The 72,089-nt window shown below is 49.7% G+C and overlaps 1 protein-coding gene across 1 annotated transcript; it reads right to left on the bottom strand.

The window, feature by feature from the left end:
* Positions 1-1,957: 1,957 nt before the first annotated feature.
* LOC144486026 (myosin-binding protein C, cardiac-type-like) lies at positions 1,958-39,412 on the bottom strand. Its single transcript, XM_078204137.1, has 8 exons — positions 39,272-39,412; positions 38,471-38,737; positions 14,414-14,635; positions 13,677-13,825; positions 13,038-13,155; positions 11,245-11,293; positions 5,699-5,758; positions 1,958-2,102 (listed from the first exon to the last, which is right to left on the bottom strand). Exons 1-8 carry the CDS (start codon positions 39,294-39,296, stop codon positions 1,958-1,960), a joined length of 1,035 nt encoding a protein of 344 aa, XP_078060263.1. The 5' UTR covers positions 39,297-39,412.
* Between the last annotated feature and the right edge of the window lie 32,677 nt (positions 39,413-72,089).

Here is a 72,089-nt window from a genome sequence, read left to right on the forward strand (position 1 = left end):
GGGGGAGGGAGAGCGAGGGGGGAGGGAGAGCGAGGGGGGAGGGAGAGCGAGGGGGGAGGGAGAGCGAGGGGGGAGGGAGAGCGAGGGGGGAGGGAGAGCGAGGGGGGAGGGAGAGCGAGGGGGGAGGGAGAGCGAGGGGGGAGGGAGAGCGAGGGGGGAGGGAGAGCGAGGGGGGAGGGAGAGCGAGGGGGGAGTGAGAGCGAGGGGGGAGGGGAGAGCGAGGGGGGAGGGAGAGCGAGGGGGGAGGGAGAGCGAGGGGGGAGGGAGAGCGAGGGGGGAGGGAGAGCGAGGGGGGAGGGAGAGCGAGGGGGGAGGGAGAGCGAGGGGGGAGGGAGAGCGAGATGGTGGGAGATGGAGGGGGGGGCGAAGGAGGAAGATGGGTGATTAATTGCTCTCCACATCTGGTGTCACCATTCCCATCAATCAGCAGTTTGGGTTTTCCGGTTGCTGTGTCCGATGCTGATGGGGACCTTGCCACAGCGTTGTTCAATGGGAGAAATGGCCACCCTGCTGGTCTCTTGCCGCAGGTCACCAAGTGCATATCCCTGAGGAGCCTCCACCCTGTTCCCATGGCCGAGCCGGTGATCTATGCTAACACGGTCGGCGTGTTCGTCCCGGAAAGGGCTGCCTCATGTGATGTCCATGGACACGGGGATGTTGACCTTTGTTGGTGCTGGTGTGGGTTATGCAGGCTTCACTCGCTCATACACATAGAACATAGAACATTACAGCGCAGTACAGGCCCTTCGGCCCTTGATGTTGCGCTGACCTGTGAAACCAGTCTAAAGCCCATCTAACCTACACTATTCCAATATCATCCATATGTTTATCCAATGACCATTTGAATGCCCTTAATGTTGGCGAGTCCACTACTGTTGCAGGCAGGGCATTCCACACTCTTACTACTCTCCGAGTAAAGAACCTACCTCTGACATCTGTCCTATATCTATCACCCCTCAATTTAAAGCTATGTTACCTCGTGTTAGCCATCACCATCCGAGGAAAAAGGCTCTCACTGTCCACCCTATCTAATCCTCTGATCATCTTATATGCCTCTATTAAGTCACCTCTTAACTTTCTTCTCTCTAACGAAAACAGCCTCAAGTCCCTCAGCCTTTCCTCATAAGACCTTCCCACCATACCAGGCAACATCCTGGTAAATCTCCTCTGCACCCTTTCCAATGCTTCCACATCCTTCCTATAATGCGGCGACCAGAACTGTACGCAATACTCCAAGTGTGGCTGCACCAGAGTTTTGTACAACTACAACATGACCTCATGGCTCTGAAACTCAATCCCTCTACCAATAAAAGCTAACATACCGTACACCTTCTTAACAACCCTATCAACCTGGGTGCCAACTTTCAGGGATCTATGCACATGGACACCCAGATCCCTCTGTTCATCCACGCTACCAAGTATCTTACCATTAGCCCAGTGCTCTGTATTCCTGTTACTCCTTCCAAAGTGAATCACCTCACACTTTTCCACATTAAACTCCATTTACCACCTCTCAGCCCAGCTCTGCAGCTTATCTATGTCCCTCTGTAACCTGCAACATCCTTCCGCACTGTCCACAACTCCACCGACCTTTATAAGTGGCCCCAAAACAGATCCTTGCGGTACGCCACTAGTAACTGAACTCCAGGATGAACATTTCCCATCAACCACAACCCTCTGTCTTCTTACAGCTAGCCAATTTCTGATCCAAACCATTAAATCACCCTCAATCCCATGCCTCCGTATCTTCTGCAATAGCTTACCGTGGGGAACCTTATCAAACGCTTTACTGAAATCCATATACACCACATCAACTGCTTTACCCTTATCCACCTCTTTGGTCACCTTCTCAAAGAACTCAATAAGGTTTGTGAGGCACGACCTACCCTCCACTGCAATGTAGTGAGCGTACAGGCCCTATAGACAGCTATGGTCCTGTGGTCAGTCTGTGCTCTTTTCATTGCGGGTTTTGTTTGCTGGCTGAAGGAGATGACTGGTGTTCCAGTGCAATACTGAGTTCTTCATAACAAGATATGTAGTTGGTCAGTGAATCTCCAAGCTCGGAGGACCAGCTGACGGTTTTGTGTGCTGTGTTGTTGATTCTGATCACAGGCAGAAACACAACATAACGATAAACAATAAACACTGACGGTGAGGCCTGAGGCTGACAGTGCATCAGTCTTTGCAACCAATCTTCTGCCTGGACAAAAAGGGTAGTATCATCATCACACAGGTCTCTGATCAGGACATGCCGGTTGGATTCCAGACTGGAGAACTTAGGACCTGTGTGTGTGGAAGCTTGTGGAAGCTCACTTGTTCTACACCAGCAGCTAAAGCACAGGTCAGAAGGATAGAGGAAGGGGTAGGGGGTTCTGACTCTGGCCTGTTTCACCCCATTCTTTATCTGAAAACTGTCCAAGGTGAAGTCTAAGATGATTGGTGCCCTGGGATGTTATCCTGAAGGTATACACGTGTGCCTGTCTGTGTACTTGTGCACACAAGTTTGAGTGTGAGTATGTGTGTCAGCATGTGTATAAGATGCATGCTCCGATGTGTCCAATTGATCTGACTGGGCTGAGTCTGAGGCAGTAGGTCCAGTGTTCACCCAATGACGGATACACCTTCACATTCCCAATCCCAGTGACGGAAACCCCTTCACATTCCCAATCCCAGTGACGGAAACCCCTTCACATTCCCGATCCCAGTGACGGAAACCCCTTCACATTCCCACTCCCAGTGACGGAAACCCCTTCACATTCCCACTCCCAGTGACGGAAACCCCTTCACATTCCCACTCCCAGTGACGGAAACCCCTTCACATTCCCAATCCCAGTGACGGAAACCCCTTCACATTCCCACTCCCAGTGACGGAAACCCCTTCACATTCCCAATCCCAGTGACGGATACACCTTCACATTCCCAATCCCAGTGACGGAAACCCCTTCACATTCCCAATCCCAGTGACGGAAACCCCTTCACATTCCCACTCCCAGTGACGGATACACCTTCACATTGCCACTCCCAGTGACGGAAACCCCTTCACATTCCCAATCCCAGTGACGGATACACCTTCACATTCCCAATCCCAGTGACGGAAACCCCTTCACATTCCCAATCCCAGTGACGGAAACCCCTTCACATTCCCACTCCCAGTGACAGAAACCCCTTCACATTCCCAATCCCAGTGACGGATACACCTTCACATTCCCAATCCCAGTGACGGAAACCCCTTCACATTCCCACTCCCAGTGACGGAAACCCCTTCACATTCCCAGTGACGGAAACCCCTTCACATTCCCACTCCCAGTGACGGATACACCTTCACATTCCCACTCCCAGTGACTTATATCCCTCCATTTCCTCGACTACCCGCATGTTGTGATTCACAGGTAGCATTGTGCTTCGCTGCTGTACTGTGTAAGTGACAGGGTTAGAATGAGATTGTTTCCTTACCCTCTGATGGTCAATTCCAATCCAGGCAGCCATTGCGACAGGAATTGTGGGAGAGCAGTGTCAAAGAACATGAGCAAACATGCAATCGGTTTCCAGGAATAAAACAAAAACAGTTCATTAGATTCTGAGTGAAAATAATTAAACAGCAACACAGCCTCTCTGATCTAGGTATTAATACACCTCAGCCAGTACCTGTGGATAATAAGGATTTCCACAGTACAAGCTAATGATCCAGTTAGTTCTTGCACTCTCTCAGTTACACACATTCCCCTCCACAACTGAGTACACTGCAGTAAATCATTCTAGATTATTCCGCACAATGCGAGAGAAACTTATTTTAGAATTTTGCACTGTCACTGGGTAGATCATCCAGTGCTGAATGGACTACCCCAGTGTATGGTAATATCCCAACATTGCTTTATCATCCCAATGTTGGACGGTTTTCCCAATATGAAGAGGAATATCCCAATGTTTATTCCAGTGTTGGATGGGTTTTTTCATTCATTTATGGGAAGTGGACGTCGCTGGCTGGGCGTTGAACTGAGTGTCTCCACCATTTCAGAGGGAAGTTAAGAGAGAATCACATTGCAGATGGTCTGGAGTCACATGGAGGCCAGACCAGGCAAGAACGGCAGATTTCCTTCCCTAAGGGACATTAGTGAACCAGATGGGTTTTTACAACAATCGACAATGGTTTCATGGTCATCATTAAATCCAGATGTTTTATTCAATTAAATTTCACCAACTGCTGTGGTGGGATTCGAAGCCCAGGACCCAAAGTATTACCCGGAGTCTCTGGACCACGAGTCCAGTGGCAATACCACTGCACCAGCATCTGCTCCCCAGTACCAGAATAAATATGTGTTGAATAAATTATCCACATTGGCTACATTCTCCAGCATTGGATAGAGTGTCTCAATGCTGGATGGAATATTCCTTCTTTATCCCAAAGTTGGGTCAATTATTAGAGTGCTGGGATTCTAACCCAGGTGTTGTATTCTGGGGTATTCTAACCCAGGGTCTTTTTCCGGCTGGAGGTCTGTGACCAGTGGTGTTCCGCAGGGCTCTGTACTGGGACCTCTGCTATTTGTGATATATATAAATGATTTGGAAGAAGGTGTAACTGGTGTAATCAGCAAGTTTGCGGATGACACGAAGATGGTTGGACTTGCGGATAGCGAAGAGCATTGTCGGGCAATACAGCAGGATATAGATAGGCTGGAAAATTGGGCGGAGAGGTGGCAGATGGAGTTTAATCCGGATAAATGCGAAGTGATGCATTTTGGAAGAAATAATGTAGGGAGGAGTTATACAATAAATGGCAGAGTCATCAGGAGTATAGAAACACAGAGGGACCTAGGTGTGCAAGTCCACAAATCCTTGAAGGTGGCAACACAGGTGGAGAAGGTGGTGAAGAAGGCATATGGTATGCTTGCCTTTATAGGACGGGGTATAGAGTATAAAAGCTGGAGTCTGATGATGCAGCTGTATAGAACGCTGGTTAGGCCACATTTGGAGTACTGCGTCCAGTTCTGGTCGCCGCACTACCAGAAGGACGTGGAGGCGTTAGAGAGAGTGCAGAGAAGGTTTACCAGGATGTTGCCTGGTATAGAGGGTCTTAGCTATGAGGAGAGATTGGGTAAACTGGGGTTGTTCTCCCTGGAAAGACGGAGAATGAGGGGAGATCTAATAGAGGTGTACAAGATTATGAAGGGGATAGAAGGGTGAACGGTGGGAAGCTTTTTCCCAGATCAGAAGTGACGTTCACGAGGGGTCACGGGCTCAAGTTGAGAGGGGCGAAGTATAACTCAGATATTAGAGGGATGTTTTTTACACAGAGGGTGGTGGGGGCCTGGAATGCGCTGCCGAGTAGGGTGGTGGAGGCAGGCACGCTGACATCGTTTAAGACTTACCTGGATAGTCACATGAGCAGCCTGGGAATGGAGGGATACAAACGATTGGTCTAGTTGGACCAAGGAGCGGCACAGGCTTGGAGGGCCGAAGGGCCTGTTTCCTGTGCTGTACTGTTCTTTGTTCTTTGTATCATCTGGGACATTACTGGCTGCACCAAAACACTTCATAAAGTTGATGATTATCTCAGCTTCGGTGGGGGCGAGCCAGTGTGGGGGTGGCAGTGCGCCAGCGTCGGGGGGGCAGTGGGCCAGTGTCAGGGGGTGTAGTGGGCCAGCGTGGGGGGGGGGCAATGGGCCAGCGTCGGGGGGGGGGGCAGCTTCTTTAGTCCTACCTCTTTTTCAGTAAAGCACTGAAGTCCAGTTCTCCAGCTTCCTCACCTCCCTCTGTGCTACTGTGGAGAGAAGAATCAGAGTAGTGAGCAGGCAATCCGCTGCTGGGGAACGACTACTCCAGGAATATGGAGTAAATCTCCCAAACACACATTGTCCAATCATTGTCAATAGTGGTTTTGAACGAAGAGAATTTGATAGAGTTGACATAATCTTTTGGATCATTCAAACCACTCACACCCAAAAAACACTGCTCATATCTCACTCTGCAATTAGGTTCAGGATGGATTCAACTGCTAAATTTTAGAGGGATTCTGCTAGGCTGTTCATTACCTATTATATATTTACAATAATTCACAAACACACAGAGTAAAGCTCCCTCTGCCTTGTCATCATCAAACTCTCACGGGGCAGATACAGCATGGGGTTAGATACAGGATAAAGCTCCCCTACACTGTCCCCATCAAACTCCCAGAACTGATGCATCATGGGGTTAGATACAGAGCAATGCTCCCTCGACTCCGTTCCTTTGCCTCACTGAGGGAGTGAACATGATATCTCCATGTTGTTGCATAGTTTTGGGTGGATTTTCCCTTGTTAAACTCACCAATCAGCATTTTAACAGTCTGAGCTCTACAGAGTAAAGTTCCCTCTACACTGTCTCCAATTAAAACACTCCCAGGACAATTACAGTATGGGGTTAGATACAGAGTAAAGCTGCTTTTTATCTCACTCTGGTGCTAGTCACAGCTGTGAGAATTTGGCTCCCTCCCCGTATATCAGAGATCACTGATCGGTGGCTGGTGTTAGTGTGTTAATCCCACCTCTCTCTGCAATGTAAGTGATTCTTGTTTGTAATGAGTTGAGAATGCTAATCATAGAATCATAGAAACACTACAGTGCAGAAGGAGGCCATTCGGCCCATCGAGTCTGCACCGACCACAATCCCACCCAGGCCCTACCCCCACATATTTACCCGCTAATCCCTCTAACCTACGGATCTCAGGACTCTAAGGGGCAATTTTTTTTTTTAACCTGGCCAATCAACCTAACCCGCACATCTTTGGACTGTGGGAGGAAACCGGAGCACCCGGAGGAAACCCATGCAGACACGAGGAGAATGTGCAAACTCCACACAGACAGTGACCCAAGCCGGGAATCGAACCCAGGTCCCTGGAGCTGTGAAGCAGCAGTGCTAACCACTGTGCTACCGTGCCGCCCGGTTTCTCTCCGATAGAGTGGACCAGCCGTTGGCGCAGTCAGGATGCCCACATTGCTGGCAGTGCCGCTATCTATTGTACCTTCCTCTTGTTGTGAGCAGTTGGTACTCTCTCATCTGTTTTAGGCCTGGAGGGTCCTGCTGCAACATATCACAGCCCAGTTTCGCAAGAACTCTGTCAGCGGTGTCATCCTGAACACTGGAGCCGAGCCCTTTCATCCTCTCTCAGCTCCATCCATACTCTGCTCATCTCACACATTCACACTTAGCCAACACAACCTGCCGCTTCAGCATGCCTCCACCAACATTGCTGATTGGCTCAGAGGGTTCACGACTGTAACAGACCAATGAGATGGCAGTACAGCGGCAGTATGTGTGTATCCATGTTAATACAGTGAAAATGGACTCAACACAGAATGGTGAAAGTTGGCAATGTGTTAGCATGTAGGAGAGTGCGTGACAGGGTGGAGAGGGGGAGACAGGAGAGGAGAGGGGGGTGGAGAGAGGGGGAAGGGGAGAGGAGGAAGGGGAGAAGGGGTAGTGGGGAAGGTGTATCCTAGCAAAGCGAGATTGAAAGAGGGCAATGTGAGGACAGAGGGGAGAGGGTGGAGCAGGGGTTTGGTTGGGGGAAAGGGGAAGGGGGTTCGTGAGATGTGTGATGAGAGTGGAGTGCAGAGGGTGTGGGTGGGCATGTGTGTGTTTATGTTTGGGGGCGTGTATGGGGGTGTGAATGTGTGTGCGCGTTTGCACGCAGCTTGCAGTGGTTGGGTGTGTGGGTGTGTTTGGGAGTGTGGATGAGTGTGTGAGTTGGTGTGCATGTGGGTGTGCCACGGGGGTGTGTGAGAGTGTGTGTGGGGGGTTGGAGGTGTGGATGGGGGTTGAGGATGGGTGGGGGGGTGTGTGTGGGGATGTGCAGGTAGGTGTGCTGATGGGTGTGTGTGGGGGTCGGGTTGGGGGTGTGGTGTGCAGTGGGTCACACTGTGACTCAGTGATCGCACACACAGTTCGGCCGTCTCCAGAATTGCCCCCACAAAGCGACTGCAACAGTCCAAATGGGAAAGATTCTGGGATTGCTCTTCAGTCAGCTCCCTGATCCAGATTCTTAAAGGAGCCACCACCTTGCTCACCAGCAGGAAGTCCCCATGCTTATTTGTGTCTTTTCCATGTTTATCATTGGCCAATGAGGGGACTGGGGAGCTCCCACCGTGGCTGAAGTCCCTTTAAGAGATGGATTGAGTGCTGCTGTAAGTGTTACTACCTGGTACAGGTCCCCATCCTCTTCCGAGATCCCACTGCTGCCAGGCTCCTAGGTGATGGTTTGACAGACAGGTTAGCGATCTGACAGATCGCAGCTACAAACCCAAACACAGTCTGAAACTTTCCGCACACTTTACTGGCTGTAGTTTACATTTCAAACTCATTCAATTGACTGAATTCAAGTGGAAACACTGAAGAATAGGCCAATGAAGCTGAGGGGAGGTGGGGAAAGAGGGGAGAACTGCAGTTTTAAATAGAGTCATAGAGTCACTGAGGTTTACAGAATGGAAACAGGCCCTTCAGCCCAACTTGTCCATGCTGCCCAGTTTTTTTTAACCACTGAACTAGTCACAATTGCCCACATTTGGCCCATATCCCTCTATACCCATCGTACCCATGTAACTGTCTAAATGCTTTTTAAAAGACAAAATTGTACCCGCCTCTACTACTATCTCTGGCAGCTTGTTCCAGATACTCAGCACCCTCTGTTGCCCCTCCTGTATCTCTCCCCTCTCACCTTAAACCTATGCCCTCTACACTCCCCTGCTTTTGGGAAAAGATGTTGACTTTCTAGCTGATCTATGCCCCTCATTATTTTATAGACCTCTATAAGGTCACCCCTCAGCCTCCTACACTCCAGAGAAAAAAGTCCCAGTCTATCCAGCCTCTCTTTATAACTCAAACCATCAAGTCCTGGTGGCATCCTAGTAGATCTTTTCTGCACTCATTCTAGTTTAATAATATCCTTTCTATAATAGGGTGACCAGAACTGTACACAGTATTCCAAGTGTGGCCTTACTAATGTCTTGTACAACTTCAACAAGACGTCCCAACTCCTGTATTCAATGTTCTGACCGATGAAACCAAGCATGCCGAATGCCTTCTTCGCTACCCTGCCCACCTGTGACTCCACTTTCAAGGAGCTATGAACCTGTACCCCTAGATTTATTTGTTCTATAACTCTCCTCAACCATTAACTCTGCCTTACCATTAACTGAGCAAGTCCCACTCTGGTTTGAACTACCAAAAAGCATCAAATTGCATTTATCTAAATTAATCTCCATCTGCCATTTATCGGCCCACTGGCCCAATTGATCAAGACCCCGTTGCAATCCTAGATAGCCTTCTTCACTGTCCACTATGCCACCAATCTTGGTGCCGTCTGTAAACTTACTAACCATGCCTCCTAAATTCCCATCCAAATCATTAATATAAGTGACAAATAACAGTGGACCCAGCACTGATCCCTGAGACACACTGCTGGTCACTGGCCTCCAGTTTGAAAAACAACCCTCTACAACCATCCTGTCTTCTGTCATCATGTCAATTTTGTATCCAACTGGCTACCTCACCCTGGATCCTGTGAGATTTAACCTTATGCAACAACCTACCATGCGGTACCTTGTCAAAGGCCTTGCTAAAGTCCATGTAGACAACGTCGACCGAATTGCTCTCATCTACCTTCTTGGTTACCCCTTCAAAAAACTCAATCAAATTCGTGAATCATGATTTTCCACTCACAAAGCCATGCTGACTGTTCCTAATCAGTCCTTGCCTCTCTAAATACCTGTAGACGCTCTTTCTCAGAATATCTTCTAACAACTAACCCACTACAGATGTGGGGCTCACCGACCTGTAGTTCCCAGGTTTTTCCCTGCAGCCCGTTTTAAATAAAGGCACAACATTTGCTACCCTCCAATCTTCAGGCACCTCACCTTTGGCTGTCGATGATTCAAATATCTCTGCTTGGGAACCCGCAACTTCCTCCCTAGCCTCCCAAAACGTCTTGGGATACATTTCATCAGGTCCTGGGGAATTATCTACCTTGAAGCGCTTTAAGACTTCCAACACCTCCTTCTCTGTAATATGTACACTCCTCAAGACATCACTATTTATTTCCCCAAAATGTACGTATTTTCCCTAACATCCATGCCTTTCTCAACAGTAAGTACTGATGAGAAATATTCATTTAGGATCTCACCCATCCCTTGTGGATCCGCACATAGATTACCTTGTTGATCCTTAAGAGGCCCTACTTTCTCCCTTGTTACTCTTTTGCTCTTTATGTGTTTGTAGAAACTCTTTGGATTCTCTTTTGCCTAACGTGTCCCATTTTTGCCTTTCTGATTTCTCTCTTAACTCTACTCTGCCATCTTCTACACTCTTCAATGGATCCACTTGATCCCAGCTGCTATGCATGTCATATGCCTCCTTTTTCTTCTTGGCCAGGGCCTCAATATCCCAACTCATCCAGGGTTTCCTACTTCTGCTATCCTTGCCCTTCACTCTGTGCATACCCTGAACCCTGGTTAACACACTTTTGAAAGCCTCCTGCTTACCTGATGTCCCTTAGAATACTCTGACATGTTTGACCAATTGGTTGACTCAATGCCTACCATATTGGATCAGCACCCTCAAGCAGCCCAAATGGGACTGTCTACATGTAACTTAGCAACCAAGCAGGGATGAGACCAATCCCAAGGCCCCAACTGCAGATTCCTGAGTATGTCAAAGACTGACTCAGGAATCAAGTGTGGAACAGTGGTTAGCACTGCTGCCTCACAGCACTGGGGACCCTGGGTTCGATTCCGACCTTGGGTGTCTGTCTGTGTGGAGTTTGCACATTCTCCCCATGTCTGCGTGGGTTTCCTCCAGGTGCTCCGGTTTCCACCCACAGGTTATGTGGATGTGCAGGTTATGTGGATTGGCCAGGGTTATGGGGATAGGGGGGATGCTCTTTTGGAGAGGTGGTGCAAACTCAGCAGGCCAAATGAACTCTTTCTATACTGTGGGGATTATATGGTTCTATCCTATGGAATGCCAGCATCCTATGGAAACTCTGCCAAGCCCAGGCCACAGACTGGCAGCACTAACTCATCAGAGAGTGTAGACTGTCAGGACTCCTTGTACTGCTCACGAGCAGTACAGGCAAGAGTGGCTATGAGAGGGGTTTTCCCTCAGGATGTGCCATCAATGGCCCTCCTGGGGATAAAGTATTGCTGTAGGGTTTAGCTAAGTCAAGAATTGGACATTACAACACATTTCACATCTCAAATTGAAAGAGTCACTTACGTGCGTCTGAACTGAGACAGAATGTCCACTTCCTCTTGTACTGGGACCTCTGGGATTAGAACAGGGAAGAGTTAGCAGTATTTACAGATCAGGTTTACCATGTCACCAGCATCACCCCTCTGCTCACTCACCTACTTTCGCCCCAGGTTGATTTTAAAAATCTCCCTCCTTGACCGCGCCCCAATCTCCCGCATCTCTGTCCCCTCCCAGACCAACAATCCTCCACGATATCTGCACCCCTCCAATTCTGCTCTGGATCACATACAGAACCGGTTCGAGGGGCTGAACGGCCTACTCCTGTTCATATAGAATCATAGAATCTCTACAATGCAGAAGGAGGCCATTTGTCCCATTGGGTTTGGACCGAGTCTTCACCAGAGCATCTTACTCAGGCCCTATCCCCATAACCCCACATATTTACCTCGTCAATCCCCCTAACTTACACATCTTTGAACTGTGGGAGGAAACCAGAGCACCTGGAGAAAACCCACGCAGACATGGGGAGAAAGTGCAAACTCCACACCGACAGTGACCCGAGGCTGGAATTGAACCTGGGTCCCTGGTGCTTTCTGCCTCCTCCAGCAAGATGCCATCACCAAGCATCTTTCCCCTCCCCTTTCCAAAGAGACTGTCCACTTCTCTAACACCCCTCCCCTTCATAACCCTCTAATACAACGTCCGTCCTCTAGCCTCATTCTTTCTTCCTATTGACCAAGTCCTCAAACACTCTGACCAGGTGAAATAGCAGGATTCCCTCCATCTCCTTCAATGGAGTTACTATAGTCACTGCTCACACTGAGCTCTCCTCTACACTGACAGGGGTGCTGACACAGATCGCAGAGCATGAGGGTTTAGTCACCGCTAGTTTGATCTCATTCCTTGGACAGCTGAACGAACAGCCTCTCATCTTCCTATGAGACATGTCACAGCCTTCGGCCCTCCAAGCCCGTGCCGCTCCCTGGTCCAAACTAGACCATTCTTTTGTATCCCTCCATTCCCACTCCGTTCATGTGGCTATCTAGATAAGTCTTAAACGTTCCCAGTGTGTCCGCCTCCACCACCTTGCCTGGCAGCGCATTCCAGGCCCCCACCACCCTCTGTGTAAAATATGTCCGTCTGATATCTGTGTTAAACATCCCCCTCTTCACCTTGAACCTATGACCCCTCATGAACGTCACCACCGACCTGGGGAAAAGCTTCCCACCGTTCACCCTATCTATGCCTTTCATAATTTTATACACCTCTATTAAGTCTCCCCTCATCCTCCGTCTTTCCAGGGAGGACAACCCCAGCTTACCCAATCTCTCCTCATAACTAAGCCCCTCCATACCAGGCAACATCCTGGTAAACCTCCTCTGTACTCTCTCCAAAGCCTCCACGTCCTTCTGGTAGTGTGGCGACCAGAACTGGACGCAGTATTCCAAATGCGGCCGAACCAACGTTCTATACATCTGCAACATCAGACCCCAACTTTTATACTCTATGCCCCGTCCTATAAAGACAAGCATGCCATATGCCTTCTTCACCACCTTCTCCACCTGTGACGTCACCTTCAAGGATCTGTGGACTTGCACACCCAGGTCCCTCTGCGTATCTACACCCTTTATGGTTCTGCCATTTATCGTATAGCTCCTCCCTACATTATTTCTACCAAAATGCATCACTTCGCATTTATCAGGATTGAACTGCATCTGCCATTTCTTTGCCCAAATTTCCAGCCTATCTATATATTATGGGATACTGAGTGCTCAGGCACCCATTGGAAGGTAGTTTATCAGACAGATTGCACTCACCATGAACACTCAACTCAAAGTTGCAGCAATCAAACTTATCCTTGTCACTGACTTCACATCGATAACCTCCAGCATCGTTTGCCTTTGCCTGGATGATGTGCATCTCAAAGGTGTAAACCTGGGGAAGCAGAGCAGGGAGGTAGCAATGTTAGAGCTGGTCTCCTTAAAGATACATCAGCAGATTTCACAAGCCTCATTATGGTCTATTGTGGGGAATGACATCTGTTCACTATTGGCTGTTGGGGATAGTGCCGTAGAATCCCTACAGTACAGAAGGAGGCCATTCAGCCCATCAAGTCTGTACTGACCACAATCCCACCTCGGCCTTATTCCTGTATCCCCACAGATTTACCCTGCTAATCCCCTGACACTCAGGGGTAATTTAGTATGGCCAATCAACCTAACCTGTGTGGGTTGATGTGTATCTTTGGAAGGACTGTGGGAGGAAACCGGAGCACCCGGATGAAACCCACGCAGTCACAGGGAGAATGTGCAAACTCCATACAAACAGTGACCCAAGCTGGGAATCGAACCTGGGTCCTTGGCACAGTGGGCAGCAGTGCTAACCACTGCGCCACCATGATGCTGCTCACTATTGGCTATGGGGGAATGGTGTGGGGGATGCTGTCTATTGGTTACCTTGGTGTTCCGATCGTACGTCTCCCTCAGCTGTAGGTGAGTTCCGGTTTTACTAGCCAGGTCCATCCATTTGCCTTTGAACCATCTGACATTGGGTTTCCTCAGGATGTTGGTACCTTGAACACGGCTTGTGAAGGTGATGTCAGACCCTAAGGAAAAACAACATTCACAGCCAGAGAGAGGCAGTTAGCGAGAAACAGTCATCAGACAGCGAGGGGGAATAAAGTGGGGTGAGAGAAGGGGAGGAGCATGGGGGGGGTGAGGGGTGAGAGAAGGGGTGGGGTGAGGGGGGCGAGAAGGGGAGGAGTGAGGGGCGAGAGGGGAGGAGTGAGGGAGGTGAGGGGTGAGAGAAGGGGTGGGGCAAGGGGGTGAGAGGAGGAGTGAACCGGGGCTGGGTGAGAGGAGGGGTGAGATGATGGGCAAGGAGCAAGGGGAGCAAGGGGGGCAAGGGGGGGCAAGGGGGGGGGGAATGCAAGAGGCGAGGGGAGTGAAGGGCAGGGGAGTCGTGGAGGTGGGTGAGGAGAGGGGGTGAAGACGTGAGAGGGGTGGGGAAGGTGGGGGTGAGAGGGGGTGGCGTGCTGAAGGGAGGGTGGAGGGTGAGGGGAGGGGGTGTGAGGGTAGAGGAAGGGTGGGAATATTTTGAGGGGGATTTTGAAGGGGATGTTCGAGGGAAGTCTCTGAGGGGGGCTAATGGGAGGGATTCTCTATCCTCCCCTCTCCCAGTGGGCATTCCTTACCGACCATCACTGTCCCAGACTGTGGTTTCTCCAGGAAGAGAATAGGAACATCTTGGAAAGGCGTTCCCTCACTCCCACTCTTTAACACTGTTCCATTGTTGGTGTCAGCCGCATCCTTTTCTGTGCTGGAAGTTCCCAGGGCCTCCTCTGTGCTCTGGACTTCTGGAAGCTTCTCTCCACTGGGGTCTCCTGGTGCTGCCAGAACATTCTTTGTGCTGGAGGCTGGGGATATTAAGAGAGGCACGTCTCGGTGTTACAGTGTCAGTCTGGATTCTGTCACTCAGCATTAGGGAGCGAAGAGTGAGAGTCTCGGTGAGACAAGCTGCACTCGCCATCTGTCATTCTTCACAATCATTCAGAAAATGTTAACCATCATCCCCATGGGAGCAGAATAGTGCTCAGCATAAACATACTGGGTCAGTGTGTGAGAGAGAATCTGTGAGTGTGAGAGAGAGAGAGACAGAATGTGAATGAGTGAAAGAGAGAGAGAATGAGTGTGAAAGATAATATGAGTGTGTAAAAGAGAGAGAGAATGTGAGCGTGAAAGACAGAGAGAATGAGAGTGTGAGAGAGAGAATGTGAGTACGAGAGAGAGAGAGAGAATGTGAGTGTGAGGGAGTGAATGTGAGTGTGAAAGAGAGAGAGAGAGAATGTGAGTGTGAAAAAGGGACAGAATGTGTGTGTGAGAGAGAGAACGTGTGTATGAAAGAGAGAGTGAATGTGTGTGTGAGAGAGAGAACTGGAGTGTGAGAGAGTGAATGTATGTGTGAGAGAGAGAGAATTTGAGTGTGAGAGGGAAAGAATGTGACTGAGAGAGAGAAAGAGAGCGAAAGTGAGCATGTGAGAGAGAGAGAGAAAGTGAGTGTGAGAGAGAGGGAGAATGTTTGTGTGAGAGTGCGTGAATGTGAGTGTGAGAGAAAGAGAGAATGTATGTGTAAGAGAGAGAATGTGAGTGTGAGGGAGAGAGAGAGAATTTGAGTGTGCGTGAGAGAGAATGTGAATGTGAGAGAGAGAGAATGTGTGTGTGAGAGAGGGAGAAAGTGAGTGAGAGAGAGAGGGAATGTGAGTGCGAAAGAGAGAGAGAATGTAAGTGTAAAAGAGAGAACCTGAGTGTGAAAGAGAGGTGAGTGTGAGAGAGAATCTGAGTGCAAAAGAGAGAGAATGTGAGTGTGTGAGAGAGAGAGAATGTGAGTGAGTGGGAGAGAGATAATGTGAGTGTGAGAGCATGTGAGTGTGAGAGTGAGAGAGAGAATGTGAGTGAGTGGGAGAGAGATAATGTGAGTGTGAGAGAGGGAGAGCATGTGAGTGTGAGAGTGAGAGAGAGAATGTGAATGTGAGAGAGAGAGAGAATGTGAGTGTGAAAGGGAGAGAATGTGAGTGTGAAAGAGAGAGAGAGAATGTGAGAGTGAGAGAGGGAGAATGTGAGAGTGAGAGAGGGAGAATGTGAGTGTGAGAGGGGGAAAATGTGAGTGCAAAAGAGAGAATGTGAATGTGAGAGAATGTGAGAGAGAGAATGTGGGTGAGAGAAAGGGAGAAGGTGAGTGTGAGTCAGAGGGACAATGTGTATGAGAGAGAGAGAATATGGGTGTGAGAGAGAGAATGTGAGCGTGAGAGAGAGAATGAAAGTGTCAGAGTGAGAGAGAGAATGTGAGAGAGAGAATATGTGTGAAAGAGAGAGTGAATGTGTGTGAGAGAGAAAGAGAAAACGTGAGTGTGAAAGAGAGAGGGAATGTGAGCGTGAAAGAGGGAGAGAATGTGAGTCTGAGAGTGAGAGAGAGAATGAGAGTGAAAGAGAATGAGAGTGAAAGAGAGAGTGAATGTGTGTGTGAGAGAGAGAAAACATGAGTGTGAAAGAGAGAACGTGAGCGTGAAAGAGGGAGAGAATGTGAGTGTGAGAGTGAGAGAGAGAATGTGAGTGTGAGAGAGAATTTGAGTGTGTGTGAGAGAGAGAGTGTGAGTGTGAAAGAGGGGGAGAATGTGAGTGTGAGAGAGAGGGAGAATGTTTGTGTGAGAGAGAGTGAATGTGTGTGTGAGAGAGAATGTTTGTGTGAGAGAGAGAATGTTTGTGTGAGAGAGAGTGAATGTATGTGTGAGAGAGAGAGAACGTGAGTGTGAGAGAGAGAGAATGTTTGTGTGTGACAGAGAGAGAATCTGAGTGTGAGGGACAGAAAGAGAATGTGAATGTGAGAGAGAGAGAGAATGTGTGTGTGAGAGAGGGAGACTGTGAGTGTGAAAGAGAGAGAACATGAGTGTGTGTGAGAGAGAGAGCGACAGTGAGAATGTAAGTGTGAGAGAAAGAGAGAATGTGAGTGTGAGAGAGGGGGAAAATGTGAGTGCGAGAGAATGTGAGGGAGAGGGAGAAGGTGAGTGTGAGAGAGGGCGAAAAATGTGAGTGAGAGAGGGGGAATGTGAGTGTGAATGTGAGTGTGCGAGAGACAACGTGAGTGCAAAAGAGAGAGAGAATGTGAATGTGAGAGGGAGAATGTGAGTTGGTGAGAGAGGGTGAGAGAGAATGGGAGTGTGAGAGAGAGGGAGAAAGTGAGTGTAAGAGAGAGGGAATGTGAGTGCGAAAGAGAGAATGTGAGAGGGAGAGAGAATATGAATGTGAAAGGGAGAGAGAACATGAGTGTAAAAGAGAGAGAGAATGTGAGTGTGAGGGAGAATGTGTGAGAGGGAGAGAGATAATGAGAGTGTGAAAGAGCGAGAGAACGTGAATATGAAAGAAAGAGAGAATTTGAGTCTGAGAGAGAGAGAAAGTGAGTGAGTGTGTGTGATAGAGAGAGAATGTGTGTGAGAGATAATGTTTGTGTCTGAGAGAGTGAATGTGTGTGTGAGAGAGAGAACGTGAGTGAGAGAGAGAGAATTTGAGTGTGAGAGAGAGTGCATGTGAGTGTGTGAGAGAAAGTGAGTGTGAAAGAGAGAGAAAGTGACTGTGAAAGAGAGAGGGAATGTTTGCGTGAGAGAGAGAGAGAATGTGTGTTAGAGAGAGCGAATGTGAGTGTGTGAGAGAGGGAGAATGTGAGTCTGTGAGAGAGGGAGAATGTGAGTATGAGAGAGAGGGAGAATGTGAGTGTGAGAGAGGGAGATAATGTGAGTGTGAGAGAGGGAGATAATGTGAGTGTGAGAGAGGGGGATAATGTGAGTGTGAGAGAGAGAGAGAATGTGAGTCTGTGAGAGAGGGAGAATGTGAGTATGAGAGAGAGGGAGAATGTGAGTGTGAGAGAGGGAGATAATGTGAGTGTGAGAGAGGGGGATAATGTGAGTGTGAGAGAGGGGGATAATGTGAGTGTGAGATAGAGAATGTGAGCATGAGAGAGAGTGAGGATGTGAGTGTGAGAGAGGGGGAAAATGAGAGTGTGAGAGAGAGGGGGAATGTGAGTGTGCAAGAGACAGAGTGTGAGTGCAAAAGAGAGAGAGAGAGAGAATGTGAGTGTGAGAGAATGTGAGTGTGAGAGAGAGAATGTGAGTGTGAGAGAGAGAATGTGAGTGTGAGAGAGAGAATGTGAGTGTGAGAGAGAGAATGTGAGTGTGAGAGAGAGAACGTGAGTGTGAGAGAGAGAGAATTTGAGTGTGAGAGAGAGTGCATGTGAGTGTGAGGGAGAGAGATAATGTGAGTGTGAGGGAGAGAGATAATGTGAGTGTGAGAGAGAGAGAATGTGAGTGTGTGAGAGAAAGTGAGTGTGAAAGAGAGAGAATTTGAGTGTGAGAGAGAGTGCATGTGAGTGTGAGGGAGAGAGATAATGTGAGTGTGAGGGAGAGAGATAATGTGAGTGTGAGAGAGAGAGAATGTGAGTGTGTGAGAGAAAGTGAGTGTGAAAGAGAGAGAAAGTGAGTGTGAAAGAGAGAGGGAATGTTTGCGTGAGAGAGAGAGAGAGAATGTGTTAGAGAGAGAGAATCTGAGTGTGTGTGAGAGAGGGAATGTGAGTGTGTGAGAGAGAGAGAGAATGTGAGTCTGTGAGAGAGAGAATGTGAGTCTGTGAGAGAGAGAGAATTTGAGTGTGAGAGAGAGTGCATGTGAGCGTGAGGGAGAGAGATAATGTGTGTGAAAGAGAAAGTGAGTGTGAAAGAGAGAGGGAATGTTTGCGTGAGAGAGAGAGAGAATGTGTGTTAGAGAGAGAGAATCTGAGTGTGTGTGAGAGAGGGAATGTGAGTGTGTGAGAGAGAGCGAGGATGTGAGTGTGAGAGAGAGAATGTGAGTGTGAGAGAGGGGGATAATGTGAGTGTGAGAGAGAAGGAAAATGTGAGTGTGAGAGAGAATGTGAGCATGAGAGAGAGGGAGAATGTGAGTGTGAGAGAGAATTTGAGTGTGAGAATGAGAGAGAGAGAATGTGAATGTGAGCGAGAGAGAGAGAATGTGTGTGAGAGAGAAAATGAGAGTGTGAAAGAGAGAGAGAACGTGAGCGTGAAAGAGAGAGAGAACGTGAATGTGAAAGAGAGACTGAATGTGCGTGAGAGAGAATTTGTGTGTGAGAGAGAGAATGAGAGTGTGAGAGAGAGAATGTTAGTGTGAAAGAGAGAGAGCATGTGAGCGTGAGAGAGAACGTGAGTGTGAAAGAGAGAGTGAACGTGTGTGAGAGAGGGAGAATGTGAGTGTGAGAGAGAATTTGAGTGTGAGCGTGTGTGAGAGAGGGAGAATGTTCGTGAGCGAGAGTGAATGCATGTGTGAGAGAGAGAATGTTTGCGTGAAAGAGAGTGAAAGTGTGTGTGAGAGAGTGAATGTGAGCATGAGGGAGAGAGAATGTGAGTGTGAGAGAGAGAGAAAGTGTGTGTGTGAGAGAGAGAGAAAGTGAGTGTGAAAGAGAGAATGTTTGTGTGAGAGAGAGAGAATTGGTGTGCGAGAGAGAGAGAATCTGAGTGTGAGGGACAGAGAGAGAATGTGTGTGTGAGAGAGAAAGAGAATGTGAGTGTGTGAGAGAGAGAGAGAGAGAGAGAGAGAATGTGAGTCTGAGAGAGAGAGAGAGAGAGACTGTGAGTGCAAAAGAGAGAGAATGTGAATTAGAGAGAGAAAGAGAATGTGAGTGTGAAAGAGAGGGGGAGTGTGAGTGTGCAAGAGACAGAATGTGAGTGCAAAAGAGGGAGAGAATGTGACTTTGAGAGAGAGAGAGAGAGAGTGTGGTGTGTGAGAGAAAGTGAGTGTGAGAGAGGGGGTATGAGAGTACGAAAGAGAGAGAGAATGTGAGTGTGAAAGAGAGAGAGAAGGTAAGTGAGTGTGAGAGAGAAAGAATGAGTGCGAAAGAGAGAGAATGTGAGTGAGAGAGAGAGAATGTGAATGTGAGAGAGGGAGAGCATGTGAGAGTGAGAGAGAAAATGAGAGTGTGAAAGAGAGAGAGAACGTGAATATGAAAGAGAGAGAACGTGAATATGAAAGAGAGAGAACGTGAATGTGAAAGAGAGACTGAATGTGTGTGTGAGAGAAAGAGAGAATGTGAGTGTGAGAGAGAGAGAATGAGTGTGAGAGGGGGAAACTGTGAGTGAGAGAGGGAACAATGTGAATGTGAGAGAGGGAGGGAATGTGAGCGTGAATGTGAGTGTGAGAAAGACAGAATGTAAGTGCAAAAGAGAGAGAGAATGTGAGTGTGAGAGAGGGAATGTGAGTGTGAGAGAGAATGTGTGTGAGAGAGAGAGAATGTGAGTGAGAGAGAGAGAGAATGTGAGTGTGAGAGAGAGAGTGCATGTGAGTGTGAGAGAGTGCAAAAGAGGGAGACAATATGAATGTGAAAGAGAGAGAATGTGAGCTTGAAAGAGCGAGTGAATGTGAGTGTGTGTGAGAGAATGTGCGGGCGAGAGAGAGAATGTGAATGTGAAAGAGAGAATGAATGTGTGAGTGAGAGAGAGAGAGGGGGAATGTAAGTGTGAGAGGGCGAGAGATTGTGAGTGTGTGAGAGAGAAAGAGAGAGAATGTTAGTGTGCGAGAGAGGGAGAATGTGACTGTGAGAGAGAGAGAATGTGTGTGAGAGAGAATGCGAGTGTTACAGGGAGAATGTGAATGTGTGAGAGATATTGTGAGTGTGAAAGAGAGAGAGAATGTGAGTGTGTGAGAGGCAGAATGTGAGTGAGAGAGAATCTGAGTGCGAAAGAGGGAGAGAATATGAGTGCGAAAGATAGAGAATGTGAGCTTGAAAGAGCGAGCGAATGTGAGTGTGAGAGAGAGAGAGAATGTGAGGGCGAAAGAGAGAGAGAATGTGAATGTGAAAGAGAGAGTGAATGTGTGTGTGAGAGAGAGAGGGAATGTGTGTGAGAGAGAGATTGTGAGTGTGAGAGAGAGAGAGAGAGAGAATGTTAGTGTGTGAGAGGGAGAATGAGTGTGAGAGAGAGAATGTGTGTGTGAGGGAGAGAGTGAATGTATGTATGGGAGAGAGAGAACATGAGTGTAAGAGACAGAATTTGTGTGTGAGAGAGAGTGAAAGTGAGCGTGAGGGGGAGAGGTAAGGTGAGTGAGAGAGAGAGAATGTGAGTGTGAAAGAGAGAGAGAGAACGCGAGTGTGTGAGAGAGAGAATGTGAGTGAGAGAGAGGGAGAATATAAGTGTGAGAGGGGGAAAATGTGAGTGTGAGAGAGAGAATATGAGTGTGAGAAAGAGGGAAAATGTGAGTGTATGAAGGATAGAATGTGAGTGTGAGAGAGAGAGAGGGAATGTGAGTGTGAGAGAGGGAGAATGTGAGTGAGAGAGAGAGGATGTGTGTGAGAGAGAGAATGTGCATGAGAGAGAGAAAATCTGAGTATGAGAGAGAGAATCTGAATGTGAAAGAGAGAGAATGTGTGTATGTGAGAGAGCGAGAATGTGAATGTGTGTGAGAGAGGAAATGTGAGTGTGAGAGAGAGAAGTGTTTTTCGAGGAAGTGACGAAGATGATTGATGAGGGTAGGGCAGTGGATGTTGTCCACATGGACTTCAGTAAGGCCTTTGACAAGGTCCCTCATGGCAGACTGGTGCAGAAGGTGAAGTCGCATGGGATCAGAGGTGAGCTGGCAAGGTGGATACAAAACTGGCTCGGTCAAAGAAGTCATGATGTGGAGATGCCGGCGTTGGACTGGGGTAAACACAGTAAGAAGTTTAACAACACCAGGTTAAAGTCCAACATAAAGTCCAAATAAACCTGTTGGACTTTAACCTAGTGTTGTTAAACTTCTTACTCGGTCAAAGAAGACAGAGGGTAGCAGTGGAAGGGTGCGTTTCTGAATGGAGGGTATTCCTCAGGGATCAGTGCTGGGACCTTTGCTGTTTGTAATATATATCAATGATTTGGAGGAAAATGTAACTGGATTGATTAGTAAGTTTGCGGATGACACAAAGGTTGGTGGATTTGCGGATAGCGATGCGGACCATCAGAGGATACAGCAGGACATAGATCAGTTGGAGACTTGGGCAGATAGAGTTTAATCCGGACAAATGTGAGGTAATACATTTTGGAAGGTCTAATAAAGATAGGAAATATACAGTAAATGGCAGAACCCTTAGGAGTATTGATAGGCAAAGGGATCTGGGTGTACAGGTACACAGGTCACTGAAAGTGGCAATGCAGGTGGAGAAGGTAGTCAAGAAGGCATATGGCATGCTTGCCTTCATCAGCCGGGGTATTGAGTTTAAAAATTGGCAAGTCATGTTGACGCTTTATAGAACCTTAGTGAGGCCGCACTTGGAATATAGTGTTCAATTCTGGTCGCCACACTACCAGAAGGATGTGGAGGCTTTGGAGAGGGTACAGAAAAGATTTACCAGGATGTTGCCTGGTATGGAGGGCATTAGCTATGAGGAGAGGTTGGAGAGACTTGGTTTGTTCTCACTGGAGCGACGGAGGTTGAGGGGAGACCTGATAGAAGTCTACAAGATTATGAAAGGCATGGACAGAGTGGATAGTCAGAAGCTTTTTCCCAGGGTGGAGGAGTCAATTACTAGGGGGCATAGGTTTAAGGTACGAGGGGCAAGTTTTAAAAGAGATGTACGAGGCAGATTTTTTACACAGAGTGGTGGGTGCCTGGAACTCATTGCCGGGGGAAGTAGTGGAAGCGGATACGCTAGTGACTTTTAAGGGGCGTCTTGACAAGTACATGAATGAGATGGGAATAGAGGGATATGGTCCCCGGAAGCGTAGGAGGTTTTCGTTGAGTCAGGCAGCATGGTCGGTGCAGGCTTGGAGGGCTGAAGGGCCTGTTCCTGTGCTGTAATTTTCTTTGTTCTTTGTTCTTTGAGAGGGAGAATGTGAGTGTGAAAGAGAGAGAGAGAAAGTGAGTGTGAGAAAGAGGGAGAATGAGAGTGTATGAGAGAGAGAATGTGAGTGTGAGAGGGAGAGAATGTGTATGAGAGAGGGAGAAGGTGAGTGCTAGAGAGAGGGGATGAGAGTGCGAAAAAGAGAATGTGAGTGTGAAAGAGAGAGAGAGAACATGAGTGTGAGAGCAAGAGAGAAGGTGAGTGTGAGAGCGAGAGAGAGAATGTGAGTGTGAGGGGGGAAAATGTGAGTGTGAGAGAATTTGAGTGTGAGAGAGAGGGAGAATGTGAGCATGAGAGAGAGAATGCGAATGTGAGGGAGTGAATGTGAGTGTGAAAGAGAGAGAGAGAGAATGTGAGTGTGAAAACGAGAGAGAACATGAGTGCGAGAGCGTGAGAAAATGTGAGTGTGAAAGCGAGAGAGAGAATGTGAGAGTTAGAAAGGGGGAAAATGTGAGTGAGAGAGAGACAGAATGCGAGTGAGAGAGAGGGAGAATGTGAGTGTGAGAAAAGTGAAAATGTAAGTGTGAGAGAGAGTGACAATGTGAGTGTGAGAGAGGGAGAAAATGAGAGTGTGAGAGAGGGGGAGAATATGAGTGTGAGAGAGAAAAGGAATGTGAGTGTGAATGTGAATGTCAGAGATACAGAATGTGAGTACAAAAGAGAGATAATGTGAGTGTGAGAGAGAGAATGTGAGTGTGAGAAAAAGGGAGAATGTGGGTGTATGAGAGAGAGAACGTGAGTGTGAGAGAGAGGGAGAATGTGAATGTGAGAGAGAGAGAATGTGAGTGTGAGAGAGAGGGAGAGTGTAAGTGTGAGAGAGGGGGAAAATGTGAGTGTGAGAGAGGGGGAAAATGCGAGTCTGAGAGGGGGGAAAAATGTGAGCGTGAGAGAGAATTTGGGTGTGAGAGATAGGGAGAATGTGAGTGTGAGAGAGAATGTGAGTGCGAAAGAGAGAGAGAATGTGAGTGTGAAAGAGTGAGAGAGAACGCGAGTGTGTGACAGAGAGAGAATGTGAGTGAGTGAGAGAATGTGAGTGTGAGAAAGGGGGAAAATGTGAGTGTGAGAGAGAGAATGAGAGTGTGAGAGAGAGGAAGAATGTGAATGTGAGAGAGAGGAAGAATGTGAGTGTGAGAGAGGACGTGAGTGTGAAAGAGAGAACGTGAGTGTGAAAGAGAGAACGTGAGTGTGAAAGAGAGAATGTGAGTGTGAAAGAGAGAGAACATGAGTGTGAAAGAGAGAGAACATGAGTGTGAAAGAGAGAGAACATGAGTGTGAAAGAGAGAGAACATGTGTGAGAGAGCAAGAGAGAATTTGAGTGTGCGAGAGGGGGAAAATGTGAGTATGAGAGAGGGGGAGAATGTGAGTGTGAGAGAGAGAAGGAATGTGAGTGTGAATGTGAGTGTGAGAGATACAGAATGTGAGTACAAAAGAGAGAGATAATGTGAGTGTGAGAGAGAGAATGTGTATGAGAGAGAGGGAGAAGGTGAGTGTGAGAGGGAATGAGAGTGTGAAAGAGAGAGAGAACGTGAGTTTGAGAGACAGGGAGAATGTGAGTGTGAGAAAAAGAGAATCTATGTGCGAAAGAGAGAGAGAATGTGAGTGTGAAAGAGAGAGAGTGTTAGTGTGGGAGAGAGAATGTGAGTTCGAAAGAGAATGTGAGTGTGAAAGAGAGAACGTGAATGTGAATGATAGAATGTGAGTGTGAAAGAGAGAGAATGACGGCATAGTAACATAATGGTTATGTTACTGGACTGGTAAACTAGGGCCTGCAGTAATAGATTCAAATCCCACAACGGCAGCTGGTGAATTTAATTGCACCTAATTAACAAATTTGAAAGAAAATAACTAGCATCAACAAAGTTGGTGCAGATGTTCCATTTGGCCGAATGGCCTCTTTCTGTACTGTAGGGTTTCTATGATTTCTATGAGTGGGGTGCCTGATCTCAAGATGAATGGAATAGTCGAGTTGGGATGATAATGACATAGATGTTGGTTTCAGCACAGCAAGCGATTTAAAAAAAAGGGGCGGCACGGTAGCACAGTGATTAGCACTGCTGCTTCACAGCTCCAGGGACCTGGGTTCGATTCCCAGCTTGGGTCACTGTCTGTGTGGAGTTTGCACATTCTCCTCGTGTCTGCATGGGTTTCCTCCGGGTGCTCCAGTTTCCTCCCACAGTCCAAAGATGTGCAGGTTAGGTTGATTGGCCAAGTTAAAATTGCCCCTTAGTGTCCTGAGATGTGTAGGTTAGAGGGATTAGTGGGTAAATATGTAGGGATATGGGGGTAGGGTTTGGGTGGGATTGTGGTCGGTGCAGACTCGATGGGCCGAATGGCCTCTTTCTGTACTGTAGGGTTTCTATGATTTCGAATGTGAGTGTGAGACAGAGAGAGATTGTGAGTGTGCAAGAGAGAGGGAATATGAGTGTGAAAGAGAGAGAGAATATGAGTGTGAAAGAGTGATAATGTGAGTGTGAAAGAGAGAGAGAACGTGCGTGTGAAAGAGAGAGAAAATGTTTGTGTGAGAGAGAGAGAATGTGTGTGAGAGAGAATATGAGTGTGAGAGAGAGAGAATGTAGTGTGAAAGAGAGAGAGAATGTGAGTGTGAGGGAGAGGTAGAATGTGAGTGTGAGAGAGAGGGAGAGCATGAGAGTGTGAGAGAGGGAGAGAATGTGAATGTGAGAGAGAACGTGAGTGTGAAAGAGAGAGTGAATGTGTGCGAGAGAGAGGGAATGTGAGTGGGAGAGAATGTGAGTGTGACAGAGAGAATGTGTGAGAGAGAGGATGTGAGTGTGAAAGAGAGAATGTGAGAGGGGCAGGGAGAATGTGAGTGTGAGAGAGAGAGAGAATGTGAGTGTGAAAGAGAGAATGTGGGTGCAAAAGAGAGAGAGTGTTAGTGTGAGAGAGAGAATGAGAATGTGTGAGAGAGAGAATGTTACTATGTGAGAGAGAGAGAATGCGTGGGTGAGAGAGCGAGAATGTTTGTGTGAGAGAGACTGAACGTGTGTGAGAGAGAGAGAACGTGAGTGTGAGAGAGAGATAGAATGTGAGTGAGAGAGAGAGAGAGAGAGAGAATGTGAGAGAGAGAGAGAGAATGTGAGTGAGAGAGAGAGAATGAGTGTGTGAGAGAGAGATTGTGAGTGTGAGAGAGAGAATGTTACTATGTGAGAGAGGGGGAATGAGAGTGTGAGAGAGAGAATGCATGGGTGAGAGAGCGAGAATGTTTATGTGAGAGAGACTGAACGTGTGTGAGAGAGAACGTGAGTGTGAGAGAGAGATAGAATGTGAGTGAGAGAGAGAGAGAGAATGTGAGTGAGAGAGAATGTGAGTGAGAGAGAGAGAGAGAATGTGAGTGTGAGAGGAAGAGAATGTGAGTGTGGGAGGGGGGAAAATGTGAGTGAGAGAGAGATAATATGAGTGCGAAAGAGAGAGAGAATGTGAGTGTGAAAGAGAGAGAGAGAACGCGAGTGTGTGACAGAGAGAAAGTGAGTGAGTGAGAGTGAGAGAATGTGAGTGTGAGAAAGGGGGAGAATGTGAGTGTGAGAGAGAGGGAGAATGTGAATGTGAGAGAGAGAGAATGTGAGTGCGAAAGAGAGAGAGAATGTGAGTGTGAAAGAGGGAGAGAATGCGAGTGTGTGACAGAGAGAGAATGTGAGTGAATGAGAGTGAGAGAATGCGAGTGTGAGAAAGGGGGAAAATGTGAATGTGAGAGAGAGAATGTGAGTGTGAGAAAGGGGGAAAATATGAATGTGAGAGAGAGAATGTGAGTGTGAGAGAGGGAGAGAATGTGAATGTGAGAGAGGGGGAGAATGTGAGTGTGAGAGAGAGGGCGAATGTTAGTGTGGGAGAGAGGGAGAATGTGAGTGTGAACGCGAGTGTGAAAGAGAGAGAGAGTGCGAGTGTGTGACAGAGAGAATGTGAGTGAGTGAGAGCGAGAGAATGGGAGTGTGAGAAAGGGGGAAAATGTGAATGTGAGAGAGAGAATGCGAGTGTGAGAGAGAGGGAGAATGTGAGTGTGAAAGAAAGAGAGAAAACATGAGTGTGAGAGCAAGAGAGAATGTGAGTCTGAGAGAGGGGGAGAATGTGAGTGTGAGAGAGGGGTAGAATGTGAGTGTGAGAGAGGGGAAGAATGTGAGTGTGAGAGAGGGGGAGAATGTGAGTGTGAGAGAGGGGGAGAATGTGAGTGTGAGAGAGGGGGAGAATGTGAGTGTGAGAGAGGGGGAGAATGTGAGTGTGAGAGAGGGAAGGAATGTGAGTGTGAGAGGGAGAGAACGTGAGTGTGAAAGAGAGAGAATGTGAGTGTGAGAGAGAGAGATTCTGAGTGCGAAAGAGAGAGAGAATGTGTGTGAGAGAGAGGGAGAATGTGAGGGAGAGGGAGAATGTGAGTGTGAGAGAGAGAATATGAGTGTGAGAGAGAGGGAGAATGTGAGTGTGAGAGAGGGAGAATGTGAGTGTGAGAGAGAGGGAGAATGTGAGTGTGAGAGAGGGAGAATGTGAGTGTGAGAGAGAGGGAGAATGTGAGTGTGAGAGAGAGGGAGAATGTGAGTGTGAGAGAGAGAGAATGTGAGTGTGAGAGAGAGAAGGAATGTGAGTGTGAATGTGAGTGTGAGAGATACAGAATGTGAGTACAAAAGAGAGAGATAATGTGAGTATGAGATAGAGAATGTGTATGAGAGAGAGGGAGAAGCTGAGTGTGAGAGAGAGGGAATGAGAGTGTGAAAGAGAGAGAGAACGTGAGTTTGAGAGACAAGGAGAATGTGAGTGTGAGAAAAAGAGAATCTATGTGCGAAAGAGAGAGAGAATGTGGGTGTGAATGAGGGAATGTGAGTGTGAGAGAGATTGTGAGTGTGAGAGGGAGAGAACGTGAGTGTGAAAGAGAGAGAATGTGAGTGTGAGAGAGAGAGATTCTGAGTGCGAAAGAGAGAGAGAGAATGTGTGTGTGAGAGGGAGAATGTGAGTCAGAGGGAGAATGTGAGTGTGAGAGAGAGAATGTGAGTGTGAGAGAGAGGGAGAATGTGAGTGTGAGAGAGAGGGAGAATGTGAGTGTGAGAGAGAGGGAGAATGTGAGTGTGAGAGAGAGGGAGAATGTGAGTGTGAGAGAGGGAGAATGTGAGTGTGAGAGAGGGAGAATGTGAGTGTGAGAGAGGGGGAGAATGTGAGTGTGAGAGAGAGGGAGAATGTGAGTGTGAGAGAGGAGAATGTGAGTGTGAGAGAGAGGGAGAATGTGAGTGTGAGAGAGAGAGAATATGAGTGTGAGAGAGAGGGAGAATATGAGTGTGAGAGAGAGGGAATGAGAGTGTGAAAGAGAGAGAGAACGTGAGTTTGAGAGACAAGGAGAATGTGAGTGTGAGAAAAAGAGAATCTATGTGCGAAAGAGAGAGAGAATGTGGGTGTGAATGAGAGAATGTGAGTGTGAGAGAGATTCTGAGTGTGAGAGGGAGAGAACGTGAGTGTGAAAGAGAGAGAATGTGAGTGTGAGAGAGAGATTCTGAGTGCGAAAGAGAGAGAGAGAATGTGTGTGTGAGAGGGAGAATGTGAGTCAGAGGGAGAATGTGAGTGTGAGAGAGAGAATGTGAGTGTGAGAGAGAGGGAGAATGTGAGTGTGAGAGAGGGAGAATGTGAGTGTGAGAGAGGGAGAATGTGAGTGTGAGAGAGGGGGAGAATGTGAGTGTGAGAGAGAGGGAGAATGTGAGTGTGAGAGAGAGAGAATATGAGTGTGAGAGAGAGGGAGAATATGAGTGTGAGAGAGAGGGAGAATGTGAGTGTGAGAGAGAAGGAGGATGTGAGTGTGAGAGAGAGGGAGAATGTGTGTGTGAGAGAGAAGGAGAATGTGAGTGTGAGAGAGAATGTGAGTGTGAGAGAGAGAATGAGAGTGTGAAAGAGAGTGAGAATGTGAGTGTGAGAGAGAGAATGTGAGTGTGAGAGGGAGAATGTGAGTCAGAGGGAGAATGTGAGTGTGAGAGAGAGAATGTGAGTGTGAGAGCGAGGGAGAATGTGAGTGTGAGAGAGAGGGAGAATGTGAGTGTGAGAGAGGGAGAATGTGAGTGTGAGAGAGGGAGAATGTGAGTGTGAGAGAGGGGGAGAATGTGAGTGTGAGAGAGGGGGAGAATGTGAGTGTGAGAGAGAGGAGAATGTGAGTGTGAGAGAGAGGGAGAATGTGAGTGTGAGAGAGAGAGAATATGAGTGTGAGAGAGAGGGAGAATATGAGTGTGAGAGAGAGGGAGAATGTGAGTGTGAGAGAGAAGGAGGATGTGAGTGTGAGAGAGAGGGAGAATGTGTGTGTGAGAGAGAAGGAGAATGTGAGTGTGAGAGAGAGGGAGAATGTGAGTGTGAGAGAGAGAGAATGTGAGTGTGAGAGAGAGAATGAGAGTGTGAAAGAGAGTGAGAACGTGAGAGTGAGAGATAGAATGTGAGTTTGAAAAAGAGTGAATGCCTGAGAGAGAGATTTTGTGTGTGAGAGAGAGAATGTGGGTGCGAAAGAGAGTGTTATTGTGAGAGAGAGAGTGTGAGTATGCAAGAGAGAGAGAACGTGAGTGTGAAAGAGAGAGAGAATGTGAGTATGCAAGAGAGAGAGAACGTGAGTGTGAAAGAGAGAGAGAATGTGAGTATGCAAGAGAGAGAGAACGTGAGTGTGAAAGAGAGAGAGAACGTGAGTGAGAGACAGAGAGAAAATGTGAGAGGGAGGGAATGTGGGTGCAAAAGAGAGAGAGAATGTGAATGCGAAGGAGAGAATGTGGGTGTGAGAGAGACAGAATGTGAGTGTGAGGGAGAGGTAGAATATGAATGTGAGAGAGAGGGAGAATGTGAATGTGAGAGAGAGAGAACGCGAGTATGAAAGAGAGAGAATGTGAGAGGGAGAGAATGTGAGTGTGAGAGGGAGAGAGACTGTGAGTGTGTGAGAGAGGGAGAATGTGAATGAGAGAGAGAGAACGTGGGTGTGAAAGAGAGAAAATGTGAGAGAGAGAGAATGTGAGTCAGAGAGAGAGAGAATGTGAGTGTGTGAGAGAGGGAGAATGTGAATGAGAGAGAGGGAGAATGCGAGTGTAAGAGAGGGAGATAATGTGAGTGTGAGAGAGGGGGATAATGTGAGTGTGAGAGAGGGGGATAATGTGAGTGTGAGATAGAGAATGTGAGCATGAGAGAGAGTGAGGATGTGAGTGTGAGAGAGAGGGAGAATGTGAATGTGAGAGAGAGAGAATGTGAGTCAGAGAGAGAGGGAGAATGTCAGTGTGAGAGAGGAGAACGTGAGTGTGAGAGAGAGAGAATATGAGTGTGAGAGAGAGGGAGAATGTGAATGTGAGAGTGAGAGAGAATGTGAATGTGAGAGAGTGAACGTGAGTGTGAAAGAGAATGTGAGAGGGAGAGAATGTGAGTTTGAAAGAGAGCGAATGTGAGTCAGAGAGAGAGAGAATGTCAGTGTGAGAGAGAGGGAATATGAGTGTGAGAGAGAGAGAATGTGAGTGTGAGAGAGAGGGAATGTGAGTGTGAGAGAGAGGGAGAATGTGAGTGTGAGAGAGAGGGAATGTGAGTGTGAGAGAGAGGGAGAATGTGAGTGTGAGAGAAGGAGAATGTGAGTGTGAGAGAGGAGAATGTGAGTGTGAGAGAGGAGAATGTGAGTGTGAGAGAGAGAGAATGTGAGTGTAAGAGAGAGAGAGAATGTGAGTGTAAGAGAGAGAGAGAACGTGAGTGTGAGTGTGAGAGAGAGAATGTGAGTGTGAGAGAGAGGGAGAATGTGAGTGTGAGAGATGGAGAATGTGAGTGTGAGAGAGAGGGAGAATGTGAGTGTGAGAGAGAGAGAGAACGTGAGTGTGAGTGTGAGAGAGAGAATGTGAGTGTGAGAGAGAGGGAGAATGTGAGTGTGAGAGAAGGAGAATGTGAGTGTGAGAGGAGAATGTGAGTGTGAGAGAGAGAGAATGTGAGTGTGAGAGAGAGGGAGAATGTGAGTGTGAGAGAAGGAGAATGTGAGTGTGAGAGGAGAATGTGAGTGTGAGAGAGAGAGAATGTGAGTGTGAGAGAGAGAGAATGTGAGTGTGAGAGAGAGGGAGAATGTGAGTGTGAGGGAGAGAGAGAACGTGAGTGTGAGTGTGAGAGAGAGAATGTGAGTGTGAGAGAGAGAGAGAATGTGAGTGTGAGAGAGAGGGAGAATGTGAGTGTGAGAGAGAGAGAATGTGAGTGTGAGAGAGAATGTGAGTGTGAGAGAGAGAAAGAACGTGAGTGTGAGTGTGAGAGAGAGAATGTGAGTGTGAGTGTGAGAAAGAGAGAATGAGCGTGTGAGAGAGAGGGAGAATGTGAGTGTGAGAGAGAGAGAGAATGTGAGTGTGAGAGAGAGAGAATGTGAGTGTGAGAGAGAGAGAGAACGTGAGTGTGAGAGAGAGAGAATGTGATTGTGAGGGAGAGGGAGAATGTGAGTGTGAGAGAGAGAGAGAACGCGAGTGTGAGTGTGAGAGAGAGAGAATGTGAGTGTGAGAGAGAGGGAGAATGTGAGTGTGAGAGAGAGAGAGAATGTGAGTGAGAGAGAGAGAATGTGAGTGTGAGAGAGAGAGAGAACGTGAGTGTGGGAGAGAGAATGTGAGTTTGAAAAAGAGTGAATGCCTGAGAGAGAGAGAGAATTTGTGTGTGAGAGAAAGAGAATTTGGGTGCGAAAGAGAGAGAGAATGTGGGTGCGAAAGAGAGAGAGAACGTGAGTGTGAAAGAGAGAATATGAGAGGGAGAGAATGTGGGTGCGAATGAGAGAGAGAATGTGTGTGTGAGTGAGAGGGAGAATGTGAGTGTGAGAGAGAGGGAGAATGTAAGTGTGAGAGAAACAGAATGTGAGTGTGAGGGAGAGGTCGAATGTGAATGTGAGAGAGAGGGAGAATGTGAATGTGAGAGAGAGAGAACGGGAGTGTGAAAGAGAGAGAATGTGAGAGAGAGAGAATGTGAGTGTGAGAGAGAGGGAGAATGTGAGTGTGAGAGAGAGCGAGAATGTGAGTGTGAGAGAGAGGGAGAATGTGAGAGAGAGGGAGAATGTGAGAGAGAGAGAGAATGTGAGTCAGAGAGAGAGAGAATGTGAGTGTGAGAGAGAGAGAATGTGAGTGTGAGAGAGAGAGAATGTGAGTGTGAGAGAGAGGGAGAATGTGAGTGTGAGAGAGAGGGAGAATGTGAGTGTGAGAGAGAGGGAGAATGTGAGTGTGAGAGAGAGAGAATGTGAGAGAGAGAGAATGTGAGTCAGAGAGAGAGAGAGAATGTGAGTGTGTGAGAGAGGGAGAATGTGAATGTGAGAGAGAGAGAATGGGAGTGTGAAAGAGAGAGAATGTGAGAGAGAGAGAATGTGAGAGAGAGAGAATGTGAGTCAGAGAGAGAGAGAATGTCAGTGTGAGAGAGAAGGAGAATGTGAGTGTGAGAGAGAGGGAGAATGTGAGTGTGCAAGAGAGGGAGAATGTAATTGTGAGAGAGAGAACGTGAGTGTGAAAGCGAGAGAATGTGAGAGGGAGAGAATGTGAGTGTGAGAGGGAGAGAATGTGAACGTGTGTGAGAGAGAACGTGAGTGTGAGAGAGAGAACGTGAGTGTGAGAAAGAAAGAGAATGTCAGTGTGAAAGAGCGAGAGAATCTGAGTGTGAGAGAGAGAGAATGTGGGTGAGAGAGAGAATGTGAGTGTGAGAGAGAGGGAGAATGTGAGTGAGAGAGATAATGTGAGTGTGAGAAAGGGAGAGCACGTGAATGTTAGAGTGAGAGAGAGAGGGACCGTGAGTGTGAAATAGAGAGAGAACGCAAGTGTGAAAAAGAGAGTGATTGTGTGTGACAGAGAGTGAATGTGAGTGTGTGAGAGTGAGAGAATTTGAGTGTGAGAGAGAGAATCTGAGTGTGAGAAAGAAAGGGAGAATGTGAGTGAGAGAGAGAATGTGAGTGTGAAAGGGAGAATGTGAGCGTGAGAGAGAGAGAATCTGAGTGAGAAAGAGAGAGAACATTCGTGTGAAAGAGAGAGAGTGTGTGTGAGAGAGAACGTGAGTGTGAGAGAGAGATAGAATTTGTGTGAGAGAGAGCGAGAGAGAGAATGTGAGTGAGAGAGAGAATGTGAATGAGAGAGAGAATGTGAGAGAGAGAGAATGTGAGTCAGAGAGAGTATGTGAGTGTGACAGATGAAGAGAATGTGAGTTTGAGAGTGAGAGAGAATGTGAGTGTGTGAGAGAGAACATGAGTGACAGAGAGAATGTGAGTGTGAGAGGGAGAGAATGTGAGTGTGAGAGGGAGAGAATGTGAGTGTGAGAGGGAGAGAATGTGAGTGTGAGAGGGAGAGAATGTGAGTGTGAGAGGGAGAGAATGTGAGTGTGAGAGGGAGAGAGAGAATGTGAATGTGAGAGAGAACATGAATGTGAAAGAGAGAACGTGAGTTTGAAAAAGAGTGAATGTGTGAGAGAGAGAGAATTTGTGTGTGAGAGGGAGAGAATGTGAGTGCGAAAAAGGGAAAGAATGAGCGTGTGAAAGAGAGAATGTGGGTGCGAGAGTGTTATGGTGAGAGAGAGAATGTGAGTGTGAAAGAGAGAGAGAATGTGAGTGAGAGACAGAGAGAGAATGTGAGTGAGAGAACGAATGTGAGTGTGAGAGAGAGAGAGAGAATGTGAGTGTGAGGGAGAGAGAGATTGTGAATGTGAGAAAGAAAAAGAGAATGTCAGTGTGAAAGAGTGAGAGAATCTGAGGGTGAGGGAGAGGGAGAATGTGAGTATGAGATAGACGGTGAATGTGAGTGTGAGAGAGAATGTGAGTGCAAAAGAGAGAGAGAGAATGTGAGTGTGAAAGAGAGAGAGAAAATGTTGTTGTGAGAGAGAGAATGTGAATGTGAGAGAGAGAATGTTTGCGTGAGAGAGAGGGAATGTGAGTGTGAGGGAGAATGTGAGTGTGAGGGAGAATGAGAGTGTGAGGGAGAATGTGAGTGAGAGAGAGAGACGGTGAATGTGAGTGTGAGAGAGAATGTGAGTGCAAGAGAGAGAGAGAATGCGAATGTGATAGAGAGAGAGAGAATGTGAGTGCGAGAGATAAGAGAATGTGAGAGGGAAAGAGAGAGAATGTGAGTGTGAGAGAGAGAGAATGTGAGTGCGAGAGATAAGAGAATGTGAATGCGAACAAGAGAGAGAATGTATGTGAGAGAGGGAATGTGGGTGTGAGAGAGAGAGAGAGAATGTGAGTGTGAGAGAGCGAATGTGTGTGAGGGAGAGGGAGAAAGTGAGTGTGAGGGAGAGAGAGAGAATGTGGGTGCGAAAGAAAGAGAGAATGTGGGTGTGAGAGAGAATGTGGGTGTGAGAGAGAGAGAATGTGAGTGTGTGAGAGAGATTGTGAGCGTGAAAGAGAGAGAGAGAGTGTTAGTGTGTGAAAGGGGGGAAATGTGAGTGTGAGAGAGACAATGTGTGGGTGAGAGAGCTAGAATGTTTGTGTGAGAGAGAGAGAATGAGTGTGAAAGAGAATGTTTGTATGAGAGAGAGAGAATGTGTGTGTGAGAGAGAGCGTGAGTGTGAAAGAGACAGAGAATGTTTGTGAAAGAAAGAGAATGTAAGTGTGAAAGAGAGAGAAAATGTGAGTGTGAAAGAGAGGGAACGTGAGTGAGAGAGAGGTAATGTGAGTGTGAGAGATAGAGAGAATGTGAGTGTGAGTGGGAGAATGTGAGTGAGAGAGAGAGAGCGAGAGAGAGAGAATGTGAGAAAGAGAGAGGTAATGTGAGTGTGAGAGATAGAGAGAATGTGAGTGTGAGTGGGAGAATGTGAGTGAGAGAGAGAGAGAGAGAGAATGTGAGAAAGAGAGAGAATGTGAGTGTGTGAGAGAGAGAGAATGTTTGTGAGAAAGAAAGCTGGAATGTGAGTTGAGAGAGAGAATGTGAGTGTGAATGAGCGAGAGAGAAATAGAATGTGAGGGAATTGCTGCCTGAAGCAGGGCTGAGTCAGAAACATTTGTAGCATTTAGAAGTATGTTGATATTCACTTGCTCTGCCAGAATTTCCAGGGCTATGGGCCAAGCTGATGTTGGATAGTGTTTAGCATTGCTGCCTCACAGCACAGGAACCCAGGTTCAATTCCAATCTTGAGTGATGTCTGTGTGGAGTTCACACATTCTCCCCGTGTCTGTGTGCATTTCCTCCAGGTGCTCCAGTTTTCTCCCACAGTCCAAAGATATGTAGGTTAGGTGGGTTGACCATGGTAAATTCACAGAGTTACGGGAAAAGGGTGTGTGAGTGCACATAGGTAGGATGCTCTTTTGGAGAGTCAGTGCAAGATCGATGGGTTGAATGGCCTCATTGTGCACTGTATTTAATTCGATGGATTTCAATAGTAGGGTCAGTTTGGAGCTGGATTTACAAAGGGAGTCCTGATTTCCTAGGAGCTGGCCTTGCCGACGACATCTTTAAATCCCCACTCCAAAGAATTTTGTGTGTGGGTGAATCGCACTAACCCTCCCAACGGGACTCTCATCGGTTTTCCCACTGGGGACAATACAGAAATGTTTTGGGAGAATTCCACCCACTATCCAGAATTCTCTGATGTTGGATGCCCTGCCACGGCTGCTCGTGAGAACAGTGAATGTGGCACTCAGCCAAATCTCCACTCACTGCAGTGGCACTGGAGAACCCCAGCCGCAAGTGAGGTTAGAGAATCCTGGCAGTGTTCCCACTCGTGGAAGAATCTAGAACTATACATATAGAATAGTCACTAGTAAATCTAATCAGGAATTCAGGAAAAACAGAGAGTACAGAGAATCTGTAAGTCACTCCCACACTGAGGTAATGGCATAAGTGTTTGTTATCTCCAAACCACCCCGAACCCCTCGATTAGATTCCTGTCTGTAACTCACTCCCTGGCATTGTTACTCTATATATAAACCGCCAGAACCCTTTAGATTCCAGTCTGTAATCCCCTTTGGGATAATTATGAATCTATATATAGACTACCCGAATCCCTCAATTAAACTCCAGTCTGTAACTCACTCCTGCGTATTTGTTATTGTAGATATAGATCGCCTGAACTCCTAAATTAGATTCCAGCCTGTAACTCACTCCCAGGTATCTGGTATTCTACAGATAAACCATCCCGAACACCTCAATTAGATTACAGTTTGCAACTCAACGAAGTTTATGTTATTCTATATATAAATCACCCTGCACCCCTCATTTAGATTCCAGTTTGTAACTAACTCCCAGATATCTGTTATTCAATAACTAAACCACTTCAAATACCTTGATTAATTCCAATCTGTAACTCAATCCCAGTTATCTGTTATTCTATATATAAACCACACAATCCCACAATTAGATTTCAGTCTGTAATTCATTCCTGGGTATCTGCTATTCTATATATAAAGCACCCCCAACCCTTCAATTAGATTCCAGTCTGTAATTCATTCCCGGGTATCTGTTATTCTATACATAAATCATACCAAACCCCTCCATTAGATTTCAGTCTGCAACTCATTCTTGGGTATCTGTTATTCTATATATAAACCACCCCGAACCTCTCGATTAGATTCCAGTCTGTAACTCACTTCAGAGTATCTGTCATTCTAAATAAACCACCCTGAATCCCTCAATTAGATTACAGTCTTGTAACTCATTCCTTAGTATCTGTTGTTCTATATGTAAACTATCCCAAACCCCTCATTTAAATTACAGTTTGCAACTGACCCAGGTTTCTGTTATTCTATGCATAAATCTCCCCGAACGCCTCGATTAGATTCCAGTCTGTAACTCACTCCTGTGTGTCTGTTATTCCATATATAAACCCCAAGAACCCTCAATTAGATTCCAGTCTGTAACTCATTCCCGGGTATCTGTTATTGTATGTATAAACCACCCAAACCCTCGATTAGATTCCAGTCTGTAACTCACTCCTGGGTATCTGTTATTCTATATGTAAACCTCAAGGATCCTTGATTAGATTCAACTCTGCAACATACTCCTGGGTATCTGTTATTCTGAATTTGTTCCTCAGTTTGGAAGTCCAGTTGTGTGTATATGTTTCTCTGTTTCACCGTATATGGAGGAAGGGTTATGGTAGAAGTGGACAACTCCATCGCTTGTGAGACATTGTTGTCTCTGTCTGAAGCTCTGTTTTCAGTGTGTGTGACCAGTGAAGGAACCCACAGTGAATGTTCCGATTTGACAAAAATTCAGTTTTCTAGGAACCTCTTGCCCCTCCCCCTTCCTCTGACCACTTATCTCTGCAGCCCTGTGCCGCCGCCCACTGCACACACACGCTATTAATGGTCATTGTTTGAACTATGAATAACTGGAAGTTTCACAATAACTGGAATTCACACATTGTTCACTCTCCCCACAACCTATCAGGAAACATTCACCAGTTGTCCAAATAGAGCTCATGTTGGAATGGTACAAAGCCTGACTTTCCTTCCTGGTAATTCATAAACAGACTTGTGAATCCCCAAGCTCCATCACCCAGATTTGCTGCCAAATGCTGGTGTACAGTCAGAAAAATGCAATTAAGTCGTTGGGAGCATGCTGCTGTTTCTGAGAGGCAGCTATGCAATATTTAAAAACCCCTCTTATAACTTGTCCTGCTACCTTCAAAGGTTTGTGTATGAATACTGTCTCTCTCTGTTCCTGAACAGCCTATCAAATTGCATGATTCAGTTCACATAGCCTTGACTCAATTTTCCGACCAAACCTTATGGATCTCTGCATTACATTTTATCTGCAATGTGTCTGCCCATTTTACCAATCTGTCGATGACATGTTATTATCCTTCCTTTATGGTTTAGTCCATTTCCAATGTTGATGCCATCTGTACACTTTTAATCAGTTCTCTGTATACCCAGCAGATGAATACATGTATTCGAGAGACCCTGGGGTAGCTTGCATCAGTCTGAAAAACCAAGCATTCCTCATTCCTCCCCCTCTCCGGTCCCCAGTAAACCAACATCATATCCACACTGACAGCATCACCCTCATCTCACTGGCTACAGTTTGCTAACAGGTTGATAGAGTAAAACTCAAGTCCACATACACATCACCAATCTCACAGCCCTCATCAAATGTCTCATTTTATTAAGTACCCATCAACTTTGTCAGGTACAATTTGCCTTTAACATTTCAATGAGGTTTGTCTGTGAGGGACAGGGGCTGACCAAAGTGCCCAACAATTTTGTCCAGTATTTTATTTTCCAAAGGTATCTCCTGCACTGACTCGCCAGTGGTTACTGTCCTCACCCCTCTTTGCTTTTCCCAGCATAGCTGCAATATTTGCAATACTCCAGTCTTCAGCATCACTCCCGGCTGGAGGCGGATTGTGGCTGCAATTTCCACTCTACCTGCCCTCAACCTTTTTGACATTTTCCTCAGATGAGAACACTCGGGAAGCTTTTATACTCGTCACCTCCTCATCCTGTCTCACTGCCACTCTCCAGGACCAGTATCTCCAATTGTCCCAGATACAGAGTAAAGCTTCCTCTACACTGTCCCCATTAAACACTCCCAGGACAGGTACAGCACGGGTTTAGATACAGAGTAAAACTTCCTCTACACTGTCCCCATTAAACACTCCCAGGACAGGGACAGCACGGGTTTAGATACAGAGTAAAACTTCCTCTACACTGTCCCCATTAAACACTCCCAGGACAGGTACAGCACGGGTTTAGATACAGAGTAAAACTTCCTCTACACTGTCCCCATTAAACACTCCCAGGACAGGGACAGCACGGGTTTAGATACAGAGTAAAGCTTCCTCTACACTGACCCATTAAACACAGATCAAAGTTTACTATCAAACCAAAGTCACTGAAGTATTGGCAGGAGGAACATTTCTGTTTGACTCTTGGTGATTCGATTAAACTGCGACATTCTACATCTTGTTTTCTATTTTACACATCCGCACTAACCTGTCTCTTTGACCTTCAGCTCAAACTTGACCTTTGAACTTCCTGCGATGACCGCATAGGCTCCGTTGTCAAAGTTGGAGACACTGTGAATGGTCAGGGTGTGCACGGTGCCCTCGGAGGTGATGGTCCATCGCTCACTGGTAACCATGTCCACACCATCACGCTGCCACCTTACCTTCACCACCCCTTTTTCTGTCTCTGCTGTGAACCTGGCATCGCTGCCCACATTCACCACTGCACTACCAGGTTTCTTTGTGAAAGAGGAGACTGAAAGATAATCAAGGTGGCAAATAATGAGGCTCTCTGTACAGAAAAATACTCGCTCCAACCAGCTGACCACTCAGCACCATCGCTCTCATCACAGTCCAAGCCATCCCAGTCCAGTCCATCCCAGTCCAATCCAGCCCATCTTAGCCCAATGCAGTCCATCCCAGTCCAGCCCATCCCAGTCCACCCCAGCCCGGTCCAGTCCAGTCCAGCCCAGTCCAATCCATCCCAGCCCGGTCCAGTCCATCCTAATCCAATGCAGTCCATCCCATCCCAGTCCATCCCAGTCCAGTCCGTCCCAGTCCAGCCCAGTACCAGTCCAGTCCATCCCAGCCCGGTCCAGTCCATCCTAATCCAATGCAGTCCATCCCATCCCAGTCCATCCCAGTCCAGTCCATCCCAGTCGAATCCAGCCCATCCATCCCAGTCCCGTCCAGTCCATCCCAGCCCAGTAAAGTCAATTCGAGCTCACTCTATACCAGTCCGGTCGATCCCAGTTCTGGGAAACTGTGTCGGCCAATCTCTCATTCGGACCTGTTTTTCTCCCAGCCTCCGGCATCCTGCTCCAGTTCAGAAACTTATGCTACTCAAGCTTGTTACGATCCGCGTCCGGGACTGGGAATGCCTGTTGCTGCTCCTGCTCCGGCTGTCACCAAATAACCTTCAACACCAGATTCCTGAACATTTATACACTAAGATCAGATACGTCACCCATTGTCATCAATCAACGAGCGAAACAGAAAGAGAGAGACAGAGGCAGCACAGAGAGAGACAGAGAGAGAGAGACAGCACACTGAGACAGAGAGAGAGACAGCACACTGAGACAGAGAGAGAGAGACAGCACATTGAGACAGAGAGAGAGAGAGACACCACACTGGGACAGAGGGAGAGGGAGAGACAGCACACTGAGAAAGAGAGAGACAGACAGCACACTGAGACAGAGAGAGAGACAGAACACTGAGACAGAGAGAGAGAGACAGCACACTGAGACAGAGAGAGAGAGACAGCACACTGGGACAGAGAGAGAGAGACAGCACACTGAGACAGAGAGAGAGACAGAACACTGAGACAGAGAGAGAGAGAGACAGCACACTGAGACAGAGAGAGAGACAGAACACTGAGACAGAGAGAGAGAGACAGCACACTGAGACAGAGAGAGAGACAGAACACTGAGACAGAGAGAGAGAGAGACAGCACACTGATACAGAGAGAGAGAGACAGTACACTGAGACAGAGAGAGAGAGACAGTACACTGAGACTGAGAGAGACAGCACACTGAGACAGAGAGAGAGAGAGACAGCACACTGAGACAGAGAGAGAGAGAGACAGCACACTGAGAAAGAGAGAGAGAGACAGCACACTGAGACAGAGAGAGAGAGAGACAGCACACTGAGACAGAGAGAGAGAGAGACAGCACACTGAGACAGAGAGAGAGAGAGACAGCACACTGAGACAGAGAGAGACAGCACACTGAGACAGAGAGAGAGAGACAGCACACTGAGACAGAGAGAGAGAGAGACAGCACACTGAGACAGAGGGAGAGAGAGAGACAGCACACTGAGAAAGAGAGAGAGAGACAGCACACTGAGACAGAGAGAGAGAGAGACAGCACACTGAGACAGAGAGAGAGAGAGACAGCACACTGAGACAGCGAGAGAGAGACAGCACACTGAGACAGAGACAGAGAGACAGCACACTGAGACAGAGAGAGAGACAGCACACCGAGACAGAGAGAGAGAGAGACAGCACACTGAGACTGAGAGAGACAGCACACTGAGACAGAGAGAGAGAGACAGCACACTGAGACAGAGAGAGAGAGAGAGAGAGAGACAGCACACTGAGACAGAGAGACAGCACACTGAGACAGAGAGAGAGGGAGACAGCACACTGAGACAGAGAGAGAGAGACAGCACACTGAGACAGAGAGAGAGAGACAGCACACTGAGACAGAGAGAGAGACAGCACACTGAGACTGAGAGAGACAGCACACTGAGACAGAGAGAGAGAGACAGCACACTGAGACAGAGAGAGAGAGAGAGAGAGCACACTGAGACAGAGAGAGAGAGACAGCACACTGAGACAGAGAGAGAGAGACAGCACACTGAGACAGAGAGAGAGACAGCACACCGAGACAGAGAGAGAGAGAGACAGCACACTGAGACTGAGAGAGACAGCACACTGAGACAGAGAGAGAGAGAGAGAGAGACAGCACACTGAGACAGAGAGACAGCACACTGAGACAGAGAGAGAGGGAGACAGCACACTGAGACAGAGAGAGAGAGACAGCACACTGAGACAGAGAGACAGCACACTGAGACAGAGAGAGAGAGAGACACCACACTGGGACAGAGGGAGAGAGAGAGACAGCACACTGAGACAGAGAGAGAGAGACAGCACACTGAGACAGAGAGAGAGACAGCACACGCAGACAGAGAGACAGCACACTGAGACAGAGAGAGAGAGAGTGACAGCACACTGAGACACAGAGAGAGAGAGAGACAGCACACTGAGACAGAGAGAGAGTGACAGCACACTGAGACAGAGAGAGAGAGAGACAGCACACCGAGACACAGAGAGAGAGAGTGACAGCACACTGAGACAGAGAGAGAGAGAGTGACAGCACACTGAGACAGAGAGAGAGACAGCGCGCTGAGACAGAGAGAGAGAGACAGCACACTGAGACAGAGAGAGAGAGAGACAGCACACTGAGCCAGAGAGAGAGACAGCACACTGAGACAGAGAGAGAGAGAGAGACAACACACTGAGACAGAGAGAGAGAGAGACAGCGCACTGAGACCCAGAGAGAGAGAGTGACAGCACACTGAGACAGAGAGAGAGAGAGAGTGACAGCACACTGAGACAGAGAGAGAGAGACAGCACACTGAGACAGAGAGAGCGAGAGACAGCACACTGAGACAGAGAGAGAGAAAGAGACAGCACACTGAGACAGAGAGAGAGACAGCGAGAGAGAGAGAGACAGCAGACTGAGACAGAGAGAGAGAGAGACAGCACACTGAAACAGAGACAGAGACAGCACACTGAGACAGAGAGAGAGACAGCACACTGAGACAGAGAGAGAGACAGCACACTGAGACAGAGAGAGAGAGACAGCACACTGAGACAGAGAGAGAGAGAGAGACAGCACACTGAGACTGAGAGAGAAAGACAGCACACTGAAACAGAGAGTGAGATAGCACACTGAGGCAGAGAGAGAGGCAGCACACTGAGACAGCGAGAGAGAGAGACAGCACACTGCGACAGAGAGAGAGAGACAGCACACTGCGACAGAGAGAGAGACAGACAGCACACTGAGACAGACAGGGAGAGAGACAGCACACTGAGACAGAGAGAGAGAGTGACAGCGCACTGAGACACAGAGACAGCACACTGAGACAGAGAGAGAGAGATTGACAGCACACTGAGACAGAGAGAGAGAGAGACAGCACGCTGAGACAGAGAGAGAGAGACAGCACACTGAGACAGAGAGGGAGACAGCACACTGAGACAGAGAGAGAGACAGCACACTGAGACAGAGAGAGAGACAGCACACAGAGACGGAGAGAGAGAGAGAGACAGCACATTGAGACAGAGAGAGAGAGAGACACCACACTGGGACAGAGGGAGAGAGAGAGACAGCACACTGAGACAGAGAGAGAGAGACAGCACACTGAGACAGAGAGAGAGAGAGACAGCACACTGAGCCAGAGAGACAGACAGCACACTGAGACAGAGAGAGAGAGAGTGACAGCACACTGAGACAGAGAGAGAGAGAGTGACAGCACACTGAGACAGAGGGAGACAGCACGCTGAGACAGAGAGAGAGACAGCACACTGAGACCGAGAGAGAGAGAGACAGCACACTGAGACAGAGAGATAGAGACAGCACACTGAGACAGAGAGAGAGAGACAGCACACTGAGACAGAGAGACAGCACACGGAGACAGAGAGAGAGAGAGACAGCACACTGAGACAGAGAGAGAGACAGCACACTGAGACAGAGAGAGAGAGAGACAGCACACTGAGCCAGAGAGAGAGACAGCACACTGAGACAGAGAGAGACAGAGTGACAGCACACTGAGACAGAGAGAGAGAGAGAGTGACAGCACACTGAGACAGAGAGAAACAGCACGCTGAGACAGAGAGAGAGACAGCACACTGAGACAGAGAGAGAGAGAGACAGCACACTGAGACAGAGAGAGAGACAGCACACTGAGACAGACAGAGAGAGAGACAGCACACTGAGACAGAGAGAGACAGCACACTGATACAGATAGAGCGAGAGGCAGCACACTGAGACAGAGAGAGAGAAAGAGCACACTGAGACAGAGAAAGAGAGAGACAGCACACCGAGACAGAGAGAGAGAGAGACAGCACGCTGAGCCAGAGAGAGACAGCACACTGAGACAGAGAGAGAGACAGCACACGCAGACAGAGAGACAGCACACTGAGACAGAGAGAGAGAGACAGCACACTGAGACAGAGAGAGAGAGACAGCACACTGAGACAGAGAGAGAGAGACAGCACACTGAGACAGAGAGAGAGAGACAGCACACTGAGACAGAGAGAGAGAGAGTGACAGCACACTGAGACAGAGAGAGAGACAGCACGCTGAGACAGAGAGGGAGACAGCACACTGAGACAGAGAGAGAGAGACAGCACACTGAGACAGAGAGAGAGAGACAGCACACTGAGACAGAGAGAGAGACAGCACACTGAGACTGAGAGAGACAGCACACTGAGACTGAGAGAGACAGCACACTGAGACAGAGAGAGAGAGACAGCACACTGAGACAGAGAGAGAGACAGCACACTGAGACAGAGAGAGAGACAGCACACTGAGACGGAGAGAGAGAGAGAGACAGCACATTGAGACAGAGAGAGAGAGAGACACCACACTGGGACAGAGGGAGAGAGAGAGACAGCACACTGAGACAGAGAGAGAGAGACAGCACACTGAGACAGAGAGAGAGAGACAGCACACTGAGACAGAGAGAGAGACAGCACACTGAGACAGAGAGAGAGAGACAGCACACTGAGACAGAGAGAGAGAGAGACAGCACACTGAGACAGAGAGAGAGACAGCACACTGAGACAGAGAGAGAGAGAGTGACAGCACACTGAGACAGAGAGAGAGAGAGTGACAGCACACTGAGACAGAGGGAGACAGCACGCTGAGACAGAGAGAGAGACAGCACACTGAGACCGAGAGAGAGAGAGACAGCACACTGAGACAGAGAGATAGAGACAGCACACTGAGACAGAGAGAGAGAGAGAGACAGCACACTGAGACAGAGAGACAGCACACGGAGACAGAGAGAGAGAGAGACAGCACACTGAGACAGAGAGAGAGACAGCACACTGAGACAGAGAGAGAGAGAGACAGCACACTGAGCCAGAGAGAGAGACAGCACACTGAGACAGAGAGAGAGAGAGTGACAGCACACTGAGACAGAGAGAGAGAGAGTGACAGCACACTGAGACAGAGAGAAACAGCACGCTGAGACAGAGAGAGAGACAGCACACAGAGACGGAGAGAGAGAGAGAGACAGCACATTGAGACAGAGAGAGAGAGAGACACCACACTGGGACAGAGGGAGAGAGAGAGACAGCACACTGAGACAGAGAGAGAGAGACAGCACACTGAGACAGAGAGAGAGAGAGACAGCACACTGAGACAGAGAGAGAGAGACAGCACACTGAGACAGAGAGAGAGACAGCACACTGAGACAGAGAGAGAGAGAGACAGCACACTGAGCCAGAGAGAGAGACAGCACACTGAGACAGAGAGAGAGTGACAGCACACTGAGACAGAGAGAGAGAGAGTGACAGCACACTGAGACAGAGAGAAACAGCACGCTGAGACAGAGAGAGAGACAGCACACTGAGACAGAGAGAGAGAGAGACAGCACACTGAGACAGAGAGAGAGACAGCACACTGAGACAGACAGAGAGAGAGACAGCACACTGAGACAGAGAGAGAGACAGCACACTGAGACAGAGAGAGCGAGAGGCAGCACACTGAGACAGAGAGAGAGAAAGAGCACACTGAGACAGAGAAAGAGAGAGACAGCACACCGAGACAGAGAGAGAGAGAGACAGCACGCTGAGCCAGAGAGAGACAGCACACTGAGACAGAGAGAGAGACAGCACACGCAGACAGAGAGACAGCACACTGAGACAGAGAGAGAGAGACAGCACACTGAGACAGAGAGAGAGAGACAGCACACTGAGACAGAGAGAGAGACAGCACACTGAGACAGAGAGAGAGAGACAGCACACTGAGACAGAGAGAGAGAGAGTGACAGCACACTGAGACAGAGAGAGAGACAGAACGCTGAGACAGAGAGGGAGACAGCACACTGAGACAGAGAGAGAGAGACAGCACACTGAGACAGAGAGAGAGAGACAGCACACTGAGACAGAGAGAGAGACAGCACACTGAGACTGAGAGAGACAGCACACTGAGACTGAGAGAGACAGCACACTGAGACAGAGAGAGAGAGACAGCACACTGAGACAGAGAGAGAGACAGCACACTGAGACAGAGAGAGAGACAGCACACTGAGACGGAGAGAGAGAGAGAGACAGCACATTGAGACAGAGAGAGAGAGAGACACCACACTGGGACAGAGGGAGAGAGAGAGACAGCACACTGAGACAGAGAGAGAGAGACAGCACACTGAGACAGAGAGAGAGAGACAGCACACTGAGACAGAGAGAGAGACAGCACACTGAGACAGAGAGAGAGAGACAGCACACTGAGACAGAGAGAGAGAGAGACAGCACACTGAGACAGAGAGAGAGACAGCACACTGAGACAGAGAGAGAGAGAGTGACAGCACACTGAGACAGAGAGAGAGAGAGTGACAGCACACTGAGACAGAGGGAGACAGCACGCTGAGACAGAGAGAGAGACAGCACACTGAGACCGAGAGAGAGAGAGACAGCACACTGAGACAGAGAGATAGAGACAGCACACTGAGACAGAGAGAGAGAGAGAGACAGCACACTGAGACAGAGAGACAGCACACGGAGACAGAGAGAGAGAGAGACAGCACACTGAGACAGAGAGAGAGAGAGACAGCACACTGAGCCAGAGAGAGAGACAGCACACTGAGACAGAGAGAGAGGGAGACAGCACACTGAGACAGAGAGAGAGAGACAGCACACTGAGACAGAGAGAGAGAGACAGCACACTGAGACAGAGAGAGAGACAGCACACTGAGACTGAGAGAGACAGCACACTGAGACAGAGAGAGAGAGACAGCACACTGAGACAGAGAGAGAGAGAGAGACAGCACACTGAGACAGAGAGAGAGAGACAGCACACTGAGACAGAGAGAGAGAGACAGCACACTGAGACAGAGAGAGAGACAGCACACCGAGACAGAGAGAGAGAGAGACAGCACACTGAGACTGAGAGAGACAGCACACTGAGACAGAGAGAGAGAGACAGCACACTGAGACAGAGAGAGAGAGAGAGAGAGACAGCACACTGAGACAGAGAGAGAGACAGCACACTGAGACAGAGAGAGAGGGAGACAGCACACTGAGACAGAGAGAGAGAGACAGCACACTGAGACAGAGAGACAGCACACTGAGACAGAGAGAGAGAGAGACACCACACTGGGACAGAGGGAGAGAGAGAGACAGCACACTGAGACAGAGAGAGAGAGACAGCACACTGAGACAGAGAGAGAGAGAGACAGCACACTGAGACAGAGAGAGAGACAGCACACTGAGACAGAGAGAGAGAGAGACAGCACACTGAGCCAGAGAGAGAGACAGCACACTGAGACAGAGAGAGAGAGAGTGACAGCACACTGAGACAGAGAGAGAGAGAGTGACAGCACACTGAGACAGAGAGAAACAGCACGCTGAGACAGAGAGAGAGACAGCACACTGAGACAGAGAGAGAGACAGCACACTGAGACAGAGAGAGCGAGAGGCAGCACACTGAGACAGAGAGAGAGAAAGAGCACACTGAGACAGAGAAAGAGAGAGACAGCACACCGAGACAGAGAGAGAGAGAGTGACAGCACACTGAGACAGAGAGAGACAGCACACTGAGACAGAGAGAGAGACAGCACACGCAGACAGAGAGACAGCACACTGAGACAGAGAGAGAGAGACAGCACACTGAGACAGAGAGAGAGAGACAGCACACTGAGACAGAGAGAGAGAGACAGCACACTGAGACAGAGAGAGAGAGACAGCACACTGAGACAGAGAGAGAGAGAGTGACAGCACACTGAGACAGAGAGAGAGACAGCACGCTGAGACAGAGAGGGAGACAGCACACTGAAACAGAGAGAGAGAGACAGCACACTGAGACAGAGAGAGAGAGACAGCACACTGAGACAGAGAGAGAGAGAGTGACAGCACACTGAGACAGAGAGAGAGACAGCACGCTGAGACAGAGAGGGAGACAGCACACTGAGACAGAGAGAGAGAGACAGCACACTGAGACAGAGAGAGAGAGACAGCACACTGAGACAGAGAGAGAGACAGCACACTGAGACTGAGAGAGACAGCACACTGAGACTGAGAGAGACAGCACACTGAGACAGAGAGAGAGAGACAGCACACTGAGACAGAGAGAGAGACAGCACACTGAGACAGAGAGAGAGACAGCACACTGAGACGGAGAGAGAGAGAGAGACAGCACATTGAGACAGAGAGAGAGAGAGACACCACACTGGGACAGAGGGAGAGAGAGAGACAGCACACTGAGACAGAGAGAGAGAGACAGCACACTGAGACCGAGAGAGAGAGAGACAGCACACTGAGACAGAGAGATAGAGACAGCACACTGAGACAGAGAGAGAGAGAGAGACAGCACACTGAGACAGAGAGACAGCACACGGAGACAGAGAGAGAGAGAGACAGCACACTGAGACAGAGAGAGAGACAGCACACTGAGACAGAGAGAGAGAGAGACAGCACACTGAGCCAGAGAGAGAGACAGCACACTGAGACAGAGAGAGAGAGAGTGACAGCACACTGAGACAGAGAGAGAGAGAGTGACAGCACACTGAGACAGAGAGAAACAGCACGCTGAGACAGAGAGAGAGACAGCACACTGAGACAGAGAGAGAGAGAGACAGCACACTGAGACAGAGAGAGCGAGAGGCAGCACACTGAGACAGAGAGAGAGAAAGAGCACACTGAGACAGAGAAAGAGAGAGACAGCACACCGTGACAGAGAGAGAGAGAGACAGCACGCTGAGCCAGAGAGAGACAGCACACTGAGACAGAGAGAGAGACAGCACACGCAGACAGAGAGACAGCACACTGAGACAGAGAGAGAGAGACAGCACACTGAGACAGAGAGAGAGAGACAGCACACTGAGACAGAGAGAGAGAGACAGCACACTGAGACAGAGAGAGAGAGACAGCACACTGAGACAGAGAGAGAGAGAGTGAGAGCACACTGAGACAGAGAGAGAGACAGCACGCTGAGACAGAGAGAGAGACAGCACACTGAGACAGAGAGAGAGAGACAGCACACTGAGACAGAGAGAGAGAGACAGCACACTGAGACAGAGAGAGAGACAGCACACTGAGACTGAGAGAGATAGCACACTGAGACAGAGAGAGAGAGACAGCACACTGAGACAGAGAGAGAGAGAGAGACAGCACACTGAGACAGAGAGAGAGAGACAGCACACTGAGACAGAGAGAGAGAGACAGCACACTGAGACAGAGAGAGAGACAGCACACCGAGACAGAGAGAGAGAGAGACAGCACACTGAGACTGAGAGAGACAGCACACTGAGACAGAGAGAGAGAGACAGCACACTGAGACAGAGAGAGAGAGAGAGGGAGACAGCACACTGAGACAGAGAGAGAGAGACAGCACACTGAGACAGAGAGACAGCACACTGAGACAGAGAGAGAGAGAGACACCACACTGGGACAGAGGGAGAGAGAGAGACAGCACACAGACAGAGAGAGAGAGACAGCACACTGAGACAGAGAGAGAGACAGCACACGCAGACAGAGAGACAGCACACTGAGACAGAGAGAGAGAGAGTGACAGCACACTGAGACAGAGAGAGAGAGAGAGACAGCACACTGAGACAGAGAGAGAGAGACAGCACACTGAGACAGAGAGAGAGAGAGACAGCACACCGAGACACAGAGAGAGAGTGACAGCACACTGAGACAGAGAGAGAGAGAGTGACAGCACACTGAGACAGAGAGAGAGACAGCACACTGAGACAGAGAGAGAGAGAGACAGCACACTGAGCCAGAGAGAGAGACAGCACACTGAGACAGAGAGAGAGAGAGAGACAACACACTGAGACAGAGAGAGAGAGAGACAGCGCACTGAGACCCAGAGAGAGAGAGTGACAGCACACTGAGACAGAGAGAGAGAGAGAGTGACAGCACACTGAGACAGAGAGAGAGAGACAGCACACTGAGACAGAGAGAGCGAGAGACAGCACACTGAGACAGAGAGAGAGAAAGAGACAGCACACTGAGACAGAGAGAGAGACAGCGAGAGAGAGAGACAGCAGACTGAGACAGAGAGAGAGAGAGACAGCACACTGAAACAGAGACAGAGACAGCACACTGAGACAGAGAGAGAGACAGCACACTGAGACAGAGAGAGAGACAGCACACTGAGACAGAGAGAGAGAGACAGCACACTGAGACAGAGAGAGAGAGAGAGACAGCACACTGAGACAGAGAGAGAAAGACAGCACACTGAAACAGAGAGTGAGATAGCACACTGAGGCAGAGAGAGAGGCAGCACACTGAGACAGAGAGAGAGTGACAGCACACTGAGACAGAGAGAGAGAGAGACAGCACACCGAGACACAGAGAGAGAGAGTGACAGCACACTGAGACAGAGAGAGAGAGAGTGACAGCACACTGAGACAGAGAGAGAGACAGCACGCTGAGACAGAGAGAGAGAGACAGCACACTGAGACAGAGAGAGAGAGAGACAGCACACCGAGACACAGAGAGAGAGAGTGACAGCACACTGAGACAGAGAGAGAGAGAGTGACAGCACACTGAGACAGAGAGAGAGACAGCACGCTGAGACAGAGAGAGAGAGACAGCACACTGAGACAGAGAGAAACAGCACGCTGAGACAGAGAGAGAGAGAGACAGCACACTGAGACAGAGAGAGAGACAGCACACTGAGACAGACAGAGAGAGAGACAGCACACTGAGACAGAGAGAGAGACAGCACACTGAGACAGAGAGAGCGAGAGGCAGCACACTGAGACAGAGAGAGAGAAAGAGCACACTGAGACAGAGAAAGAGAGAGACAGCACACCGAGAAAGAGAGAGAGAGAGACAGCACGCTGAGCCAGAGAGAGACAGCACACTGAGACAGAGAGAGAGACAGCACACGCAGACAGAGAGACAGCACACTGAGACAGAGAGAGAGAGACAGCACACTGAGACAGAGAGAGAGAGACAGCACGCTGAGACAGAGAGAGAGACAGCACACTGAGACAGAGAGAGAGAGACAGCACACTGAGACAGAGAGAGAGACAGCACACTGAGACTGAGAGAGACAGCACACTGAGACAGAGAGAGAGAGACAGCACACTGAGACAGAGAGAGAGAGAGAGACAGCACACTGAGACAGAGAGAGAGAGACAGCACACTGAGACAGAGAGAGAGAGAGAGAGAGACAGCACACTGAGACAGAGAGAGAGACAGCACACTGAGACAGAGAGAGAGGGAGACAGCACACTGAGACAGAGAGAGAGAGACAGCACACTGAGACAGAGAGACAGCACACTGAGACAGAGAGAGAGAGAGACACCACACTGGGACAGAGGGAGAGAGAGAGACAGCACACTGAGACAGAGAGAGAGAGACAGCACACTGAGACAGAGAGAGAGAGAGACAGCACACTGAGACAGAGAGAGAGACAGCACACTGAGACAGAGAGAGAGAGAGACAGCACACTGAGCCAGAGAGAGAGACAGCACACTGAGACAGAGAGAGAGAGAGTGACAGCACACTGAGACAGAGAGAGAGAGAGTGACAGCACACTGAGACAGAGAGAAACAGCACGCTGAGACAGAGAGAGAGACAGCACACTGAGACAGAGAGAGAGAGAGACAGCACACTGAGACAGAGAGAGAGACAGCACACTGAGACAGACAGAGAGAGAGACAGCACACTGAGACAGAGAGAGAGACAGCACACTGAGACAGAGAGAGAGAGAGAGACAACACACTGAGACAGAGAGAGAGAGAGACAGCGCACTGAGACCCAGAGAGAGAGAGTGACAGCACACTGAGACAGAGAGAGAGAGAGAGTGACAGCACACTGAGACAGAGAGAGAGAGACAGCACACTGAGACAGAGAGAGCGAGAGACAGCACACTGAGACAGAGAGAGAGAAAGAGACAGCACACTGAAACAGAGACAGAGACAGCACACTGAGACAGAGAGAGAGACAGCACACTGAGACAGAGAGAGAGACAGCACACTGAGACAGAGAGAGAGAGACAGCACACTGAGACAGAGAGAGAGAGAGAGACAGCACACTGAGACAGAGAGAGAAAGACAGCACACTGAAACAGAGAGTGAGATAGCACACTGAGGCAGAGAGAGAGGCAGCACACTGAGACAGAGAGAGAGTGACAGCACACTGAGACAGAGAGAGAGAGAGACAGCACACCGAGACACAGAGAGAGAGAGTGACAGCACACTGAGACAGAGAGAGAGAGAGTGACAGCACACTGAGACAGAGAGAGAGACAGCACGCCGAGACAGAGAGAGAGAGACAGCACACTGAGACAGAGAGAGAGAGAGACAGCACACCGAGACACAGAGAGAGAGAGTGACAGCACACTGAGACAGAGAGAGAGAGAGTGACAGCACACTGAGACAGAGAGAGAGACAGCACGCTGAGACAGAGAGAGAGAGACAGCACACTGAGACAGAGAGAGAGAGAGACAGCACACTGAGCCAGAGAGAGAGACAGCACACTGAGACAGAGAGAGAGAGAGAGACAACACACTGAGACAGAGAGAGAGAGAGACAGCGCACTGAGACCCAGAGAGAGAGAGTGACAGCACACTGAGACAGAGAGAGAGAGACAGCACACTGAGACAGAGAGAGAGACAGCACACTGAGACAGAGAGAGAGAGACAGCACACTGAGACAGAGAGAGAGAGAGACAGCACACTGAGACAGAGAGAGAGACAGCACACTGAGACAGAGAGAGAGAGAGTGACAGCACACTGAGACAGAGAGAGAGAGAGTGACAGCACACTGAGACAGAGGGAGACAGCACGCTGAGACAGAGAGAGAGACAGCACACTGAGACCGAGAGAGAGAGAGACAGCACACTGAGACAGAGAGATAGAGACAGCACACTGAGACAGAGAGAGAGAGAGAGACAGCACACTGAGACAGAGAGACAGCACACGGAGACAGAGAGAGAGAGAGACAGCACACTGAGACAGAGAGAGAGACAGCACACTGAGACAGAGAGAGAGAGAGACAGCACACTGAGCCAGAGAGAGAGACAGCACACTGAGACAGAGAGAGAGAGAGTGACAGCACACTGAGACAGAGAGAGAGAGAGTGACAGCACACTGAGACAGAGAGAAACAGCACGCTGAGACAGAGAGAGAGACAGCACACAGAGACGGAGAGAGAGAGAGAGACAGCACATTGAGACAGAGAGAGAGAGAGACACCACACTGGGACAGAGGGAGAGAGAGAGACAGCACACTGAGACAGAGAGAGAGAGACAGCACACTGAGACAGAGAGAGAGAGAGACAGCACACTGAGACAGAGAGAGAGAGACAGCACACTGAGACAGAGAGAGAGACAGCACACTGAGACAGAGAGAGAGAGAGACAGCACACTGAGCCAGAGAGAGAGACAGCACACTGAGACAGAGAGAGAGTGACAGCACACTGAGACAGAGAGAGAGAGAGTGACAGCACACTGAGACAGAGAGAAACAGCACGCTGAGACAGAGAGAGAGACAGCACACTGAGACAGAGAGAGAGAGAGACAGCACACTGAGACAGAGAGAGAGACAGCACACTGAGACAGACAGAGAGAGAGACAGCACACTGAGACAGAGAGAGAGACAGCACACTGAGACAGAGAGAGCGAGAGGCAGCACACTGAGACAGAGAGAGAGAAAGAGCACACTGAGACAGAGAAAGAGAGAGACAGCACACCGAGACAGAGAGAGAGAGAGACAGCACGCTGAGCCAGAGAGAGACAGCACACTGAGACAGAGAGAGAGACAGCACACGCAGACAGAGAGACAGCACACTGAGACAGAGAGAGAGAGACAGCACACTGAGACAGAGAGAGAGAGACAGCACACTGAGACAGAGAGAGAGAGACAGCACACTGAGACAGAGAGAGAGAGACAGCACACTGAGACAGAGAGAGAGAGAGTGACAGCACACTGAGACAGAGAGAGAGACAGCACGCTGAGACAGAGAGGGAGACAGCACACTGAGACAGAGAGAGAGAGACAGCACACTGAGACAGAGAGAGAGAGACAGCACACTGAGACAGAGAGAGAGACAGCACACTGAGACTGAGAGAGACAGCACACTGAGACTGAGAGAGACAGCACACTGAGACAGAGAGAGAGAGACAGCACACTGAGACAGAGAGAGAGACAGCACACTGAGACAGAGAGAGAGACAGCACACTGAGACGGAGAGAGAGAGAGAGACAGCACATTGAGACAGAGAGAGAGAGAGACACCACACTGGGACAGAGGGAGAGAGAGAGACAGCACACTGAGACAGAGAGAGAGAGACAGCACACTGAGACAGAGAGAGAGAGACAGCACACTGAGACAGAGAGAGAGAGACAGCACACTGAGACAGAGAGAGAGAGACAGCACACTGAGACAGAGAGAGAGAGAGACAGCACACTGAGACAGAGAGAGAGACAGCACACTGAGACAGAGAGAGAGAGAGTGACAGCACACTGAGACAGAGAGAGAGAGAGTGACAGCACACTGAGACAGAGGGAGACAGCACGCTGAGACAGAGAGAGAGACAGCACACTGAGACCGAGAGAGAGAGAGACAGCACACTGAGACAGAGAGATAGAGACAGCACACTGAGACAGAGAGAGAGAGAGAGACAGCACACTGAGACAGAGAGACAGCACACGGAGACAGAGAGAGAGAGAGACAGCACACTGAGACAGAGAGAGAGAGAGACAGCACACTGAGCCAGAGAGAGAGACAGCACACTGAGACAGAGAGAGAGAGAGTGACAGCACACTGAGACAGAGAGAGAGAGAGTGACAGCACACTGAGACAGAGAGAAACAGCACGCTGAGACAGAGAGAGAGACAGCACACTGAGACAGAGAGAGAGAGAGACAGCACACTGAGACAGAGAGAGCGAGAGGCAGCACACTGAGACAGAGAGAGAGAAAGAGCACACTGAGACAGAGAAAGAGAGAGACAGCACACCGAGACAGAGAGAGAGAGAGACAGCACGCTGAGCCAGAGAGAGACAGCACACTGAGACAGAGAGAGAGACAGCACACGCAGACAGAGAGACAGCACACTGAGACAGAGAGAGAGAGACAGCACACTGAGACAGAGAGAGAGAGACAGCACGCTGAGACAGAGAGAGAGACAGCACACTGAGACAGAGAGAGAGAGACAGCACACTGAGACAGAGAGAGAGAGACAGCACACTGAGACAGAGAGAGAGACAGCACACTGAGACTGAGAGAGACAGCACACTGAGACAGAGAGAGAGAGACAGCACACTGAGACAGAGAGAGAGAGAGAGACAGCACACTGAGACAGAGAGAGAGAGACAGCACACTGAGACAGAGAGAGAGAGACAGCACACTGAGACAGAGAGAGAGACAGCACACTGAGACAGAGAGAGAGACAGCACACCGAGACAGAGAGAGAGAGAGACAGCACACTGAGACTGAGAGAGACAGCACACTGAGACAGAGAGAGAGAGACAGCACACTGAGACAGAGAGAGAGGGAGACAGCACACTGAGACAGAGAGAGAGAGACAGCACACTGAGACAGAGAGACAGCACACTGAGACAGAGAGAGAGAGAGACACCACACTGGGACAGAGGGAGAGAGAGAGACAGCACACTGAGACAGAGAGAGAGAGACAGCACACTGAGACAGAGAGAGAGAGAGACAGCACACTGAGACAGAGAGAGAGACAGCACACTGAGACAGAGAGAGAGAGAGACAGCACACTGAGCCAGAGAGAGAGACAGCACACTGAGACAGAGAGAGAGAGAGTGACAGCACACTGAGACAGAGAGAGAGAGAGTGACAGCACACTGAGACAGAGAGAAACAGCACGCTGAGACAGAGAGAGAGACAGCACACTGAGACAGAGAGAGAGAGAGACAGCACACTGAGACAGAGAGAGAGACAGCACACTGAGACAGACAGAGAGAGAGACAGCACACTGAGACAGAGAGAGAGACAGCACACTGAGACAGAGAGAGAGAGAGAGACAACACACTGAGACAGAGAGAGAGAGAGACAGCGCACTGAGACCCAGAGAGAGAGAGTGACAGCACACTGAGACAGAGAGAGAGAGAGAGTGACAGCACACTGAGACAGAGAGAGAGAGACAGCACACTGAGACAGAGAGAGCGAGAGACAGCACACTGAGACAGAGAGAGAGAAAGAGACAGCACACTGAGACAGAGAGAGAGACAGCGAGAGAGAGAGACAGCAGACTGAGACAGAGAGAGAGAGAGACAGCACACTGAAACAGAGACAGAGACAGCACACTGAGACAGAGAGAGAGACAGCACACTGAGACAGAGAGAGAGACAGCACACTGAGACAGAGAGAGAGAGACAGCACACTGAGACAGAGAGAGAGAGAGAGACAGCACACTGAGACAGAGAGAGAAAGACAGCACACTGAAACAGAGAGTGAGATAGCACACTGAGGCAGAGAGAGAGGCAGCACACTGAGACAGAGAGAGAGTGACAGCACACTGAGACAGAGAGAGAGAGAGACAGCACACCGAGACACAGAGAGAGAGAGTGACAGCACACTGAGACAGAGAGAGAGAGAGTGACAGCACACTGAGACAGAGAGAGAGACAGCACGCCGAGACAGAGAGAGAGAGACAGCACACTGAGACAGAGAGAGAGAGAGACAGCACACCGAGACACAGAGAGAGAGAGTGACAGCACACTGAGACAGAGAGAGAGAGAGTGACAGCACACTGAGACAGAGAGAGAGACAGCACGCTGAGACAGAGAGAGAGAGACAGCACACTGAGACAGAGAGAGAGAGAGACAGCACACTGAGCCAGAGAGAGAGACAGCACACTGAGACAGAGAGAGAGAGAGAGACAACACACTGAGACAGAGAGAGAGAGAGACAGCGCACTGAGACCCAGAGAGAGAGAGTGACAGCACACTGAGACAGAGAGAGAGAGACAGCACACTGAGACAGAGAGAGAGACAGCACACTGAGACAGAGAGAGAGAGACAGCACACTGAGACAGAGAGAGAGAGAGACAGCACACTGAGACAGAGAGAGAGACAGCACACTGAGACAGAGAGAGAGAGAGTGACAGCACACTGAGACAGAGAGAGAGAGAGTGACAGCACACTGAGACAGAGGGAGACAGCACGCTGAGACAGAGAGAGAGACAGCACACTGAGACCGAGAGAGAGAGAGACAGCACACTGAGACAGAGAGATAGAGACAGCACACTGAGACAGAGAGAGAGAGAGAGACAGCACACTGAGACAGAGAGACAGCACACGGAGACAGAGAGAGAGAGAGACAGCACACTGAGACAGAGAGAGAGACAGCACACTGAGACAGAGAGAGAGAGAGACAGCACACTGAGCCAGAGAGAGAGACAGCACACTGAGACAGAGAGAGAGAGAGTGACAGCACACTGAGACAGAGAGAGAGAGAGTGACAGCACACTGAGACAGAGAGAAACAGGACGCTGAGACAGAGAGAGAGACAGCACACAGAGACGGAGAGAGAGAGAGAGACAGCACATTGAGACAGAGAGAGAGAGAGACACCACACTGGGACAGAGGGAGAGAGAGAGACAGCACACTGAGACAGAGAGAGACAGCACACTGAGACAGAGAGAGAGAGAGACAGCACACTGAGACAGAGAGAGAGAGACAGCACACTGAGACAGAGAGAGAGACAGCACACTGAGACAGAGAGAGAGAGAGACAGCACACTGAGCCAGAGAGAGAGACAGCACACTGAGACAGAGAGAGAGTGACAGCACACTGAGACAGAGAGAGAGAGAGTGACAGCACACTGAGACAGAGAGAAACAGCACGCTGAGACAGAGAGAGAGACAGCACACTGAGACAGAGAGAGAGAGAGACAGCACACTGAGACAGAGAGAGAGACAGCACACTGAGACAGACAGAGAGAGAGACAGCACACTGAGACAGAGAGAGAGACAGCACACTGAGACAGAGAGAGCGAGAGGCAGCACACTGAGACAGAGAGAGAGAAAGAGCACACTGAGACAGAGAAAGAGAGAGACAGCACACCGAGACAGAGAGAGAGAGAGACAGCACGCTGAGCCAGAGAGAGACAGCACACTGAGACAGAGAGAGAGACAGCACACGCAGACAGAGAGACAGCACACTGAGACAGAGAGAGAGAGACAGCACACTGAGACAGAGAGAGAGAGACAGCACACTGAGACAGAGAGAGAGAGACAGCACACTGAGACAGAGAGAGAGAGACAGCACACTGAGACAGAGAGAGAGAGAGTGACAGCACACTGAGACAGAGAGAGAGACAGCACGCTGAGACAGAGAGGGAGACAGCACACTGAGACAGAGAGAGAGAGACAGCACACTGAGACAGAGAGAGAGAGACAGCACACTGAGACAGAGAGAGAGACAGCACACTGAGACTGAGAGAGACAGCACACTGAGACTGAGAGAGACAGCACACTGAGACAGAGAGAGAGAGACAGCACACTGAGACAGAGAGAGAGACAGCACACTGAGACAGAGAGAGAGACAGCACACTGAGACGGAGAGAGAGAGAGAGACAGCACATTGAGACAGAGAGAGAGAGAGACACCACACTGGGACAGAGGGAGAGAGAGAGACAGCACACTGAGACAGAGAGAGAGAGACAGCACACTGAGACAGAGAGAGAGAGACAGCACACTGAGACAGAGAGAGAGAGACAGCACACTGAGACAGAGAGAGAGAGACAGCACACTGAGACAGAGAGAGAGAGAGACAGCACACTGAGACAGAGAGAGAGACAGCACACTGAGACAGAGAGAGAGAGAGTGACAGCACACTGAGACAGAGAGAGAGAGAGTGACAGCACACTGAGACAGAGGGAGACAGCACGCTGAGACAGAGAGAGAGACAGCACACTGAGACCGAGAGAGAGAGAGACAGCACACTGAGACAGAGAGATAGAGACAGCACACTGAGACAGAGAGAGAGAGAGAGACAGCACACTGAGACAGAGAGACAGCACACGGAGACAGAGAGAGAGAGAGACAGCACACTGAGACAGAGAGAGAGAGAGACAGCACACTGAGCCAGAGAGAGAGACAGCACACTGAGACAGAGAGAGAGAGAGTGACAGCACACTGAGACAGAGAGAGAGAGAGTGACAGCACACTGAGACAGAGAGAAACAGCACGCTGAGACAGAGAGAGAGACAGCACACTGAGACAGAGAGAGAGAGAGACAGCACACTGAGACAGAGAGAGCGAGAGGCAGCACACTGAGACAGAGAGAGAGAAAGAGCACACTGAGACAGAGAAAGAGAGAGACAGCACACCGAGACAGAGAGAGAGAGAGACAGCACGCTGAGCCAGAGAGAGACAGCACACTGAGACAGAGAGAGAGACAGCACACGCAGACAGAGAGACAGCACACTGAGACAGAGAGAGAGAGACAGCACACTGAGACAGAGAGAGAGAGACAGCACGCTGAGACAGAGAGAGAGACAGCACACTGAGACAGAGAGAGAGAGACAGCACACTGAGACAGAGAGAGAGAGACAGCACACTGAGACAGAGAGAGAGACAGCACACTGAGACTGAGAGAGACAGCACACTGAGACAGAGAGAGAGAGACAGCACACTGAGACAGAGAGAGAGAGAGAGACAGCACACTGAGACAGAGAGAGAGAGACAGCACACTGAGACAGAGAGAGAGAGACAGCACACTGAGACAGAGAGAGAGACAGCACACTGAGACAGAGAGAGAGACAGCACACCGAGACAGAGAGAGAGAGAGACAGCACACTGAGACTGAGAGAGACAGCACACTGAGACAGAGAGAGAGAGACAGCACACTGAGACAGAGAGAGAGAGAGAGAGAGACAGCACACTGAGACAGAGAGAGAGACAGCACACTGAGACAGAGAGAGAGGGAGACAGCACACTGAGACAGAGAGAGAGAGACAGCACACTGAGACAGAGAGACAGCACACTGAGACAGAGAGAGAGAGAGACACCACACTGGGACAGAGGGAGAGAGAGAGACAGCACACTGAGACAGAGAGAGAGAGACAGCACACTGAGACAGAGAGAGAGAGAGACAGCACACTGAGACAGAGAGAGAGACAGCACACTGAGACAGAGAGAGAGAGAGACAGCACACTGAGCCAGAGAGAGAGACAGCACACTGAGACAGAGAGAGAGAGAGAGACAGCACACTGAGACAGAGAGAGAGAGAGACAGCACACTGAGACAGAGAGAGAGACAGCACACTGAGACAGACAGAGAGAGAGACAGCACACTGAGACAGAGAGAGAGACAGCACACTGAGACAGAGAGAGCGAGAGGCAGCACACTGAGACAGAGAGAGAGAAAGAGCACACTGAGACAGAGAAAGAGAGAGACAGCACACCGAGACAGAGAGAGAGAGAGACAGCACGCTGAGCCAGAGAGAGACAGCACACTGAGACAGAGAGAGAGACAGCACACGCAGACAGAGAGACAGCACACTGAGACAGAGAGAGAGAGACAGCACACTGAGACAGAGAGAGAGAGACAGCACACTGAGACAGAGAGAGAGAGACAGCACACTGAGACAGAGAGAGAGAGACAGCACACTGAGACAGAGAGAGAGAGAGTGACAGCACACTGAGACAGAGAGAGAGACAGCACGCTGAGACAGAGAGGGAGACAGCACACTGAGACAGAGAGAGAGAGACAGCACACTGAGACAGAGAGAGAGAGACAGCACACTGAGACAGAGAGAGAGAGAGTGACAGCACACTGAGACAGAGAGAGAGACAGCACGCTGAGACAGAGAGGGAGACAGCACACTGAGACAGAGAGAGAGAGACAGCACACTGAGACAGAGAGAGAGAGACAGCACACTGAGACAGAGAGAGAGACAGCACACTGAGACTGAGAGAGACAGCACACTGAGACTGAGAGAGACAGCACACTGAGACAGAGAGAGAGAGACAGCACACTGAGACAGAGAGAGAGACAGCACACTGAGACAGAGAGAGAGACAGCACACTGAGACGGAGAGAGAGAGAGAGACAGCACATTGAGACAGAGAGAGAGAGAGACACCACACTGGGACAGAGGGAGAGAGAGAGACAGCACACTGAGACAGAGAGAGAGAGACAGCACACTGAGACAGAGAGAGAGAGACAGCACACTGAGACAGAGAGAGAGAGACAGCACACTGAGACAGAGAGAGAGAGACAGCACACTGAGACAGAGAGAGAGAGAGACAGCACACTGAGACAGAGAGAGAGACAGCACACTGAGACAGAGAGAGAGAGAGTGACAGCACACTGAGACAGAGAGAGAGAGAGTGACAGCACATTGAGACAGAGAGAGAGAGAGACACCACACTGGGACAGAGGGAGAGAGAGAGACAGCACACTGAGACAGAGAGAGAGAGACAGCACACTGAGACAGAGAGAGAGAGACAGCACACTGAGACAGAGAGAGAGAGACAGCACACTGAGACAGAGAGAGAGACAGCACACTGAGACAGAGAGAGAGAGAGTGACAGCACACTGAGACAGAGAGAGAGAGAGTGACAGCACACTGAGACAGAGGGAGACAGCACGCTGAGACAGAGAGAGAGACAGCACACTGAGACCGAGAGAGAGAGAGACAGCACACTGAGACAGAGAGATAGAGACAGCACACTGAGACAGAGAGAGAGAGAGAGACAGCACACTGAGACAGAGAGACAGCACACGGAGACAGAGAGAGAGAGAGACAGCACACTGAGACAGAGAGAGAGAGAGACAGCACACTGAGCCAGAGAGAGAGACAGCACACTGAGACAGAGAGAGAGAGAGTGACAGCACACTGAGACAGAGAGAGAGAGAGTGACAGCACACTGAGACAGAGAGAAACAGCACGCTGAGACAGAGAGAGAGACAGCACACTGAGACAGAGAGAGAGAGAGACAGCACACTGAGACAGAGAGAGCGAGAGGCAGCACACTGAGACAGAGAGAGAGAAAGAGCACACTGAGACAGAGAAAGAGAGAGACAGCACACCGAGACAGAGAGAGAGAGAGACAGCACGCTGAGCCAGAGAGAGACAGCACACTGAGACAGAGAGAGAGACAGCACACGCAGACAGAGAGACAGCACACTGAGACAGAGAGAGAGAGACAGCACACTGAGACAGAGAGAGAGAGACAGCACGCTGAGACAGAGAGAGAGACAGCACACTGAGACAGAGAGAGAGAGACAGCACACTGAGACAGAGAGAGAGAGACAGCACACTGAGACAGAGAGAGAGACAGCACACTGAGACTGAGAGAGACAGCACACTGAGACAGAGAGAGAGAGACAGCACACTGAGACAGAGAGAGAGAGAGAGACAGCACACTGAGACAGAGAGAGAGAGACAGCACACTGAGACAGAGAGAGAGAGACAGCACACTGAGACAGAGAGAGAGACAGCACACTGAGACAGAGAGAGAGACAGCACACCGAGACAGAGAGAGAGAGAGACAGCACACTGAGACTGAGAGAGACAGCACACTGAGACAGAGAGAGAGAGACAGCACACTGAGACAGAGAGAGAGAGAGAGAGAGACAGCACACTGAGACAGAGAGAGAGACAGCACACTGAGACAGAGAGAGAGGGAGACAGCACACTGAGACAGAGAGAGAGAGACAGCACACTGAGACAGAGAGACAGCACACTGAGACAGAGAGAGAGAGAGACACCACACTGGGACAGAGGGAGAGAGAGAGACAGCACACTGAGACAGAGAGAGAGAGACAGCACACTGAGACAGAGAGAGAGAGAGACAGCACACTGAGACAGAGAGAGAGACAGCACACTGAGACAGAGAGAGAGAGAGACAGCACACTGAGCCAGAGAGAGAGACAGCACACTGAGACAGAGAGAGAGAGAGAGACAGCACACTGAGACAGAGAGAGAGAGAGACAGCACACTGAGACAGAGAGAGAGACAGCACACTGAGACAGACAGAGAGAGAGACAGCACACTGAGACAGAGAGAGAGACAGCACACTGAGACAGAGAGAGCGAGAGGCAGCACACTGAGACAGAGAGAGAGAAAGAGCACACTGAGACAGAGAAAGAGAGAGACAGCACACCGAGACAGAGAGAGAGAGAGACAGCACGCTGAGCCAGAGAGAGACAGCACACTGAGACAGAGAGAGAGACAGCACACGCAGACAGAGAGACAGCACACTGAGACAGAGAGAGAGAGACAGCACACTGAGACAGAGAGAGAGAGACAGCACACTGAGACAGAGAGAGAGAGACAGCACACTGAGACAGAGAGAGAGAGACAGCACACTGAGACAGAGAGAGAGAGAGTGACAGCACACTGAGACAGAGAGAGAGACAGCACGCTGAGACAGAGAGGGAGACAGCACACTGAGACAGAGAGAGAGAGACAGCACACTGAGACAGAGAGAGAGAGACAGCACACTGAGACAGAGAGAGAGAGAGTGACAGCACACTGAGACAGAGAGAGAGACAGCACGCTGAGACAGAGAGGGAGACAGCACACTGAGACAGAGAGAGAGAGACAGCACACTGAGACAGAGAGAGAGAGACAGCACACTGAGACAGAGAGAGAGACAGCACACTGAGACTGAGAGAGACAGCACACTGAGACTGAGAGAGACAGCACACTGAGACAGAGAGAGAGAGACAGCACACTGAGACAGAGAGAGAGACAGCACACTGAGACAGAGAGAGAGACAGCACACTGAGACGGAGAGAGAGAGAGAGACAGCACATTGAGACAGAGAGAGAGAGAGACACCACACTGGGACAGAGGGAGAGAGAGAGACAGCACACTGAGACAGAGAGAGAGAGACAGCACACTGAGACAGAGAGAGAGAGACAGCACACTGAGACAGAGAGAGAGAGACAGCACACTGAGACAGAGAGAGAGAGACAGCACACTGAGACAGAGAGAGAGAGAGACAGCACACTGAGACAGAGAGAGAGACAGCACACTGAGACAGAGAGAGAGAGAGTGACAGCACACTGAGACAGAGAGAGAGAGAGTGACAGCACACTGAGACAGAGGGAGACAGCACGCTGAGACAGAGAGAGAGACAGCACACTGAGACCGAGAGAGAGAGAGACAGCACACTGAGACAGAGAGATAGAGACAGCACACTGAGACAGAGAGAGAGAGAGAGACAGCACACTGAGACAGAGAGACAGCACACGGAGACAGAGAGAGAGAGAGACAGCACACTGAGACAGAGAGAGAGACAGCACACTGAGACAGAGAGAGAGAGAGACAGCACACTGAGCCAGAGAGAGAGACAGCACACTGAGACAGAGAGAGAGAGAGTGACAGCACACTGAGACAGAGAGAGAGAGAGTGACAGCACACTGAGACAGAGAGAAACAGCACGCTGAGACAGAGAGAGAGACAGCACACTGAGACAGAGAGAGAGAGAGACAGCACACTGAGACAGAGAGAGCGAGAGGCAGCACACTGAGACAGAGAGAGAGAAAGAGCACACTGAGACAGAGAAAGAGAGAGACAGCACACCGAGACAGAGAGAGAGAGAGACAGCACGCTGAGCCAGAGAGAGACAGCACACTGAGACAGAGAGAGAGACAGCACACGCAGACAGAGAGACAGCACACTGAGACAGAGAGAGAGAGACAGCACACTGAGACAGAGAGAGAGAGACAGCACACTGAGACAGAGAGAGAGAGACAGCACACTGAGACAGAGAGAGAGAGAGTGACAGCACACTGAGACAGAGAGAGAGACAGCACGCTGAGACAGAGAGAGAGACAGCACACTGAGACAGAGAGAGAGAGACAGCACACTGAGACAGAGAGAGAGAGACAGCACACTGAGACAGAGAGAGAGACAGCACACTGAGACTGAGAGAGACAGCACACTGAGACAGAGAGAGAGACAGCACACTGAGACAGAGAGAGAGAGAGAGACAGCACACTGAGACAGAGAGAGAGAGACAGCACACTGAGACAGAGAGAGAGAGACAGCACACTGAGACAGAGAGAGAGACAGCACACCGAGACAGAGAGAGAGAGAGACAGCACACTGAGACTGAGAGAGACAGCACACTGAGACAGAGAGAGAGAGACAGCACACTGAGACAGAGAGAGAGAGAGAGGGAGACAGCACACTGAGACAGAGAGAGAGAGACAGCACACTGAGACAGAGAGACAGCACACTGAGACAGAGAGAGAGAGAGACACCACACTGGGACAGAGGGAGAGAGAGAGACAGCACACAGACAGAGAGAGAGAGACAGCACACTGAGACAGAGAGAGAGACAGCACACGCAGACAGAGAGACAGCACACTGAGACAGAGAGAGAGAGAGTGACAGCACACTGAGACAGAGAGAGAGAGAGAGACAGCACACTGAGACAGAGAGAGAGAGACAGCACACTGAGACAGAGAGAGAGAGAGACAGCACACCGAGACACAGAGAGAGAGTGACAGCACACTGAGACAGAGAGAGAGAGAGTGACAGCACACTGAGACAGAGAGAGAGACAGCACACTGAGACAGAGAGAGAGAGAGACAGCACACTGAGCCAGAGAGAGAGACAGCACACTGAGACAGAGAGAGAGAGAGACAACACACTGAGACAGAGAGAGAGAGAGACAGCGCACTGAGACCCAGAGAGAGAGAGTGACAGCACACTGAGACAGAGAGAGAGAGAGAGAGTGACAGCACACTGAGACAGAGAGAGAGAGACAGCACACTGAGACAGAGAGAGCGAGAGACAGCACACTGAGACAGAGAGAGAGAAAGAGACAGCACACTGAGACAGAGAGAGAGACAGCGAGAGAGAGAGACAGCAGACTGAGACAGAGAGAGAGAGAGACAGCACACTGAAACAGAGACAGAGACAGCACACTGAGACAGAGAGAGAGACAGCACACTGAGACAGAGAGAGAGACAGCACACTGAGACAGAGAGAGAGAGACAGCACACTGAGACAGAGAGAGAGAGAGAGACAGCACACTGAGACAGAGAGAGAAAGACAGCACACTGAAACAGAGAGTGAGATAGCACACTGAGGCAGAGAGAGAGGCAGCACACTGAGACAGAGAGAGAGTGACAGCACACTGAGACAGAGAGAGAGAGAGACAGCACACCGAGACACAGAGAGAGAGAGTGACAGCACACTGAGACAGAGAGAGAGAGAGTGACAGCACACTGAGACAGAGAGAGAGACAGCACGCTGAGACAGAGAGAGAGAGACAGCACACTGAGACAGAGAGAGAGAGAGACAGCACACCGAGACACAGAGAGAGAGAGTGACAGCACACTGAGACAGAGAGAGAGAGAGTGACAGCACACTGAGACAGAGAGAGAGACAGCACGCTGAGACAGAGAGAGAGAGACAGCACACTGAGACAGAGAGAGAGAGAGACAGCACACTGAGCCAGAGAGAGAGACAGCACACTGAGACAGAGAGAGAGAGAGAGACAACACACTGAGACAGAGAGAGAGAGAGACAGCGCACTGAGACCCAGAGAGAGAGAGAGACAGCACACTGAGACAGAGAGAGAGAAAGAGATAGCACACTGAGACAGAGAGAGAGACAGCGAGAGAGAGAGAGACAGCAGACTGAGACAGAGAGAGAGAGAGAGAGAGACAGCACACTGAAACAGAGACAGAGACAGCACACTGAGACAGAGAGAGAGACAGCACACTGAGACAGAGAGAGAGACAGCACACTGAGACAGAGAGAGAGAGACAGCACACTGAGACAGAGAGAGAGAGAGAGACAGCACACTGAGACAGAGAGAGAAAGACAGCACACTGAAACAGAGAGTGAGATAGCACACTGAGGCAGAGAGAGAGGCAGCACACTGAGACAGCGAGAGAGAGAGACAGCACACTGCGACAGAGAGAGAGAGACAGCACACTGCGACAGAGAGAGAGACAGACAGCACACTGAGACAGACAGGGAGAGAGACAGCACACTGAGACAGAGAGAGAGAGTGACAGCGCACTGAGACACAGAGACAGCACACTGAGACAGAGAGAGAGAGATTGACAGCACACTGAGACAGAGAGAGAGAGAGACAGCACGCTGAGACAGAGAGAGAGAGAGACAGCACACTGAGACAGAGAGGGAGACAGCACACTGAGACAGAGAGAGAGACAGCACACTGAGACAGAGAGAGAGACAGCACACAGAGACGGAGAGAGAGAGAGAGACAGCACATTGAGACAGAGAGAGAGAGAGACACCACACTGGGACAGAGGGAGAGAGAGAGACAGCACACTGAGACAGAGAGAGAGAGACAGCACACTGAGACAGAGAGAGAGAGACAGCACACTGAGACAGAGAGAGAGACAGCACTCTGAGGCAGAGAGAGAGAGAGACAGCACACTGAGACAGAGAGAGAGAGAGACAGCACACTGAGACAGAGAGAGAGACAGCACACTGAGACAGAGAGAGAGAGAGACAGCACACTGAGCCAGAGAGAGAGACAGCACACTGAGACAGAGAGAGAGAGAGTGACAGCACACTGAGACAGAGAGAGAGAGAGTGACAGCACACTGAGACAGAGGGAGACAGCACGCTGAGACAGAGAGAGAGACAGCACACTGAGACCGAGAGAGAGAGAGACAGCACACTGAGACAGAGAGATAGAGACAGCACACTGAGACAGAGAGAGAGAGACAGCACACTGAGACAGAGAGAGAGACAGCACACTGAGACAGAGAGAGAGAGAGACAGCACACTGAGCCAGAGAGAGAGACAGCACACTGAGACAGAGAGAGAGAGAGTGACAGCACACTGAGACAGAGAGAGAGAGAGTGACAGCACACTGAGACAGAGAGAAACAGCACGCTGAGACAGAGAGAGAGACAGCACACTGAGACAGAGAGAGAGAGAGACAGCACACTGAGACAGAGAGAGAGACAGCACACTGAGACAGACAGAGAGAGAGACAGCACACTGAGACAGAGAGAGAGACAGCACACTGAGACAGAGAGAGCGAGAGGCAGCACACTGAGACAGAGAGAGAGAAAGAGCACACTGAGACAGAGAAAGAGAGAGACAGGACACCGAGACAGAGAGAGAGAGAGACAGCACGCTGAGCCAGAGAGAGACAGCACACTGAGACAGAGAGAGAGACAGCACACGCAGACAGAGAGACAGCACACTGAGACAGAGAGAGAGAGACAGCACACTGAGACAGAGAGAGAGAGACAGCACACTGAGACAGAGAGAGAGAGACAGCACACTGAGACAGAGAGAGAGTGACAGCACACTGAGACAGAGAGAGAGACAGCACGCTGAGACAGAGAGGGAGACAGCACACTGAGACAGAGAGAGAGAGACAGCACACTGAGACAGAGAGAGAGAGACAGCACACTGAGACAGAGAGAGAGACAGCACACTGAGACTGAGAGAGACAGCACACTGAGACTGAGAGAGACAGCACACTGAGACAGAGAGAGAGAGACAGCACACTGAGACAGAGAGAGAGACAGCACACTGAGACAGAGAGAGAGACAGCACACTGAGACGGAGAGAGAGAGAGAGACAGCACATTGAGACAGAGAGAGAGAGAGACACCACACTGGGACAGAGGGAGAGAGAGAGACAGCACACTGAGACAGAGAGAGAGAGACAGCACACTGAGACAGAGAGAGAGAGACAGCACACTGAGACAGAGAGAGAGAGAGACAGCACACTGAGACAGAGAGAGAGACAGCACACTGAGACAGAGAGAGAGAGAGAGCACACTGAGACAGAGAGAGAGACAGCACAATGAGACAGAGAGAGAGAGACAGCACACTGAGACAGAGAGAGAGAGAGACAGCACACTGAGACAGAGAGAGAGACAGCACACTGAGACAGAGAGAGAGAGAGTGACAGCACACTGAGACAGAGAGAGAGAGAGTGACAGCACACTGAGACAGAGGGAGACAGCACGCTGAGACAGAGAGAGAGACAGCACACTGAGACCGAGAGAGAGAGAGACAGCACACTCAGACAGAGAGATAGAGACAGCACACTGAGACAGAGAGAGAGAGAGAGACAGCACACTGAGACAGAGAGACAGCACACGGAGACAGAGAGAGAGAGAGACAGCACACTGAGACAGAGAGACAGCACACTGAGACAGAGAGAGAGAGAGACAGCACACTGAGCCAGAGAGACAGACAGCACACTGAGACAGAGAGAGAGAGAGTGACAGCACACTGAGACAGAGAGAGAGAGAGTGACAGCACACTGAGACAGAGAGAAACAGCACGCTGAGACAGAGAGAGAGACAGCACACTGAGACAGAGAGAGAGAGAGACAGCACACTGAGACAGAGAGAGCGAGAGGCAGCACACTGAGACAGAGAGAGAGAAAGAGCACACTGAGACAGAGAAAGAGAGAGACAGCACACCAAGACAGAGAGAGAGAGAGACAGCACGCTGAGCCAGAGAGAGACAGCACACTGAGACAGAGAGAGAGACAGCACACGCAGACAGAGAGACAGCACACTGAGACAGAGAGAGAGAGACAGCACACTGAGACAGAGAGAGAGAGACAGCACACTGAGACAGAGAGAGAGAGACAGCACACTGAGACAGAGAGAGAGAGAGTGACAGCACACTGAGACAGAGAGAGAGACAGCACGCTGAGACAGAGAGAGAGACAGCACACTGAGACAGAGAGAGAGAGACAGCACACTGAGACAGAGAGAGAGAGACAGCACACTGAGACAGAGAGAGAGACAGCACACTGAGACTGAGAGAGACAGCACACTGAGACAGAGAGAGAGAGACAGCACACTGAGACAGAGAGAGAGAGAGAGACAGCACACTGAGACAGAGAGAGAGAGACAGCACACTGAGACAGAGAGAGAGAGACAGCACACTGAGACAGAGAGAGAGACAGCACACCGAGACAGAGAGAGAGAGAGACAGCACACTGAGACTGAGAGAGACAGCACACTGAGACAGAGGGAGAGAGACAGCACACTGAGACAGAGAGAGAGAGAGAGAGAGACAGCACACTGAGACAGAGAGAGAGACAGCACACTGAGACAGAGAGAGAGGGAGACAGCACACTGAGACAGAGAGAGAGAGACAGCACACTGAGACAGAGAGACAGCACACTGAGACAGAGAGAGAGAGAGAGACCACACTGGGACAGAGGGAGAGAGAGAGACAGCACACTGAGACAGAGAGAGAGAGACAGCACACTGAGACAGAGAGAGAGACAGCACACGCAGACAGAGAGACAGCACACTGAGACAGAGAGAGAGAGAGTGACAGCACACTGAGACAGAGAGAGAGAGAGAGACAGCACACTGAGACAGAGAGAGAGTGACAGCACACTGAGACAGAGAGAGAGAGAGACAGCACACCGAGACACAGAGAGAGAGAGTGACAGCACACTGAGACAGAGAGAGAGAGAGTGACAGCACACTGAGACAGAGAGAGAGACAGCACGCTGAGACAGAGAGAGAGACAGCACACTGAGACAGAGAGAGAGAGAGAGACAACACACTGAGACAGAGAGAGAGAGAGACAGCGCACTGAGACCCAGAGAGAGAGAGTGACAGCACACTGAGACAGAGAGAGAGAGAGAGTGACAGCACACTGAGACAGAGAGAGAGAGACAGCACACTGAGACAGAGAGAGCGAGAGACAGCACACTGAGACAGAGAGAGAGAAAGAGACAGCACACTGAGACAGAGAGAGAGACAGCGAGAGAGAGAGACAGCAGACTGAGACAGAGAGAGAGAGAGACAGCACACTGAAACAGAGACAGAGACAGCACACTGAGACAGAGAGAGAGACAGCACACTGAGACAGAGAGAGAGACAGCACACTGAGACAGAGAGAGAGAGACAGCACACTGAGACAGAGAGAGAGAGAGAGAGACAGCACACTGAGACAGAGAGAGAAAGACAGCACACTGAAACAGAGAGTGAGATAGCACACTGAGGCAGAGAGAGAGGCAGCACACTGAGACAGCGAGAGAGAGAGACAGCACACTGCGACAGAGAGAGAGAGACAGCACACTGCGACAGAGAGAGAGACAGACAGCACACTGAGACAGACAGGGAGAGAGACAGCACACTGAGACAGAGAGAGAGAGTGACAGCGCACTGAGACACAGAGACAGCACACTGAGACAGAGAGAGAGAGATTGACAGCACACTGAGACAGAGAGAGAGAGAGACAGCACGCTGAGACAGAGAGAGAGAGAGAGAGACAGCACACTGAGACAGAGAGAGAGACAGCACACTGAGACAGAGAGGGAGACAGCACACTGAGACAGAGAGAGAGACAGCACACTGAGACAGAGAGAGAGACAGCACACTGAGACAGAGAGAGAGACAGCACACTGAGACAGAGAGAGAGACACCACACTGGGACAGAGGGAGAGAGAGAGACAGCACACTGAGACAGAGAGAGAGAGACAGCACACTGAGACAGAGAGAGAGAGACAGCACACTGAGACAGAGAGAGAGACAGCACTCTGAGACAGAGAGAGAGAGACAGCACACTGAGACAGAGAGAGAGAGAGACAGCACACTGAGACAGAGAGAGAGACAGCACACTGAGACAGAGAGAGAGAGAGAGACAGCACACTGAGCCAGAGAGAGAGACAGCACACTGACACAGAGAGAGAGAGAGTGACAGCACACTGAGACAGAGAGAGAGAGTGTGACAGCACACTGAGACAGAGAGAAACAGCACGCTGAGACAGAGAGAGAGACAGCACACTGAGACAGAGAGAGAGAGAGACAGCACACTGAGACAGAGAGAGCGAGAGGCAGCACACTGAGACAGGGAGAGAAAGCACACCGAGACAGAGAGAGAGAGAGACAACACGCTGAGCCAGAGAGAGACAGCACACTGAGACAGAGAGAGAGACAGCACACTGAGACAGGGAGAGAAAGCACACCGAGACAGAGAGAGAGAGAGACAACACGCTGAGCCAGAGAGAGACAGCACACTGAGACAGAGAGAGAGCGAGAGACAACACACTGAGACAGAGAGAGAGAGACAGCGCACTGAGACCCAGAGAGAGAGAGTGACAGCACACTGAGACAGAGAGAGAGAGAGTGACAGCACACTGAGACAGAGAGAGAGACAGCACACTGAGACAGAGAGAGAGAAAGAGCACACTGAGACAGAGAGAGAGACAGCACAGCGACAGCGAGAGAGAGAGAGACAGCAGACTGAGACAGAGAGAGAGAGAGACAGCACACTGAAACAGAGACAGAGACAGCACACTGAGACAGAGAGAGAGACAGCACACTGAGACAGAGAGAGAGAGACAGCACACTGAGACAGAGAGAGAGAGACAGCACACTGAGACAGAGAGAGAGAGACAGCACACTGAGACAGCGAGACAGAGAGACAGCACACTGAGACAGAGAGAGAAAGACAGCACACTGAAACAGAGACAGAGACAGCACACTGAGACAGAGAGAGAGAGAGACAGCACACTGAGACAGAGAGAGCGAGAGGCAGCACACTGAGACAGAGAGAGAGAAAGAGCACACTGAGACAGAGAAAGAGAGAGACAGCACACCGAGACAGAGAGAGAGAGAGACAGCACGCTGAGCCAGAGAGAGACAGCACACTGAGACAGAGAGAGAGACAGCACACGCAGACAGAGAGACAGCACACTGAGACAGAGAGAGAGAGACAGCACACTGAGACAGAGAGAGAGAGACAGCACACTGAGACAGAGAGAGAGCGACAGCACACTGAGACAGAGAGAGAGAGAGTGACAGCACACTGAGACAGAGGGAGAGACAGCACGCTGAGACAGAGAGAGAGACAGCACACTGAGACAGAGAGAGAGAGACAGCACACTGAGACAGAGAGAGAGAGACAGCACACTGAGACAGAGAGAGAGACAGCACACTGAG

Source organism: Mustelus asterias, unplaced genomic scaffold (genome assembly GCF_964213995.1).
Source record: "Mustelus asterias unplaced genomic scaffold, sMusAst1.hap1.1 HAP1_SCAFFOLD_272, whole genome shotgun sequence".
Taxonomy (NCBI): Eukaryota; Metazoa; Chordata; class Chondrichthyes; order Carcharhiniformes; family Triakidae; genus Mustelus; species Mustelus asterias.

Bases quoted from the DNA above. Each gene is read 5' to 3' on its own strand.
- LOC144486026 (XM_078204137.1), bottom strand. From the start codon at position 39,296: ATGCCGGAGGCTGGGAGAAAAACAG. The intron at 38,738-39,271 runs GTCCGAATGAGA...ATTATCTTTCAG, and splicing joins GGAGGCTGGGAGAAAAACAG to TCTCCTCTTTCACAAAGAAA. The intron at 11,294-13,037 runs GTGAGTGCAATC...TTCTAATCCCAG, and splicing joins CTTTGAGTTGAGTGTTCATG to AGGTCCCAGTACAAGAGGAA.